At 46.2% G+C, this 71,909-nt stretch overlaps 1 protein-coding gene and 3 pseudogenes across 2 annotated transcripts; 2 read left to right on the plus strand and 2 right to left on the minus strand.

The window, feature by feature from the left end:
• Window positions 1-8,525: 8,525 nt before the first annotated feature.
• On the minus strand, window positions 8,526-43,465 carry MPP2 (MAGUK p55 scaffold protein 2). Of its 2 annotated transcripts, XM_066627960.1 has the most exons (12): window positions 43,384-43,465; window positions 34,100-34,218; window positions 29,850-30,002; window positions 27,182-27,331; window positions 24,945-25,172; window positions 16,198-16,329; window positions 15,107-15,212; window positions 13,302-13,370; window positions 11,802-11,963; window positions 10,843-11,045; window positions 9,956-10,084; window positions 8,526-8,702 (listed from the first exon to the last, which is right to left on the minus strand). In XM_066627960.1, exons 1-12 carry the CDS (start codon window positions 43,463-43,465, stop codon window positions 8,526-8,528), a joined length of 1,710 nt encoding a protein of 569 aa, XP_066484057.1. The 2 variants fall into 2 exon arrangements, with proteins under 2 accessions (XP_066484057.1, XP_066484058.1); XM_066627961.1 differs by lacking the exon at window positions 43,384-43,465 and having other exon boundaries at window positions 34,118-34,216.
• On the plus strand, window positions 16,836-16,962 carry LOC136654484 (5S ribosomal RNA; annotated as a pseudogene).
• On the plus strand, window positions 27,783-27,902 carry LOC136654454 (5S ribosomal RNA; annotated as a pseudogene).
• A 9,260-nt stretch (window positions 43,466-52,725) lies between the features above and the next one.
• Window positions 52,726-52,845, minus strand: LOC136655031 (5S ribosomal RNA; annotated as a pseudogene).
• Between the last annotated feature and the right edge of the window lie 19,064 nt (window positions 52,846-71,909).

A 71,909-nucleotide genomic window follows, 5' to 3' on the forward strand; every position in this document is an offset into this window, starting at 1 on the left:
GGTAGAGGGGATAGAAGCAGAAGGAAGTGTAATGGAGAGGTGGCTAGTGCAGCTAGGGCCAACCCTGGGTGATCATCAGGAATCCACAAAAGCACTGAAACTATGCAAGGGATAGCAGCTGTCAGTCACAGTGCCCTCTTGAGTTGGTCGTCCATAACTATAACAAGGAAAGTTAACTGCTCCTAGTTGGAACGTGCTGTTCTGAGTGTTTGTTATATATAAATAAATAGACTTATAATTTACAATACAGGTGGAGCCTATTTATTCGCGTTAGTTCCATTCCGTGACTCGGTGCAATTAACAAAAAACACATTGTGCTAAATTCCATAGAGTTACGCAAATACACTGCAGCCTGACACTTCCGGATGGAAGGAAACTAAGGCAGCTGTTATCAATCCCCTCCCCTCCCCACTCAGCCCTCCCTGTTGCCAGCTGTCCTGATGAGCTTTTAAGAGTCCAGCTGTATACATTTCTACTCAGAAGTAAGCCCCACTGTAGTCAATAGGGCTTACTCTCAGGGAAGTGTGGAGAGGATTGTAGGCTATATCTCATGCTTTGCTTTGTGGGAAGGCTTTGTGTGATATTCTGCACCATGGGGGGGGGGTTTGCTTGTATCTGTGATTGCCTGCACCATCTCAACTGGGGGGCGTAAATTTGGCAAACACTCCCTGGGTTTTTTAAAGCAATCCCCTCTATTGCTACCACACCTGCCCCTGTGTGAGTGAGTGAGAGAGAGAGAGAGCAAGAGAGCGAGCGCGCTCTACCATGCTGCACATTCTCTGGCTACAGATATTTTCGGGCCCCCCCTTCCCCTCTTCAGCCTCTTTGCTGGCTTAGGGACTCCAGGAGTGTTACTGTTCCTTTGCAAGGGGAACCTCTTCCAGGGCTATTTCCCTGCCTGGGTGAGGCAGAGCCTTTTTGCAGTGTTTTAAGCTGCCTGGAAACAGGCAGAGACACCAGCACAGGGCAAAGGAAGCAAAGGTGTGTGTGACTTTTGGTTCCCCCACCCCATTCTCGTTGAGACAAATCCACAGATAAAAAATTCATGAATAAACAGGCTGCACCTGTAATCATCAGTTCCAAAACAGGAAGGCTCAAACAAGAACACCCCCCTCAAAAAAAAAAAAAAAAAAAAAAAGCCCATTCAATTTGGGCAAACAACAAGAAAAGAGAACCTGCTTGACCCATTTTTGCCCAGCCCACAGGTGTACACATTTGATCCCTGTTGCATATATGCAACATTGGGCTAATCACGTTTAAAGGAACTATCGAAGTAAATCACAGCACATTCAAGAAATCTTACCCAGCACAAACAGAATAGACAGTTGACTCCTTCTCTCTTTGACAGAGGTACTGATAAAAAAAACATGGTTCAAAGGGGTGGGGGAGGACAATAGGATATCAGCAAAAAACAATACAAAGAGGTGAGGGGTACCAGTTCTAGCACAGGACTCAGTTGCACAATATGTACAGTTAAAAACATTATAAACAAAGAGTTTTCAAAAATGCAAATGGTATTCACTTGGGACCAAAAAAGGGGGACACATTCTAAAACTCATAAAAGAGAAAGAGACTAAAATATCGTCCACCGCATGCTCTCCAGGTTTGCAGGTTCTTGGGATTTCATCATGCAATTTCAAATGTGTCATTTTCTTTTATGCCTACAACTACAGAACTTGTTATTAAAAAAAGAAGAACCAATAACACTTTTAGCCCTTGTTATCGTTGTGTTGCCTGTGTAGCCCAAAGGGATTGAGAAATGAAAAATGAAAAACAGAAAACAAAACTTGTTGGGGAGATCAAAGCAGTGGGGATGCCTGGGGCACACCAAAATGTAAGTTGTGTTGCTGGATCAGAAGATTTTGCTGAGCTAGGAAAACCAGGGTAGGCTGGGAGGGGAAAAGACTGATGGGAGAGGGCGCAGCAAAGGGGCAAGGAAGGAAAGGCGGAAAGAGGAGACACAAAGGCTGGTGATTACATGTTTTCAAGTCAATGGATGCAAATGCAGAAATGCAATGGACATTGGTGAATGTATAAGATAGTCACATAGGACACAGTGTCTCAAGCACCTGCAATTTCACTTTGAGATAAGGAGATGCAGGCATAGGTACTGAATCCAGAGGAGCTTTCTCCAGAGATTGAAGGCTTTATCCATTGGTAGACGCTCTTTTGGATCCAACTTCCTGTGTTCATCATCATGTTTTTGGGCCATTTCTTTTTATACTGCTACATTTGAGTTGGATCCAAAGCTTCTCTACCTTGAAGGAGTAACTTTCAAATATAACTCACAGACAGGTAATCACAGCTGTCATATTTTTTCCAGTGGGCCAGCACGCGGGGAGTCTGCTATGGGGCTGAAGGCTGAACCCAATGGCATTCTGCACTCTTCTACATGGATCTATAATCAGTACCCACACAACCTTTCAACAAGTTCAAGCCCAAAAGCAGCTGTGTTGTGAGCTGTGTTGTGTCACCAAAAGGTGACATGAGATTTGACCCAGAGGAGAACAAATGGATAAATTAATACAAGTAAAAAGTATAGGAAGAGATGCAGAGGCTGAATGCGAAGAGGGAGAGAAGAGCAACAGAGAAATGATGGATAGTTTGATACGGGAAGATGCGATAACCTAGCAAAAGAATTGGGGTTAATACCCAACTACCCTCAGCAGACGTGTTGATTCTTCAGGAAGCAGGAAGACAAGCACAAAGTCATCACGATGGACCAAAAAAATAAACCATGGCGGTGATATAATGCTTAGTGCAACTGAGCCAAAAGATAAGAGGAAGGCAGGCGAACACAAGGCCACAAGGCCTATTAAGAACCAGTCATGTTTTCTGGGTTGAGGTCAATCAAAACTGACTTTTCCCAGTGGCTCTGTGTATGTTCAATTTGGCAGACTCAAGACATCATTTTTTTTTTTTCTTCTTCAAATAATCTGAATGTCACTGGAGGTCAATCTAATTGGGTCCCATGAACTCTTTAAAGAGTCTCCCAGGCCATGTGGCATACTCAACAGAACACAGAGCAGACCTATCCAGTACACATTCAAATTCACCCATTTCATCACCATGCATCCACCCAGAAGAAGCTAGCGAGGGAACTATCCCGCACATAGAAGGAGAAAGTACATATTGCAATGCAGAAGTACACACAAACCCAGGCAACAAAGCTTGCAATGAAAAGCATTCCCATGTTGCACAACCTAACCCGATTCACACAACCCATCACCGTCAGGATGGCTCTGCACAGAGCAGTCTGCATTGTACAGAGCTCGCTCTGCATAGCAAACTGCTCAGCTCGATTCATCTGCAGTGCAAATCTCATGCCATAGCAAGCCATCCTTTTTCACTAGCAGGGCCAGCACCAGGTTTGTGGAGCCCTCGGCAAACTGCCCCTCTATGAGCCCCCCAACCTGGGTACCCTTCCATGGTTCATGGTGATGAATAGGATGGGAGAAAGGAAGTGATGACAATGGGCTGGGTTGAACAATGCTTTCAACTCCAAGGCTACCATTCTATACACCTTTACCTGGTGTAAAGGTAAGCCCCATTGAACTCAATTGGACATACTTATGAGTAGACACCTAGGATTATGCTGCAAAGCAACCCCATGCTATAAAAGGACATATAGCATGTACACATCCTAACCCCTCTTCCTTGCATCCAGAGAAACTTGGGCAAAATTCATTAATGGTTGAGTTCATCAGTACCTGTAGAGGAGTTGTTTGGATAACACCTCTCCCCATTAATTTGGGAAGGGGGAAACTGACTTAAATTCCCCCAGATGCAAGGGGGAGGGGCAGGATGTGCAAGCACATATTTTTTAATCGCATGGGCTGATAGAAAGAATTGTCCAGAGTGGCCCAGAGCTATTCTCTTGGTTCAGAATGTTGCTCTTTTGTCATTTTCGTTAGATGCTCCCCATCAGTAAATAGAAGCCATTCTGCAGAAGCCCCTTCCACACTGGCCCTCACCAGCTGCCCATCAAAGTCAACGCCCTGAAGCCAGCCCTGTAAGTCAGGTGTCACTGCAGGGCCTGAAGAAATCTGCAAATCCACATGGTGCAGCTGATACCCTCAACCTAGCCTGGTTTTCAAGTGGCTGTCACATAGGCTGTCCTTGTATGTGTCAATCAGGTTTCAATGGTAAGCAGAGAATGTTCCAAAAGGACAGAGGCAGTTTTCCTTCTCGACTCAATCCACATAAACAACATTTCTAAAATACTTCTCTAAAAAAAAAAAAAAGAATTTGTTTTGATTTTCAACATCAGTTTGCTGCAACATCTGGCTATCCCCTTTTGGACATTTCTAGCTGGGGTGCTACAGTTAAATAATATTCTTCATGTATCACCTTTGTGCATCCAAAATGGATAACAATCTATATCACTTGCCCCCCCCCTTCAAAATGTACAGCATTTTTTTCTTTCATGTCTTTAAACACAGGTACACAAATTTCTCCTCCAGGTTTGCTATCTTCATCATGATAAAATTCTTGCACACACACATTTTCTGGAATATTAAAAAGAATGTGGGAAGGATTTGGAAGCCACTGATTGCAAGAGAATAAATGGATTGGAAGGAGAATAGAGGTAATTTCCAAAGCCAAGAAGCAATGAGTATTAGGGACTAGGATGAAGAGTACAGGAGAAGAGGGGCACAGCTCAAACTGTGTGTGTGTGTGTATGTGTGTGTGCGTGTGCGCACGCGTGCCACATGGACAAATTCAAATCGGAATTTTAGCTTGCCACAGTTGTTTCCACTCTATAGTGAAATGTCTATATAGCCCTCTATAGCCCAGTCTGCAACACTGTAAAGCAGCAACCACTGTGCCACGGCACATTGGTGTGCTACGAATGGTCCCCAATTTCAGGTGGGTCCCCATTCATTTCAATATTTTATTTTTAATATATTAGACTGGTATGTGACTGCATTTGTGGAAATGTTACAGATCTGTACTTTTAACAGGCTACTAAATATATGCTTTAAACAATAATAGTCACTCCTGGGTAAGTGTGGGTAGGATTCCAGCCTAGGATTGTTAAAAAATTTCTTAGTTGTGCTGGCTTGTGACTCCTCATGCTTGGATTGCAGTCATCCTTAAAGGACTCTCTGGCTTGGGGAAGACATTGCTATTCAACCTCCTCAACCCTTTCCCCTCATGGGTTGTCATAGAGCACTGGTTCCCAAACTTTAACTAGCAGTTCCCTTGACCTACTGAGCCATTGGCTACGGCTCCCACGGCTACAATCCTATACACATTTTATAGGGCGGCATGGTTTTTTAGAAAGGATTCCATGGCTCCCTGGCTAGTTTCCATGGCTCCCAAGGGAGAAATAACTCACAGTTTGGGAACTACTGTCATAATGTGAATTGGAGCAGCCAATCAATAGTCACTCCTGGGTAAGTGTGGGTAGGATTCTAGCCTAGGATTGTTAAAAATTTTCTTAGTTGATGTCACTTCCGGTCATGACATCACTTCCGGTGGGTCCTGACAGATTTGCATTCTAAAAAGTAGGTCCCAATACTAAACGCTTGAGAACCACTGTCTTAGAGTATGGTAGCCTAATTTGCAGCATGGAGGCACAGAGTGGAATACTTACTCCAGTTTATGAAACCTTCATGTGCCTTCCTTCAATTCTGCACTATACTTCCCAGTAAAGCAGCTTTTAAAGCACCTTTCCCCTGGCATCATCAACCATTCCCTACCAGAACCAGTCCAAGATTTTCCAGTGCCTGAGATGCCTGAGTTGAGAAGCTACATGCCTCCCCTCTACTTGGTGTCTACAGCTTCTCCTCCTCTGCTGACACTTGCTTGATTTGAAAAAGAAGAAGGGAAGAGGTAGAAGAGGAGACCTGAAGGAGAGGAGAGCAATGATGAGTGTCTCCTGGGAGACTCTCTGGTCCACCACTCTCCTCTCCTCCACTTCCTCTTCTACTCTATTCCCCTTTTCCTTTTCAAAATCAGCAAGTGTGGGAGGAGGCAAGGAAGCAATGGAAGAGGCAGAAAGTGGTATTCCTGTTCATCCACTATCTGAGGCAACTGCCTCAATCTGTGCCATGGACTGGCTGGCCCTGTTGTCACCTAATTAAGGGATCTCTCCCTGCAGTGTTGTACAAAGTGGATTTCTGAGTTACTTGAACAGTACTGAAGAGCACTGAAATGCACCACACACTTGTTTGCTCCATGAAACATCAGGTGGTGTTATTGCTATACAAATCTCTGCAGTAATGAGTGCTCTAGATTACATCAAAACAGGAAACTGGAGAAGAGACCATAAAACAATGGAAAAAAAACAGTGAGGGGAGCATACTCTGTTCTACTTGGTATAGGAAATATTCCCACTCTAAACTCCTCCCCCACTCAAAACCATAAAAGTTGTAGACGGGGTTCTTAACCTTTTAACAATTACGGACCTCCATTGGATTGTCCATTATATCCCCATTCTCCCTTCACCAGAGGAAATCATAATCGCCATCAGTCCAATTAGGTACTAGTATGACTTCAAAAGATGCCAATAGCTTGGTTGTATTTGACGTATCGATAGCTAGGAACAGAATGCCTCAATCTGTATTGATAATGGGGAAAGTTAATAATCTAACAACAATTTTTTTTTAATTGTTCAGAGGTCAAATTCCATACCCCCCATACCCCAGTTAAGAATCCCTGCTCCAGACTCAGCGTTCTTTTGGTGGTCATCTTTTTAAAAATCTGATTTGGCTTTGAAAAACAGAAGCACTCCATTATGAAACAGATCTCAGGGGGAATCAGTGCTGAGAAGCCTCCTTCCTTGATCTTCCTATGAAATCCCCAGGATTCTGCCCTCGCTCTGCAGTGGCTTTGGCCACCCTTAACAGCTGCCATAGTGTGTGAGGTAGTAATTGTTGGTCCTGGCAGAGAAAGGAGAATCCTGTAAGCATTGCAAGTGGACTTCTGGCAAACAACAGACTTTAAGGCCCAAATCCCAACCAACTTTCCAGCACTGGCATAGCAGTGCCAATGGGATGAGTGCTGCACCCTGCAGTTGGTGGCACTCACGGAGGCCTCCTCAAAGTAAGGGAATGCTTGTTCCCTTACCTGGAAGCTGCATTGCCCTTATGTCAGTGCTGGAAAGTGGGTTAGGATTGCGCCCTAAGGAACCAAAGGCCTGGGTTAGCAGCTCCCCTCACCCCATTTTATGAAAACTATTGAAGGGCGGTGTGGCCGTGTTGGGTGGGACTTGGGGTGGGATCACATGCTCACAACTTGCTTCCTGTGAGTGCTTCCTGCTTCCTGTTAGAATGTGCAGACCGCAAAGAGCCAGCGAGACATAGGAGACAGTGACAGGAGGGCTGCAATCATAGGCAGATATTGTGTGATGGGGGATTTCTGAACCGCTGATAATTGAAACAGCAGGTATAGGATCTGCAGATATGAGGGGACACCTGTCCTGACTCAAGGCCCTATCCCATCCAACTTTCCAGCACTGGTGCAGCTGCAATGAAGCCCCCAATGAAGCCCCCCTCTGGATGCAGTGCACACCCTATTGGCACAGCTGCACCGGCTTTGGAAAACTGGATAGGATTGGGCCTCAGGCCATTGGTCCATCTTGCCAAGCATGGCCTACTCTGACTAGCTGAAGATCACCAAGATCTCAGGCAGAGAGATAGGACCCTAGAGAGACCGAGGGAGATCTAGGCAGTGCCACCAGCACACTTAGAAAGCCCCAAACGTGCCTCAAAGCTACCTCTGCTGAAAAAAAATACCTCCGCTCTTTGCATCCACATGCAGCATCCAGGGGGTGTGAAAGAAGTTGGAAATTTAGCCACATTTTACTGACAGCAGAACTGAGGTTGACCTATTGTCACTCTGCATGTCACTGCTAGGAACTGAATCCAAGGCTTTTGGACTCAAGACCAAAGCTCCCACTACCAAACTATTCTGTCACATTTGGCACTCAGAAGTCTCTTATGGACATGTCCTCAAATCCCCTTTAATATCCCACATAATCTTGCCCCAGTGTTCTGAGTGGAACAGAAGCCCAGGCTGGCAGGCAATATCAAGATTTTGGCAATATCAAGATCTGGGTTCATCTACAAAGCAGAGTTTTTGGCAGTGAGTTAGCTGTGATAGGAGTCAGTCGCCAAGTCAGTCGACAAGTCAGTTGCCAAGACAATCAGGAGGAGCAGATGGAGCAAGGCGTTGTGGGAATTTAGTAGTCCTGCTCATTCTCTCCACCCTGCATTCACCACATTGAATTCTTCACTGGGTTTCCCATTAACTGCGAAGGGGGAATAGGGGACATCCACCCAACTGCAGCCGTACAAAAGAGTTTATATGGTAGAGATGTTCTGGAATGGAGTGAGGAAGTACTTTCTCTGAAAAATCTAATAAAGCCAACTGCATTCCGCCTGCCCTGCCCTCCTGGGGCTGGCCAGGTGGGCCTGATTGCTGAAAAGGGACAGACCGCAAGGAGGAGACTTCTGGGTTCCTTGGCCAAGTGGGGAGATGGAAACAGCCCCAAGACTGGGGGAAGAGGGCACTCTCCTCTAGTAAACCCAGCTGACGGGGACCCACTGTGATTCACTGTGCAGCTTCTCCAAGGCGTCCTGCAGCTGCTGGAATGTCCGTTCCATGTTGTCGTTGATGAGGCAGAGGTCAAAGTAGTGCCCATAGCCCCGCTGGATACGGCAGCTCTCATCAACCGTCCGTTTCAGGTCGGCATCCTGGGGCGCACATGAAAAAACGAAAGAGCAAGCTGTAAGTCGCTGAAGCCACCACAAGAGGGTGCAACACTAACAAAGAGCAGGTCATAAGCATCAGGGTGAGACAGGCTCCATTCACTTCCATGACTGAGGATGTTCTATGAAGTTTTTTAGCATAACTCCATCTGCTACTGGGAGTGATCTTTGGTTAGCCATCTTTGCCTTCATCTTTTCTTCCTCCCCAACTTGTCCCATCTTGTGGTGACTCTATAAAGCACCAAGCACACTGCCAGCGCTATACAACAGTAACAACAGACACCCAAGATGTTAAGCTGAAGGAGAGATCAACAATCAGATTACTAGTCTTACGGTTTGTTTCCCATGGCCAAAGTGAAGACTCCCTATTCTGACTTTACAGGAGGCTGGGAAGCAACCAGGAGTGAGGAATCGACTCCTCGTGGGTGGGTCACCAGGAAGTCCAGAGGAGACCTTTCAACCAAAATAATAAAATATGCTTCTGGGCATGCAAAGAGTGCTGTTCCCTCAACCCATTCAGCCTTCTTCTATCTGGCATTAAACTGATACGGCTTTGGAGAGTGATTGGCTTCCAGAAAGGTGGTCTGAACATAGCATCTCTCCTGTTTAGAGACCAGACACTGACCATCATTAAGGGTGCTGCTGCCCAAACCATTTCATGGCTTGAAATAGTGCATATGTACAGAAGAGGAAGTCCCAAGACCTGCCCACTATATTCCTTAGGCGTTTATTTATTCCCGAAACCAGTTCTGAGAATCTGAAAGTGAGAGCGGATTTTTTTTTTGCAGTCTATTTATAGCGTTGGAGAATTTTCTGGACAGCTTGATGCTGGCTGGCTTATGTCACAGTTTCACTCCTCTCCCTTCCCTTGTGTCACAGCTGATGCTGAACATCCATTTAAGCGCAGGTACAGTCAGCCCTTCCTCCTTATCTGCAGATTTGGCATCTGCTGATTTGACAACGCGGGTGCCAAGCTTGTGTTGGGAGGCCCTCAAGGACCTCCTGGACATGACTGGAAGCACCTTCTGGTCACATCCAGGAGATACTGTGTGACCCTTCCAAGGATTTTGTTATCTGTGGAAATCAGAATCTGTGGGGAGTTTTGGAATGGATACCCTGTGAACCCCTTTGGCCCACTGTAATAAATCACGAACAGCCAGGAATGGCCCATGGACCTAGCTAGGAGGGTCCTGGATGTATCTCCTTTTTTCCACTTGCGCAGAAAGTGGGGAACTCACCGTCAGCTGCTTGGTGGCCACACCATTCTCCAGCGCTGCTTTATTCATGGCTCTCAGCGTCTCAAAATCAGGGGCTTCAATGAACACCACGTAGGGGACGAACTCCGCCGTCCTCAGAACCTTGACAGCCTGTTCAATCATCCGAGATAGGGCGAGAGAAGAAAGAGAGACTTGCTGCCATCACTACTACCGTAACATCATATAGAATGCTAATGATGTGCTAGGTGCTGTTCAGAACATGGGTTACAACCACCATGGCACTTCACAATTGGTAGTATGTAACGGATTGGCCAAACTGTGGCTTGCAAGCCGCATGCAGCTCTTTGACATATAATGGATGCATGGCCGTGCCTCGGCTGGCCCCCAACATGTTGTGCCAGATGTACTGCAACGGATCCCAAAATTAATGTGAACAAGGAGACTGGTATTTGCTGTCCCATGGAGGGATCTAGTAGCCTTGCTCATTCTTAAGCACCAGCATGCAGGACACACAGAGATCAGGGCAAGCCATTTACAGCAGTAGTTTTCAACCTTTTTCAGCTCATGGCACACTGACAAGGGGGAACACAATCAGTTTTTTTTTGGAAATTAATGAGGCACACTAATGCTGCCGGGCAACTCACATTCCAATGGTCTGTCTGATAAACTACTCTCCCCCAAACTCCCACGGCAGACCAGTGGACCATGGTACACCAATGGACTACGGCACACTGCTTGAAAATTGCTCGGTCAGAGGCCTCTGAGTGATTGGTATGCGGCATACAAAGTCATACTGCTGGTGGTGATTTTAAAATGTTATCTGAACAAATTGTGCAATGGGGGATCTACCCTCCTAGGAAGCTCCATAAGCTTCCCTTCATCCCTAACCTTGGGAAATTAACACCCACCTGCGGGTTGACATCTAGAATGCACATTTTGCCTGCCTCCACGACTTCGTGGATAGAGTCAATCTTGGTCCCATAGAGATTCCCCTCGTACTCTCCGTGCTCCAGGTAGCGGCCTGCTTTGATGTCCACTTCCATCTCACTCCTAGTCACAAAGCAGTACACTTGTCCTGTCTTTTCGTGCTCCTTAGGCCTCCGAGAAGTATCTGTAACAAGAGGGATGAATGATAGAGGATCATCCTGAAACTAGAGCTGGTCTCTTTCTCCCTCTAGTGACTATAACAGGTAAAGACAGCTTTAGGGTTCTCCACTACCTTCTAATGGAGCAAAATCATTACTGGCTGTTTCAAAAGATCCCATTTGCACCACAAACTGCTTGCTCCCTGTACTAGCTGCAAGCTGCCCATACAAAAAGGGACAGCAGTGTGGCAGACAGTACCCACATTCTCTCCCCATTCTTAAGAGCATCAGTCAATGATGTGAAGCAAGAATATTTATTTATCATATTTTTATACTGCCCTTCCCACTGCTGCTTTCTCCCATAGCAACTGTTACCCTGCAGATGTCTGATCTTGGAAGCTAAGCAGGGTCAGGCCTGGTTAGTACTTGGATGGGAGACCGCTTGGGAATACCAGGTGCTGTAGGCTTATATCATAGTCTTTCGAGACTGAAGGTTGCCAACCATACTGCCCTTCCTCCAAAGAGCTCTTCTGTCCTCACAACAACAACCCTATGAGGTAGGCGAGGCTGAGAGAGAGAGTGACAGGCCCAAAGTCACCCAGGAATCTTCATAACTGAGTATGGATTTGAACCTGGATCTTCCAGGTCTAAGTTCAGCTCCCAAAACACTACACCATCTTGGTTAATAGGGAAATACAACACACAGGTAAGTTTTACTAAATATTACCGGAGGCAATGGCCAAACAAGATCATTGCCTCAGTCCAGCACTGCCAAAACTCACATGGGATGGTGGTTCCATATTGTGACTGGTCAGACATGATAAGCTTGTTCTTAAGACTGCGCCGGCCAACCCCCTGCGCACCAATGAGTACCAAGGTTTTCCTGCGGAATGGGGGCATCCGTGCCACTTCTTCATAGATTAACAATTCATGACGATCAAACTCTGCAGTGCAGGAGGGGAAAAAAATTACTATTAGTTGTAGAGCCAAAGAGTCATGTAAGTCTGAGGATGAAGCCACAGACAGATCATTAATAAAGGTGTCTGAAAATTGTGTTATTTATTTTACTCATAATAAAGCCAGTGGTGTTCAGTAAGACTTGGGCTGTAATCCTGTCTCACTCACTGGAAACAAACACCTCTCCTCATTAATTGCTGGCATCCAAACAGGAAATTTGCCTTGGTACTACATCCCCTGTCTCCAAAAGAGTCAAAGTAAAAGTCTGATAACATCAAAATGTGTTTTTTTTCCATATCAAAAAAGTTTTTTTTTTCCATATTTCCTTCATGAAGTCCAACTTTGAGAGCTGTTTCGTAAACCTACATCATTAGTCCAGCCACTGAATTATAGTGAAAATCATTAAGCATCAACTTCTATGCTTCACTTCCCCCTCCCATCCTGAAACCCTTACAGCCAAAAGTATTCATCACTGCAGATACTGACCACAAAATAACCAAAGTTGAATTTCTGCAAGCAATTGGGAGTTAAGGAGAACTGGCTTGGATTCCCCCACGCTCCTCCAAACATACACTAAAAATAAGTTTCAGCTTTAATGAGCGCTAAACATTGTTTTGCTGAAAGAGTCCCCATGGGTCTATGTTGATATATTTAACCATGTCCACCGAGAACTGATTTTTTAAAAAAATCACACAATGTTAGTCAACCATGACTAAATAGAAATTTGACCATTAGGGGGTGCAGTTCCCAGAAAGTTTCTACCACTGCCTGAAAGTATTTGACTCCTGAACTAATTTCAGTCACAGCCTATCAGATAGTCTTCAATTGGTTTATGTCGCTAAGCTTTCAGCCAGTGGGGATTATCAAAGTCAGTCCCAATTCCTCCTTCCTATGCTGCCAACCTCCTAACACTGCCCCAAAGCAAACATTGTTGTCCCTGGAATTTGCTATAGGATGAGAAACCAGGCTCCTCCCATGAATTCTGCTGTAGGCAGGGTTCCCCAGTTGCTCAAAGGGGGGGGGGGAGAGAGAGAGAGAGAGAGAGAGAGAGAGGAGGAGGAGGAGGAAGCAGAAGCAGGAGGAAGCAGAAGCAGAAGAAGATGATGATGAAGAAGAAAACTAGAACCCAACACTCAAACATGAAATCTGACATCTTCTGCAAGGCTTTCATCATCCAGAAATCCAGAGCAGCTAAGGGAACTGCAGTCACCTTGACTTGTGACCTGGGTTCTCACAGTACAGTAAAACTTTGCAGAGATCACAGAGCCTAATACCACAGGGGTCCTTAGATAGGGAAAACATGGAGAACTGCAGATAGTTCTTGCCTGCATTTTTTGTGGTCAGATACATCATCCTTTTCTTCTTCTTCCCACTGAGACTTCCACACAGGGCACCTGCCAGGAGGAGAAAGGAGACATGGAACCAAGTTGGGGAACTGTCCTAAAGAGAAAGCCATCCCATGTGTAGGGAACACCTGAAAGAGGGGGAGACTGGAAGGAAGAGATTGCAGGAGTCTGTAGGCCATCTGGTTGTAGACTTGCTGGATTTGATTATCATACTTTTCTGGAGTAAGATGGTTTCCTAAATAGGTATAAGTTGGTGTCATAGTCCAGGCAATGAGTCCATACTAGGGATCAGGCGACACTCTGCTTATGACCCTGAGGCCAGTGGTTCAAATCACACTCTCCCCTATGCAATCAAGCTGCTTTTTTTTTTTTTCCTCCCATAGAGGAAAGCAGGGATATATCCTTGCTTTGAGAATGAGCAGAACCCAAACCAAATGGGGGTTGCTTGGTTCAAGTTCCATTTGTTCCAAAATGAACAAATGAACTAGTTGGCAAAGCAGTGGATTTGAATGGGTGTCTGATTTCAAAACTTTAATTCATTTTCAGGGAGTTTGGGGCACCATCTTGAATATCTGTACTGCCCAGGGGACACTGATGCACATCCCCCTCCCCCCAGGACAGCATCTTTTTTTTTTTTTTTAACCCACCTTGTTCAAGGATAACCCTGCTTCCCAGGACAGTATCAGTACTCAAGATACTACCTGCCAGAAGGCAGTTGCAGCCTGAGTTTCTTTGCCGTCAACACAGGAGAAGGTAAAAACTTTAGATTTTTTTCCTCTTTGAAAAGCAAAACAAAAATGAACTTTTTTTTCTGAAAATGCAGAATGTATTTTGAATGCATTCTGAAATGGAGAGCCAAAAGAGCCTTGGAAATGAATGGAATTGTGACATTCTTAAAAATATACATGCACCTCCCCAGAGGACTGATCGAACAGCTATTAGCAAGATACCTAAATGAAACTTCCATATTCGAAAGTTACCATTTACAGATAGCATGGTTTACTGGTGGGATATTTTTAAGATCAAGCAATGCCTGTACACCTTAGGTGAATGTACAACTTTTCTGCTTTGCTCTGTCCCCTAAATCTGCCAGAAACTGCTTGCCTCAACCCCCAGACTGCACTGGCTCCACCTGCAGGACCCTCCAGTGTGCTCAGATATTGATACCTGCCAATGAGCTTGCCAGAGTCCTCCAGCTAACCACTGTTCGAAACCGAATTCTGAGACAGATGGAAATTTGGTCTGATCCAACAAGTCTCTGAGGCAGAGCGGGGGGAAAGGGAGACTAGATTCCCAGGCTGAGCAAATAGGAATGAGCCTTACCTGATCCAAGATGTGATGTATAAGGGCCCAATCCTATCCAATTTTCCAGGGCCAGTGAAGTGGTGCCAGTGGGGCGTAAGCTGCATCCTTTGGTGGGGAGGCAGTCACAGAGGACTCCTCAAGGTAAGAGAACATTTGTCCCCCTTACCTTAGGGCTGCACTGTGGTTGCACCAGTGCTGGAAAGTTGGATAGGATTGGGCCCTAAGAGTCCGAATGAACTAGAAGGCTGAAGTGAGAATGAACCAGCTCTAAAAAATCCTCTCAAATCCTCCTGCTTTTTGGGCCTTCCGTGCAGGCCGAATATCTGTTGCCTGTGCCTTTGGATCTGGAAGCCCTCATCCCTGGATGCCAGCAAGGTGGCTCTAGTTTCTTTAGCTGTCTGTTAAATGTTGTTGACCAGCTTTTGCTCCTGCTTCCAAGCTATTCCAATTCTGGCCTTTACAACGACAGAGCCTTTTACCTGACGACGGTGTGACTTCAAGGTCACGCTTCACAAATGCCTTGCGCTTCTCCTCCAGCAGCTGGCTTGGGATCAGTCCTGCACTGCCACCTTCCACATGGCAAGCCTGCAAGAATCAATGCCAGTGTGAACATGCCAGTGTGCCAGGGGGACCAAACACAATGGAGGACAATGCGTATATACCTTTAACCACTGTATAGAAGAGGGAATTTTGGCAGGTGCAGCTCAGCATGGAGGGATTTAAAAAGCTTCACCTGCCAAAATTCACTCTTCTATACAATGGTTAAAGGTGTAGGCATTCTGTCCTCCATTGTATCTGGTCACCCTGAGTGTGGACATCTGGGGTGGGCTACCATGGCATAGGGACAGATGTCCGTTGACATGAAGAGGGGGTTCCCTCCACATAAACACCCAATTTCCATTGTTAAAAATACAGTAGTCCTCCCATGTCTGCGGAGGGTTTGTTCCCACTGCTGCTACAGATACCCAAAACCATGGATAGCAGTGAACCCTTTACTTATCATGGTGCCACAAGGCATTCTGGAGCACAAGAAGCAGTTCACAAATTCTCCCCATCTCACCAATGACTTCTCTGTCTCTGTTAGCAGCTTTCCTGTCACTGTCTCCTGTGCCGTTCACTTCCTGCTAGCGTTGCACTGTTTGTAGCCCTCCAACCTGCTTCCTGTTAGCATTAGCTAAGAGGCACCCCAAGCCTGCCACTGACGCAACTTGCATCAGGTGGCCCTGTGGATGGGCTGGCAGTGACCCAAACCCAGAACTGTGGTTAGTTTTGACTATGCTTTGCTCAAACAAGCCAGCATCTGTAACTAGGGTTTGATTCCGACTTGCATTATCAAACTGTTATCATTGCCACTTTCACTGTTTCTTCTATATAACAGAGAATGGATTTCCCTGGTTAATAAAAATAGCTTAGGTTCCTTAGTTTTAACACTATGGCCCCCCTACTCGTGTGACTGATTCCCTGAGTGTGACCAGCCATCCCAAATTTCATTGAGGCTGAATTCCCAATGAAACCTGATTGTGACACTCCCTGAACCCTGAAGCGATGTCCACCAAGGCAAGGGCCTTACCTGCCACCAGTTGGGGTCATCCTGGTTGACAATCTGCAGAAGGTCTCCAGCGATAAACTTCAGCCCGGCTTCCTTGCATGGGATGAGGCTGTCAGTGACTGGGTCATAGTCAAAGTGAGCCTTCACAAACACCTGACAGAAAAGGATCGACAGGAGAAGATTTGGGAGCAGGCTGAGGAGAATCAAAAGGACCACACCAAGAGTTGTTGTGCTCACTAACCAGCCAAGATCAAAACCTGAGGGTCATGACAGACTGTGGCAAGGATACCACCAACCAAAAGGTTCACAATACATCGAAAAGGAAGATGGTTACAAAGATGTTGCCCGTTTCAAGACACATTTCTCAAAGTGTGATCCGCCAACTAGGGATGGCCCATGTGCCATCCGCTGCCAGTCTGCAGCACACCACCTGTGGCTTTGGGCTTCTCTGGTGAGTCAAGGGTGCCTGGAAAAATTGGAGCTGAGCCATCTCCCCAGGCTGCTGCGGGACTTGGATGTTGCCTCCCGAGGTTAGTGCGTAAAGTCTCACAAGAGGCTACAAGACCAAGAAGCATGAGACAAGGGAAAAGAAGAGGTAAGCAGGAGGTTTAAGAGCGGTAGAGGCCACGGAACTGTCAGATAAGGAGCAATTATATGAAGCATACATTAATGCCCGAGTTTTACCCTGCACATGCCCGATCTCATCTGATCTCGGAAGCTAAGCAGGGTCAGGCCTGGTTAGTACTTGGATGGGAGACCGCCTGGGAATACTGGCTGCTGTAGGCTTATACCATAGTCTTTCGAGACTGAAGGTTGCCAACCATAACCATTCATTTAATTCAAGGAAAGGGTATTGGTGAAAATGTTCTAATACACCAGAAACAAAACAGCCTCGCAAAAGAAACAAGTGTGGCTGTACCTCTGAGCCTTGCCAGTTAACACTGACCCCCTACTGATTAAACAATTAAAGCTTTATAGGTGACTAATGTACTGTTGAACCCAATAAAGCTTGCAGCCCTATTGAGAATGCCAATTTTAAAGCTTTCCCAATGGTCATGTGCAAACCGGTGGATTCAGGTATCATTTTGTTTTCTTTGCATTTCTTTTGATCAGAACTCATTCTGTGGAAGAACTCGGCTGTGGAACCCGGTTCCAATATTAGTGTTTATCTTGGGAATAGAGGGGAAAGATCTGAGAATGGACAGCGTGCCTTTGCCTCATTACTCACCAATACAGTCAACCTTCACATCTCTAGATTTGGAGGCCAGAACTTCCCAATTTGAAAATGAGGCTTCCTTAGAGTTGCCAACTGACCACCTTCTGCCCTGTTCCTATGCCAAGTAGCAATGTAAAAATGAGTCCGTGAGGTGCAGTGGTTTAAAAGCTGGATGCGGAACTGTGGAGACCTGGGTTTGAATCCCCACTGAGACCATATTGCTGACCAGATGACATTGGGCCAATCATTTCCTAACTTTCCTCACTGGTTGCTGTGAAGATATTGGGGGTGGAGGGGTGGGACTTTCTACCTATATGCCACCTTGAGCTCCTTGGAGCAAAGGTGCAATATCACAGGCCAACACACATTTTGCTTCCCTTAACGTTACACCAATTCCTGGGTATATTTAGGGTGATATAAAAATGGGGTGATTCCAAAAATGGCATCTGTTTTGCCCTATCACGTCTAGTTTCGGAGACACGGCATAGCCTCTTTAGTGAACAGTTCAAGAAGCTTCCTCATGAAGCAGCCTACACCATGGCTTCCTCATGAGGAAGCTGCTTGAACCATTCACTAACGAGGCTTTACTATATCCCCAAAACTAGACGTGATAGGGCAAAACGGATGCCATTTTTGGAATCGGCACCCCAAATTCATATCAAACCACCATAAAGTTTGGGAAAAACTTTTTCTGACCCTCAATTTTGTAGGCCTGTGTATTTTAGCAGAACAGAAAATCTGAAGAAATCAGTCATTTTTTGTGGCATGCAGATAAAATTCATCACCTGCCCACACCTGCCAATCAAGTTGCTGCTTACAAACACAGGAGCAGGAGAAGGTAAAAAACTTGGCCACCCTAAGCTGTCTAGCAGGATTGCTTTTTTTTTTTTTTTTTTAATTCACTCTGGACCAAAAACAGCAATTCAACAGTCAAGAGCAAACGCATGAAGCTCTGATACAAACGCATGGCTGGTACAATACCCACGTTGCCAATCATCTCATCCTCAAACAATGGACGCTGGCGGTGGAAGGCTGCAAGCGAACAGCACTTTTCCCCCTCCCTCTCTCATCATAGCTGACTTTTATTTGCATCCACAGGAGGGAAAAACTGCTGCCTGGGAAACGGATCACGTCTGTGGGTATCTGTCGAGACCGTTTAGCTCTCCCCTCTTTTCCCCTCCACACTCATCACGGCGCTCACAGAAACGAAACCCTGAAGAATGTTTACAAATGGAAGGAGTTTAAGGTCCAGGGCCTGGGGGAGGGAAGGAGAGGAGATTCCCTTTGAAGCCCCCAACCTGTAGCCAACATTTCGTTCTTACAACGAGAAATGCTTGCACATCACACCCTCCAATCTGAATGGTGGGGAATGTGATTCCTTTGGAAAAAGCAGTTTCTCCATGTTCTGGGGCTGGTGAGTGGCCTTCCAAAAAAATCAGATGTTTTCCAAGCCTGAACTGAACAGAGACCTACGAGTATAAGAAGAGCCCTGCTGGATCAGGCCAAAGATCCAGCTAGTCCAGCTTCCTGGTTTGCTCAGTGGCCCACCACAAATGCAGATACCTGCATCCTGTTGCCACTCCCTGGCACCTGGCATTCAGAGGTAGACTACTTCTAAAACCAGGAGGCTGCACATACCCATCATGGCTTGTAACCTGTGACGGACTTTTCTTCCAGTAATCTGTCCTATCTCCTTTTAAAGGCAACTAGGGCAGACACCATCACCACATCTTGTGGTGACAAGTTCCACAGATTAATGACACGCTGAGTAAAGAAATATTTTCTTTTGAACGTATTGAGCAGCGAGGGATAAGCAGAGGGGTAGCAGCTGGTGTTTGACACTTTCGCTGTCAGTTTCCTGACCTTAAATGGCCTCCCTTCAGCAGTTCCCCCAGCAGGGTTTTCAATGTGAATTTGTGATGGCGGGGGCGGAGGGGGGGGCTAGTAGCTCAGTGGCAAAGCACCTGCCCTGCACATCAAAGGCCCCAGGCTCAATCCCTGGCAGCATCTCCAGGTACGACTAGAGGGACAAGGGATGTAGAAGACGGCCTTATATTTGCAGGAGGCTGGTGAGGAGAAGGGAAGGGGTTAACTTGTCATCAGCCGGCCCTCATCACCTCCTCCCAACCCAGCCCAATGAACAAACAAACATGCACCACTGAACAACAGTTACACATGCTTGCAGATTATGTGTCACTTGAGCCGCTGGGGAAAGATGGCTTTCCAGCTTGGCCCCAATTTTCAGAGGTTGCAAAAGCTCCTCCCAAGTAGCTTTGCAGTAAAAACATTCTCCCCCCCCCCCTTCTCCCCTTCACCTTTTTTTTTCTGGCCTGCATTTAGCTCCCGTCCATTTTTTCTGCTTATTGGCGTGAAATAATCCTCTTTGCCTCCACAAAGAAGTAGGATTATATCCAAACGAAAACAAGCATCGCTCATCTCCATCACCCCGAGCGTCATCCCCCCTTTTCTCCCTCCCCTTTGGAAATCGGCACTGTGCTTTGTGGTGGGAAACTAGCGGTTGCCATCTCATTACACAGTTCTGTGCGCAGCTCTTGCTCTCTGGCTCACATATACACAGACACACAAATGCTTCTAGTGTTACCAGGTGCAACTCTGAATCCGTGTTTGTGTGCCATCACACCCACATACTGTGCCAATCACACATATGCCTCAACTCGTCTGCCAATGGTACCCCCCCCCCTCCATTGTCCCCTGCAGGTCAGGTAGAAGCTGAAAAATGGGGAATGGATCCCAAGGGGCATGAGCATTGAAAATGCATGAGATGAGATGAGTGTTTTTTGAACAAGCTGATCTGGGTTCCAAATCCCTATGCAGCCAGTGTGGTGGTACTGGTTAGAACAGGAGTGTCAAACATAAGGCCCGTGGGCCAATGTGGCCCCCAAAAGCAATTTATCCACTTCCCCTATAATTTGGGCTCGTTTTGTCTTCCGTCATTTGCAGTTCATGAGTTTCTACGTGAGAACAAAGTGCTTATTTCTGGCCATCATCTGCTTAACGATGTCACTTCCTGCTTAATAATATCACTTCCTGCTCTCAGCAGGTGCCATGAATGCTAACTTCGGTCCTCTGTAAGAAACAAGTTTGACATCCCTGCGTAAGAGTAACTAGCTTTGTAATGTCCACACTGGTCGGCATCTGCTCTCCAGGTTTTCAGAGAGGGTTCATTCCAGCCCAACCAAATCCCCTGCTAACTGGGCAAAGAGGCACCTTTAAAGTGGCGGGGTAATCCTGGGCTGCTCGGATTCGCGCTACCTCTTGAGGTGGTGCAGATGTGAGTAGCCCTATTGGAGCTGCTGCCGCTTGACCCCGGTGTAAGGGGAAGCGATTCCCCTTGCCCTGGGCTGACAGCCCAATCCTGAGCTGCACGGCATGCAGGGTTGAAGGGGCACCGAAAATGGCTGCCGCTGCATCCTGAACGCTACCCATGCAGCACCAGCAGCTCCGTGGAGGAAGGGGACTTTCATCCCCTTCCCCCGGGTAAGCCAAGTAACCCTGCAAAGGGACTACTTGATTCTACGGCGACCCAAGTGTCAGCATGGAATCAAGAGCCTCTGTGTCGGGCTGGCAGCTTGACACAGAGTCTCAGGATCTGGTGGAGGTCCCACCTCCCTCCCACACTGCTCCCCCCCGTACGCCTCCCCCCGCCCTCTCCTCACCCCCAGCCCCCATGCCTCCACCTGCCTCTCTGCCGCACTGAGGGCTGCAGATGTGCCTTATGACACGTTTGCAACAGTGTGCGCCAGTGGTAGGCCAGCGTGTACTCTTTAATATTGGGTCCTGAACTGCTTTCAGCCTTGAATACAGAGCCAGCCCACTGGCCTGTCTGCTCCAGGGCAGGTTAGGATTGGGCTGCACATCTTATTGGTCTTGCTCAATAATTATTAGTTAAAATAGATACATCAATTGTAAAAATAATACAGTAGCACACATAAATAAATACGTAAATTATAATTATATCCGGAGATGTCAGGTAATGAATTTGGGAGCTTCTGCATGAAAAATAGGTGCTCTTCCACAGAGCTACAACCCCTGCCTAGATGGTCTTCCTTGTTGTGGAGGCAGGAGTTGGTCAAATGCTAAGAGAAGATACTGAGAGGATAGACTGAGACGCAGTTCAGTTGATCTAGAAACAAAATTTGCCCTGCCGTGAGGATATAGCTTAACTGCAGGGCTTGTGATCTGCATGAAAATGCCCCAGGTTGAATCCCTGGCACCTTTAAGTAGGACTGGGAACAATCTCCCATTTAAAATCCAGGTGAGTCACTGTTAGTCAGAGCAGACAGTACGCAGGTAGATGAAGCAAGTGTTAGACTTGAGATAAAGCAGCTACCCATGGTTGGCACTGAGGTGGGCTGGCCAACCTTGGTGTGGCCTTAAGTGACACAAAACCTTTTCTGTGGACTGCGAGGTCAGGTTCCCTGGGCCAGAGAGTTTAGGCTGGCAGAGGGCAGGAAGACTTTGCTTGTAGACTTCAGGAGGATTTCTGGTAGTTTGGGGGTCACCCACCCAGACCCAGGTTCCCATAGCTATATAAAAGCGGTTGAAAAGCGGTATATAAATACTGTTATTATTATTATTATTATTAAAAGCAAGTAACGTTCATGCCTTTGCAAATTCTAGCAGGCTGGATGTAATTGAGTTGACACCTGCCTATGAAATTCTTACGCTACTTTGCCCAAAGCACCCAAGCAGTAACTCACTTTAGGAACTCAACACATGACTCAAGGAGAAGATATGTGTGAGTGAGTAGTGGCAGGATGGATGGAAAAGCAGCTTAGAAAAGGGGGGCAGGAAGAGGAAGGCTTTATTTTCTTGTTCTGCCCAGCAGAACCTCCCCCCATGGGGAGAGGGGGTAGAAAGTCATATACTTTTGCAGACTATTCCTCAATCCCTGCAGCTGAGTTTCACCTGCCATGGCTAATCACTTCTTCCTGATTCTACTTCTTGTTGTTGGCATCCTTCAGTCTCGGAAGACTATGGTATCGCGCTCTGAATGGTGGCTCTGGAACAGAGTGTCCTCTCCAGTGCGTGAAGCCTGGGTAAAGTAGATATGGAGGATAGACTGTTTCCCATGCAGCAAATCCCCCCTTTCCACATCGCTGAAATGGTCCAATGGAAAGGCAGAGGCCAATACGGTTGGTTCCAGCGGCGTCGCAGGAGTTGCCAGAACGTGACTGTGTTCAGCCATGAACTGCCTCAGGGACTCCGGCTCCGGATTTTGCCTCGAGGTTGACTCCTGAAGCCTTTCCCATAACTGGATGTAGCCACAAGGCAGTGGAGGTTTGGGATCAGAGTTTTCCTTCTCTCCGATGAGCTGCCTTCCCAGGCTGACGAGTCCCATCTAACCGGTGGCTGTTTAGTCGCCTCTTACGACAAGTACAACCAAACTGAGGGCCTATTCTTATTCCCAGCCCCCAGGGGAATTCTACTTTTACAGATCTTCTACTTCTACAGATCAGGAAATGGGCGTGCAGGAGCATTCCAATTTTTGACTTGAAAGGGAGAAAGTATTTGCAAGTGTGTCAATGCAGGTAGCACTCTAGACAGGCTTGGAAACTTTTCCACAAAAAGGGGTTGCTGCTGTTGCCACTACCTCTCTCCCTGCCTTTCTCCAAAGCCAAGTATTTACCTCTGAGGTTGGAAAAGGAGAAAGACAGCCTGGTAGTGACAGGGCAGGAGGCATCCATTTTCTGCCAGAGATTCTAGTTCAAGGCTGGTAGGCCCAGTCTCAACTGAAAAGGATTCTTTGCTGGAGCTCCAGCTTCTCATTTTGCTATTGAGGAAAGGGAAGAAGGAAGCAGCAACAGCCGCTCACAGGACCAAAGTGAGCACATGGCTGGGCACAGGTTCAAATTTCCACTCAGCCATGATGTTTCCTGAGTCAGTCACTATCTGTCAGCCTCACCTACCTCACAGGGTTGTTATCAGGACAAAAGGAGAGGAGGAACTATGTACACCACCTGGAGCTCCTTGGAGGAAGGTTGGTATAAAAATGTGGAAAATAAACAAATCTTAGGTAACCACAGGTTAATCAAGGTAATTAACTCCCCTTTGTGCATTTGCCCTGATCTTTCATTGAGCATACTGCATGCATCAACGGTGCTTGCCCACTTACCCAGCTAGGTGATGGGTCCAAGATCCTGAAGTAACATGAGCTCCTACTTAAAGGCAAAGCACCCAGCTAGTCCTCTTGGTGTTACTTCTGTTTTCAGCTGGGGTGGTGCTGAGTGCTGAGACCCCATGCCTCTATCTTCCACCACCTCCCCAGATCCTCCTCAGTTCTGGGGATTCCTACCATCTCTACTACTCCAGTTCCAGAGGCAGCAGAAGACAACACTAGCCATGCAACAGCACATATCTCAGGAACTCAGCACAGCCCTTCTAACTGGGAAGCATGCTCCTCCAAGAAGGTGGGGTCTAGGGCACACACACACTCTTGCATAAATACAGTTTCTTATTTTATTTACAGGTTTTCTCAAAAACAAGTCCCATTATGTTCAGTTGAATTTATTGCTAAGGAAGTGTGAATATGTTTGCAGCCCTAGTTTTGTTTCTGGCTCACACAGTGCTGCTGGCCAAGGTGCTGACTTTAGACTCTCAGTCCATTCTGCAGTCCATCCACAATTTAATCCTTGTGTCCTTCTAAGGAAGGCCTCTCGCTTGAGTCATAATATAAAGTACCTTCATTCTAAAGAGCATTCAGGGGCAACAAAGGCAGCATGCATCATGAAAACATCCAGCTGCCAGGCACTCCGGCGAGCTCCATCCCCCAAACGCCAAAATATACAAAACAGGTGGGGTGGTTTTCCCCAAGCCCCTCCTGGCCCTGTAAAGTCATGACAAACTTTCCAAAGCTCAGCTCAGAAATGTATGAGCGACAACCCCACCTTTTAACCACGGTTTTCAACTCTGAGACACTTGAAGATGTACGTGATTGCTTACAAAAAGACACCTCAATGTTAACAGAATAATAATACATGAATTTATGATAAGTCAGTTAAAAATTATTGGACCAGATTGATATTAATATGATAAAATTACTCATATTATAAAAGTATGCAACTGATCCTTTCTCAAAATGCAGCCACGAAGAAAGGAACATGAGGACATAAGACGAGCCCAACTGGATCAGGCCAAAGCCCCATCAGTTTCCTGTATCTCAGTGTGGCCCACCAGATCCCATAAGGAGCACATACGGCAACAAGATGCCTGTATGCTGTTGCTACTCCCTTGCATCTGGCATTCAGAGATAGCCTACCTCTAAAAACCAGGAGGCTGTGTATGGCTTATACCCTGTGATGGGCTTTTCCTTCATCAATCTGTCCAAACCCTTCTTAAAGGCATCTACACCAGGTGCCATCACCACATCTCCAAGGAAGGAGAGACGGATGAAATGCACTGAAATGAATCAGGAGAATAGAAAATGCCTCCATCTTAGATGAAGCACATGCTCCACTTCCTCCAACTGGGGCTTAGAGAAGATGTCAATTAGCAATATTAATTTTGCAGATTGGGGGGGGAGGTCTCCTACCTGGCGTGGTGGGTGTGGCTCTTGGTAACTGGGGAGGATCTTGAGTATGACGCTTCCACTGGCATTTTTCAGCACCTCCTGGAGTGCCCGTGGGTCACTGCCTACTTCTTGCCCATTCACTTCCTTGATGATGTCACCCACATGCAGTAGGCCCTGCTGATCAATCATGCCACCATGAAGGATGCGGGCAATCACCAGCTCACCTCGCTCTACCCGGAACGTTACGCCCTGGGGGCAAGAGGAACAAATGAAGCATAGGAGTTGGCACAGGACACCTGAGCGTGAAGGAAAATATATGCTATTTGGTTAGAAAGGTTTAGTTTTACCCAAAAGCATCCCTGGTGCAAGATTATATGAGATTTTAGAATCAGAGTTGTGGCCCTGAATTCTGCTTCCATCTAATTTTGGCAGGAGTTCTAATGCTGTGATGTCCATGTGTTACAGTCTCCAGCACTCCAACTAAATATGTCACTGAGGGCGCAATCCTAGAATTCATATGAACCGACGCAAGTCCCTTGAGCCAGCCTGGGAGTGTCGCAAAACACTTTTGCGCCACTCGTTGGGGAGATAGGCTGGTGCACAAACATGCACAGGCCTCCCCGCGCTGCCACAGACCCTGGGGAGAGGGTGAGTTGCATTGGCTAAGCTCGGCTGATGTAGGGGTTGGGAGGGGCATGGAGGCAGGAGGAGGCGTTCTGGGGCGGGGGGATGGCGGGCGGTGGGCATTCCCAGGGGTGGGCAAGAGGGGAGTTGGTGGCGGGGCCATGATCCGGCAGTTATATCGGAACTTGACTCCGTTCCCAGGCGGCCCAGGGCAGTCCCGGGTTGCTTGGATGTGCACCACCTTGTCAGGTGGCACAGATCTGAGTAGACCCATTGGGGCTGCTGCAGCATGACACATGGGAAGGGGAAAAGTTTCCCCTTGCCTCGGGCTGTGTTGCTTTAGGCCCCAAACTTGTGCTGGATGCAGTGCAGGCCCACTGGCCTGCTTCTAGCACAAATTAAGATTACACCCTGACTTTAATACTCTCAGGTTGAGAAATACGAATCTCACAGGCTCATAATACTCTCCTCAAATACAAGTACGACAACCCCCTCCAAATTCTTCTCTGGCTCAGTTTGGAATCCAAATCAGACAGAATTCCACTGTCTACCACTACTCTCACCTACCAACCAGGTCGTCCAGATCCCTTCCTCACCACCCCACTCTTACTTGGCTGCTTCTCTAAACAAATTTGGAATGGCTCAGAAATAAGGAGGGACATTTCCTAATTTGGGAAGGGAAAATATAGCAGGTTGATTTCTGACCCACTCTGATTCAAGGCAGGTGAGCTTGCCAGGGCCAGCCCATCCATGATGCAAATGATACAGCCTCATACAGCAGCGGGGAAGAAGCAGAATAAGGGTGCCCTTCATCCCGAATACACTGCTACCGCCCTCCAGCCTGCTGTAGATGGAGCCACACTGATCTGCCTCATGCCCTCACCTCACCCCTTCTGTGCATTGTCCCTTTAGGTTTAAAGGGCCACACAAGGAAGTGCGGAGTAGGGAAACAGATCACTGTTGCCCACGCCCAAAATCCCACATGGGCATAATGACATGTGTCACTCAGCTAACTCGTCGCACTTAAAAGGACCATGTGAGAAAGGAATGAGGTGGGGTTGTGACTTGGATCACTGCTGCTCACACTTTTTTCAGGCAGCAGTGATCTACTGCCCCCCTCCCCCCAAAAAAAACTAACAAAAAAGCAGCCACTTACGTTGTTCCTTCAAATGCAACAGGAAGTGAGACAAAATGCTGGGAATTCCCAGCATGACCCTCACTTACTGTTTCATAGAAAAGGATCTCATGGAAAAAAGCAAGGTGAGTTGCTGCTTTTATGTTTGTTGCTGAGTTGGGGAGTTGGCACTGTCATCTCTGGTGGCATCATGCAGCAGGTCTGGCTGGACCACCAATGAAGCTTGCCCTTCACTAAATTCCAGCTAGAGACCAACAAATGTTCAAACTGATGTCAAAGATCCTCAGTCCTCACCCCAAACATAATGTAGCCCAAGTGCATGTAACTAACCTTACTTATATTCTTCTCCTGGTACCTTTATCTCTCTCTCCCTTCTGCTGTCTCCCCACACTGGGAAATGTTTAGATTGTAAACATTCCTTAAGGCAAAGACCTTTCTTTTATGAGCAGTGTCCTTAAAACAGAGTCAAGCCTACCACAACCAGGGACAGTTCACTCACCAGGTGCTCCCCAGCAGTCTTACGAATCCCCACCATGCGCACCGCATCAGGAGGTACCGGTTGGTTGTTGAACATGGGGTCCAGGACCGGACTGGGTGGTGGAGTCTCGTAGCTCTTGGAGGCCACAGAATCATGAGTTTCCAAGAGGGACTGAGAAGTGATGCAGCAGGAAGAAGAGGGTGAATGGAGGAAGGTGAGATGATGAAGCAGAAAAAGAGACATTGGTCAGCTGACACCAAAGATCAATAAAACAGCAGGCATAAGTCTCTCCTAGGTGCAGCAAAACCTATCCAAATTGAGTCCCCTGGAATCTCACTTGATCTCCATTAGCAATTTCCCCCTCGCCCCATTCATGTTCAAAATAATGTATCCCAGTTAGCTCAATAGAAGGCCCTTCTTCTCCGATTCTACACACTAGATTCCAAATAAATTTCTAAAAAGATCCACTCAATGTGGCTAAGACCGCTGTGACACCTTAAGTCCCCTGGGTCTGTCATGAAATGGAGCCGTACAAGATCAATCCCAGAAAGCGGTGCACATAATACTGCATGGGACATACCAGAATCTATTTATTCCACTTTTTAAAAAAGAACCTAACCCTTCCTGTAGCCACTGTTACCCTGCACATGTCCGATCTTGTCTGATCTCGGAAGCTAAGCAGGGTCAGGCCTTTTTAGTACTTGGATGGGAGACCGCCTGAGAATACTGGGTGCTGTAGGCTTATACCATAGTCTTCCGAGACTGAAGGTTGCCAACCAACCCTTCCTACAAAGAGCCTAAGGTAATGCACATGGTTCTGTCCACCCCTGATCATCACAACAACCCTGTGAGGTAGGTTATACCAAGAGATAGTGTCCGACTGAAAATCACCCAATGAGCTTTAAGGTTGAATGGGGATTTGAATCCAGGTCTCCCTGGTCTAAGACCAACATACTTAACTATAAAACTTATGCATCTGTCTTCTAGACAGATCCCTGGTATATACTGGATCCTAGCCTAGCACATTGGGTCAATTCTGTAGCAGAAGCCAGTGCAGCCAAAGTAGATCTCCTCTCCAGTGATTTCCTAGTTACGTGTAATATAGATGAGATTCTGTCCAGCAAGTTCACACACACACCCCACATTGCCAAATAATCATCACATATAGTGAGTGTTGAATGATTGGGGGGGTCGGGGGTCATAGCCACACATCAAAATCATTCCAAAGGTCTTTCAATTTTGCTTCTGAAATGTGATAAGGTTTATAAAACAACCCTAAAGTTATAAGACAAGGGATTTAGAAATAAACCTGTGGGGCATTATCATCAGGCTCCTTAAAGTTCCCAGAACGGCCTGATACACTCTGATCATATTCTGCCCAATTCCCTCCATTCTCAAGGGCAAAAAGTTAATGTTCTTCTCCGTAGCAAGTTTTGCTGATGGACAGATTTTGCTGGACTTACAGCCAGATGTACAGCTACCCCAGTACTAAAATTCCTGGTTGCATGTCGGTTTAAGAAACTTTTCTTTGCCATTTGCCCCTCTTTACCCCTCTTGGTTCCTATGCTGCTCTTTGAGCATGCCCAGTTCAAACATTCAAAGCAACACAGGAATTATTTCTCAATCCTTCAACCCTAAATCCAACAGCATCTATAACAGGGAAACAAACCAAATCAGAAGACTGTACATTCAATTAAAAACTTGGTAATTTATTTTAAAAGTTACTTCTTTTGGAACATTTTTATCCCACTTTTCCCCTTTTAAAGGCCCAAGGCAGTCAAAATTCCAACCCGCCTGACCTTCCCCTCTCCCCCTCCCCCCCAAAATTCATTTCAGTTCAGACACACATGTCCTCACCACGGGCTTTTTGCATCCCCCAGATCGCTGGGCAACAGGGCAAAGCAAGGTAATTAAAGCACATCCATATCAAACCGACTACAAAGCAAATATCTGGTCAATTGATATTTTCTAAAGCAGATGATATCAAGACCAAGAACTAGAGAACCATGGCAAAGTATGCTGCTTGCAGGAAATTGCTAGACAGACTAAACAACAGCAGCATGACTGATAGCCCACCCCAATTCAAATCCTTAGGGTGAGCTATACATACACGTGCCCATTACATCTATGGTCTAAATGCAAATTATGCCAGCCTCTTTGCTAAAGCTAAGTGGGTCTGTAGGAGCCACCAAGGATCCCCTCCCAAGTAAACTGGCTTGACTTCCATCATGGAAGAGAAGGGGGATAAAAATATATGAGATAATAAGCAAATGGCATTAGCCGGATGTCTCAAGTCACTCTATAAGACTTGCTGTTGTTTCCTATGCTGAACAGGGCAAATCCCACCATTACTGCAGGAGTTTGAACACAACCCTTCTGGCTGGTATAAAGTAGTCAAATCATGGCTGTTCCCCCAACACCACTACCAGGAAGTATCTTTGGTGTTCAATCTAGTGCCACCCACACACCTCAAACCTGTTTGCATTGGACTCCCACTAACAACACCTGTGAAACCTGAACCCATATGAATCACTTTTCTTGACACACGCACACCTGAAATGTGGCCCAGACTTCCCACTCAACATGGCATAACCCACCCTCACACACCCCCCCCTGCAAAATCTGGAAGTGTCTCCTTTCCTCTTTGCCCTCAGCCCCCAGCCCACTCTCAAGGGAGCCCTTCTCCTACCTGGAAGTGAGGCTCTTGAAGGATGCGAGCCAATTCAGCAGCTGTGCTGTCTTGCTGAGCAATGCAAGTGATGTCTTTGAGGATCTCCTGGACCAGCTCCAAGTTGTTGTCCCTCACGGCTTCCAGCTTTGTCTCTTCCAGCCGCTCATGAGCCTGCGGGAGTGAAGGAGGGAGGATTAGAGGTCCACATAAACAAACAACTCCCCTCCCACTCAACCCTTTGTCCCTCCAACACTGGCTCACGGTAGTTAGGAGGGGTGCTGGAGGCCTTCAGATAAGGAAGGGACCTGAGATGCCTCCATGGATTCCCTAAGAATGATGTGCTCCAAGCTTTAAAAAGAAAAAAAAAAAAAACCCAAGTGTGTGTGTGTGTGTGTGTGTGTGTGTGAGGCTTACAGACATTTCTAAAATAAGACAGCATCACCCAGTGCGTGCCTGCCAGGCTAGGAGAGATTCATCAGTTCTTTTTGCAGCCAAAAGAAAAAGAAAAAAGATAGGGTGTGTTGAAAATAGCATAAAGGATGAGAACTATTACATCCACAACCCACTTGCTCAGAGATGCCTGGCAAACAGCATTCTTGAACAGATCACAGCCTCCCCTGACCGTCTAAGGAGCAAAAGCCAGACGTCATAAATATCTCTGCTGCAAGAGGAATGAATGAGCTGCTCTGGATGAGCCCCAAGGAGGGCTGCCCAAAGGGAAGCAGACACAAAAGAGGCTAAAAATAAGAGACTCTCAAGCAGAGGCTTAGCATTACCCGCTAAATTCTGTAAGGGGGGGGGGAATGCTTGGTTTGAGTCAGATCTCAGTTCAGGGATCTGTTTTCATTACCAGGTCCAGCACTGAAAGATGTCAAAAGTAGAATTTGCATGGGTAGCCACAGCCAAGGAAGGGCAGTGTCTGAGACCTCTGAGTGCTATTTTACAGGAACACACAAGAACAGAGATGATATCTACCTCTTGAATGGTTGGGTCCCTTCATCTAGAAAACATGGGCTGGGATATGAAGCAGATCCAGTTAGACCATTGGTCTATCTAGTCCAGGACTGTCTCCTTTGCCTGATAAAATGAGCTCTTAATATCTAAAAGGAAGACAGCTGGAGCTCAAGACTGCCAGGAAGTCACGCCTCTGACCCAGATGCCATCCTCTTGATTCCCGACATTTACAGGGTAAATAGCTGTTACTTATTCTGGCACAGAGCTGAACACACACACTTGCATACAATTCCCAAAAATTCCCTGCAAAATCCTACTTAGCAAATTCTGATTGCCAGGATTTAAATATTTCCTTGCTGCATTTCTATCCTGCCCTTCATCCAAAAAGCTCAGATGGGCACACATAGTTCTCTCTCACATGTGACCTTTGTAACAAGCCCCAAGATGTACAATCTGATAACACACTTCCCTGGGAGCAAGAGAAGTTAATGGGGCCTGCTTCTGAGTAGACATGCCTAGAATTGTGCCACTAGACAGAGTGTGCACGACTGGTTCCAAATCACCCAGTGGCCAAGTGAGGATTTGAACCCAGGTCTTGCAGGTCATAGTTTGATACTCTAACTACTAGACCACACTGCCTTTCCCAAGTAGCTGAATGCTCACGACTATCCGACAGCTGCATTTGACACCCAATAATGTATGATTGCCTTGTCCAATGTGTCAGTAGATCTATGCCTGTATTTGCTAGTTGACATGTTGGCTAACGTGCATGACAAAACAGTCTGGACAGGCAATACGCACATTGTTTTGAAAACTTCCTACCGTTACACATTAACTTGGCCAACATGGAACCCACTTTGCATTAAATATTATTCTGGGGCATGTTCTAAGACACATTCAGGTCATCATTGGACTTCTCCAACATACACTGAGAATTCAGAGTAGAAAACACCCAATATTCCTTGTAATTAGTAGTGATAGATGATCATTCTTGGAAATTTGGTCTCCATCATTAATCACTAATTAATTAAAGAAGCCCAACAAGTTTCCACAGAATCCTGAGTTCTCCAGTTGGCTATTCATACACTGATGGTTTGCACATTCATAAAAATATTGTGTATTATTTTTTATCCTACACCCCCCTCCATTTCCTTAAGCCATTTCTGCCCAATGTTGCATATACGCAACAGGGACTAAATGCGTACACCTGTGGGCTGGGCAGAAATAGGTTAATCTTTTTCTGGATTTGTAGTTTTCATTGTCATTATTATTTTTATTACTCATCAGTAAAGGGGAGAAGGGGAAAGACAACATTTGACAGCAATTGATGGTTGGCAGGCAACCATCAATATCTAATATGTGATAAGAGTTTAGGAGTGGATATCTATGGTATTTATTTTTTATTCACACCGTATGCTATAGAGAGCATACAATACACATTAATACTTCCCCATTTTAGACAGTTGGGCATCTTTTGAAATTTCACATTTGAAGCCCACCAAAATGAAAGCTATCGAGAGAGATCAATAAGTCTAAAGCATTCAAATCAAAGTGAAGTTTTCCATTCAGGTTGTGTATGCGCAACCTCCTGATTTTAGAAATGGGCTATGTCAGAAGGCCAGATGCAAGGGAGGGCACCAGGATGAGGTCTCTTGTTATCTGGTGTGCTCCCTGGGGCATTTGGTGGGCCGCTGTGAGATACAGGAAGCTGGAATAGATGGGCCTATGGCCTGATCCAGTGGGGCTGTTCTTACGTTCTTATGTTCTTATTCAAAATGTCAAATACCAAGGTTGACTTTTGCATTAAAAATGATAGATCTGAAATATCTGCACATTGGACATCTTCTGGAGCAAAAGAAAGGCACTCTGCACATGCTTAGATGCAATTTGCATGTCCCTGGGGTGTGTTCTAAGATGAAAAAATAAATGCCAGAACTATGTCTTCCTGAACTCTGGCTGAAGTTGAGCAATTTCCTAGAAGCTGGCATACACCTGAAGTGGACACATATTGATGTTCATGAGGCTGGCAAACGCCAGCCAAAGATATGCCAGCAACTAAGGCGGTACACCAAAAGCAGTCCTCCTCCACTGATGGCGTGCCAGCTACCTCTGCCTCTTGTCCTCCCACTCTTGCCTGGATATGAAAAGAGAGCAGGAGAAAAGAGTGCTGGATAGAATCTCAGAGACACCCTCGTCCACCAGTTTACTGTCCTCCACACTTACTCTATGTTCCCTTTCTCTTTTCAAATCCAGGGAGCTGAAGGAGGACAACTAGTGGAGACAGGTGTGTGGAAGGAGGCAATGCTGCCCATCTGCCACCTGAAGCAAATGCCTCAGTAGGCCTCACTGATGGCCAACCCTGAGGTTGGTAAAAGACCATCAAAGGAAATACAAGTATTGTGCTTTTGTAGAGTAGCCAGGCCATGGAGAGACTCTGGCTGCAATCCTAACCACACTTTCCTGAGAGTAAGCCCCACTGAACAAAATAGGACTTATTTCTAAGTAGACCTGGTTAGGATTGTGCCCTTTCTCTCTCTAAAAAAAAAGAGGTTTGCTGGGAAGGCTCAGATCTGCCTGGATATTGTAGTTATGGAGAGATGAGAACAATTGCATCATAGGCATAGGGTGAGAATCAACACAGGAATGAAGATTTTAGGAGGAAAATTAGGAGGCTTCTTTAACTATACCAACACTTCACTAATGGAGCCAGCTGGCAGGAGAGACTGTAAAAATCTCCAACGTTGAAGGTCTTCCAAGATCTGTCAGGTGCTCCTTAAGCAAAGACCATCCCCTCTGGGACATGATCTTGGACTGGATAACCAATTAGAACCCTTACAACTATTTGGCTCTAAGTACACGACACATGCCTGGAAGCGATCTCTTTTTTTTAATCAGTGCTTCACATATTCCAGACTGGAACCTGGCATGGAGAACAGATATGGCATCTCAGCTATGGTAAGCTTCACTTTGCTCAAACAGAGTCCTGGAAGACGTGGCCAAAACTGCTCATCAGCACCAACACATTGGACCATTTCAGTTCGAGAGACTGGAAAAGTGTGCATGTAGGTAGATACTTTGCTTGTGCATGCACAAACTGGTAGAGAGGACAAATATACAGTAGAACAACTCCTTCTAAGTGAAGGCCAAAGAGTGAAAGGAAGCACAGAGTATGTTGTTAACTATTAGCTATTTGGCAAATGCATTAGGGGACGAAATTAAGGAGGAGGAAGGGATGCAGCAGGAATGGGTGGAGCTGAAGATGCAGGTTCTGTTCGGCTACTGTCCGCTTACTCCACTACCCCATTTAACTGTACCTTAGCCAATGATCTTACTATTGGACTCTCCATGAGGCCACGGAGAAAGATGAGGTCCAGATCTCCTGCTCCCATGGAGTTGGGGAGATCACTGAGGTTGTCCAGGACCTGTTGCATGGCTGTGTAGAGAAAGAAGGACAATGCTGTTATTCTAAGTTTTTTAATTGGAAAAATATGAACACACACCCCTATCTATCCAATACAGCAGTGCTTCCCAACCTTCAGTGTCCTGTGATGCCCCCATGTGTTGCAAGTACAACGCACAGCTCCCAGAAGTGACTGGCAATGACATCATTGCCAGTTAGTTTCTAGTTCGTAGACAGTGAGAGACACTACAAATGGAAGTAAGAGGCTCAGAGCAGGAAAGCAGGCAGAAGTTCAGCCCATGCTGTTTGTAGTGTCCCATTTGGTCTCACAGCCGGCCAATTGGCGGCCCGCAACGCCCCAGGGAGTGCCTTGTGACACCCCAGGGTGTTGCAACACGCAGTTTGGGAACCTCTACAATACAGGAAAAGGGAAAAAAAACACATATTAAAAAGCTATAGTGTAAAAGGATCAGACAGACAGATATCGTTAAAGGGGTTAAGTGGGGTACAGGAGAAAGGGAATAGGGAAATGCAACAGCAGAGGAATCCAGGGAACATGCAGCCACAGCTCAGAGACTGAATAAATATTGCCATGTAGACATGAAGATGTCAGAGGTGTCCTGTTGATGACAGGCAATTTGCTCCCCCCCCCCCCCAGCACAAAGAACCAACAGACTGGTTATTTGGGGTTCCAATGAAGTAAGAAACATGGGAGTTCCAATATAGCAAAATGTGCCTTTTGGCCACCAAAACAACATTGTGATATGTATCAAAAGATCAAAGTTGTAAAAGTCGGGTTCCTGATTCCTAAAAGGTCAACACTGATGGCCAAATGACCTGTTATTTTAAGCACAGTCATTGACCCTTTGTTATTTTGTTATTTTTCTAAATAGCAGCCACCAGGGGGACAAGGTACAGACATTGTACAGACGAGAAGCATAGTTGGAAGAAGAAGAGATTTTACCCTTTGCCCTGCTGGATTCTTCCTCCATGACTGCTATTTGCTCTGGGGGAAAAGTTGCCATTGGTGCTAAGATCTATGCAATTTCTTAGAACCCTTCACTTGTGGAAAACCGCAAGAATCGAACCAACTGCAACATTGCTTAATGCTCGCCATGTAAATACATTTGGAGAGCCTGTTACATGCAACACACGGCATTACATTAATCAACATGTTACATTAATCACATCCAAAGAAGACAAACTCTGAGGCTAGGTCTACACATGGAGCAGAATGAGCTGGGAATGACGTTGTCTTGAGCAGGGTAGGATGGACTGTGCAAGGGCCGATTGCATTTTTTAATGCTCCCCATATTAAAAAAAAAAAAATCACTCACACACTTGCAAACTCCCAGGTAGGTAGACAAACTCTGGTAGAAACTAGACAAACTAGGTAGAAACAAGCAGAACAAGGAGTTGCCTGTGCGAGATTCTATCTTCTGATGTTCTTACCATTTATATAGCACTTTTCAAGTGTGCAAAGGGTTTCACATGCATTACCTGGATGTGCTTGTGAACCAGACAAGACAGGTGAGAATCTTGCAACTCCAAGAGAGAGGCAGAAAATGCAGGAAGGGAAAACAGGCAAACTCACAAGGAAGCAGGAGCTGCAGGCTGCCTTGTTCTCCCACCTCCCAATACATAGGGACAATTAGCTGTCAAAGGAGAGATAAGAGCAGCAGAGATAAACAGCTGAATTCTCTGCAATTTTCTGTGTCATGCCTGTGGCCAAGGTCTCAAACATTCCTCCCAGAATTACCAACTCTAGCATCCTCGGAAGACTCCCTGCCTGTTTCATTGACTCACTGACAGAGAGCAAAATCTTTGTTCTGCGTTAATGACGCTGACCGCTAAGAATGAGCCACAGATGTCTGGGCCTCACTGTCACAGCCAACTGGGGCACACAGACGTTGCTTGTTTGTGTTCCTAAGTGCACACGTGGACCAAGCACAATGCCCATAATCTGGTTCTGCCTCACCCCTTGCAATGCGGGATCTGGAAAAGGGGAGATGTCAATCTGAGTTGGTTATGCAAAAGACTGGTTAGATTGCAAGGCTCTCATCAATTCAGCTGGTAAATGGATCCACCACAGCTTTTAAGATGAATTTAAACATTCCCCCATTTAACTGGTGGGTCTGAAATTGAAGGATCCCTACCCCCCACTGAACACTCTATGGAAACATGCCAGCTCCTTCTCCCCTCTGCTCAAGGTTACTGGGGAGGGGGGCTTAAAGATACATTTTCCTCCCTTCATTTCTAAGTGGCAAGTTTTGGAAATGCTTGCCATTATAATTTCTCCCCGTTTTCTGGACTTATTACCTGGTCTTTGTTTCCAAAGTGGAACCCATGTATCAGTAATCCTCCATGGCGCTCTCTCTCTCTCTCTCTCTCTCTCTCTCTCTCTCTCTCTCTCTCTGTGGGGGGGGGGCTTTCTGCCATTTCACTCAACTTTCAGTTCCTTCAATTCATGTATATTTTTTTGCCTGCATGCCCCCCACTAAGGCATGAGGCAAGCATTGGATTAAAACTGGGCACATTTATTGATATCAATGCCAATCAACAGGCTATGTATACTGTATGTATACCCATGTATACCCTGCAGCAAGTTCTATCTCTGGTCACTCCTCTCCCCCCACCTTTTGTGTAGTCACATACCCTAGGAGGTCAGAATGCAACTGTCTATTCCCTGTTTGATCATCCCACCCTGACTCAAAGCTGTTGATTGGCTGCTCCAATTCACATTATGACAGTGGTTCCCAAACTGTGAGTTATTTCTCCCTTGGGAGCCATGGAAACTAGCCAGGGAGCCATGGAATCCTTTCTTTAAAAAAACCATGCCGCCCTATAAAATGTGTATAGGATTGTAGCTGCGGGAGCCGTAGCCAATGGCTCAGTAGGTCAAGGGAACTGCTAGTTAAAGTTTGGGAACCAGTGCTCTATGACAACCCATGAGGGGAAAGGGTTGAGGAGGTTGAATAGCAATGTCTTCCCCAAGCCAGAGAGTCCTTTAAGGATGACTGCAATCCAAGCATGAGGAGTCACAAGCCAGCACAACCTCTTGAGATTTGTTCTGTTTACTCCAAGGACACTTGCTTACCTCAGGATGCATATCAAATCCCTATTCCGATTACTTGTCCCACACGACACCTGGCAGATGTGACCAACCTGGCTAACAGCACCACATCCTTAGAATGGTCCAAGGTAGGTGAAATACTTACCCATCCCTGTTGGTGCGGAGGCTGAATGGGGCCTCTGCGGGCTGGCACACGTCCCTGTGCAGGCCCAGCCGACTCCGACAGAGGTGCAAACATGCTTTACGGCCCGTTTGTGAACCTCCCAGGCCGGCTCAAGGAACTTATACAACTGTGGGCGCTATCCAAACTGTACCCAGAGCCAGCTCAAGTACAGAATCCTACAAGAAAGCAGTCTTGGCATGACTGTCTACACCAGGAGTGTCAAACTTGTTTCATACAGAGGGCCGAATAGCATACATGATGCCTGCTGAGGGCCGGAAGTAATGTCATTAGGCAGGAAGTGATGTCATTAAATAGGTCATAACAAAAAATAAGCACTTAGGAACTCAACTGCAAATGACAGAAGAGAAACTACTCAAATCTTGATCATATTTCAAGATATGGGAGAGCCCAATTTTCATGTGGTCTGCCCTTGCAGCAATAACTCCTTAGCACTGCTCAGCAGATGAGAGCCCGAGGGCCAGATAAAAAGCTTCAGCAGGCAAGATCCGGCCCCCGGGCCTTATGTTTGACACCCCTGGTCTACACTGTCATATCAAAGTTTATTATATGCCATATTATATCAATCGGTGGAACACTACACAAAAAGACTCAAGACAGAGAAGATTCAATGAAACACTGCACAAAAAGACTCAAGGCACTGAGAAGATTCTTGAGAAGATTCAAATAAGCTTAAGAAATGGAACACTGGCATATGGTAAATGGCATATCCCCCAATTCCATAATAAATTTCATAATTTCATTTTACAACACCAGTCCTGCCTTTCCAGTCAACTGTGGCATAAGGTGGCTTGCAAGAATTGAAATCAACATGTTGTTATTGGCAACCTTCAGTCTCGAAAGACTATGGTATCGCGCTCTGAAAGGTGGTTCTGGAACAGCATCTAGTGTGGCTGAAAAGGCTGATTCGGGAGTGACAGTCCCTTCCACACCAGGAGCAAGTGCAGTCTGTCCCTGGTCTGTCTCCCTGGCTATGGGCCTTCCTTCTTTGCCTCCTTGACTCAGTCTGTTGGTCAAGTGTCTCTTCAAACTGGGAAAGGCCATGCTGCACAGCCTGCCTCCAAGCGGGCCGCTCAGAGGCCAGGGTTTCCCACCTGTTGAGGTCCACTCCTAAGGCCTTCAGATCCCTCTTGCAGATCAACAAATCTTGAAATCAACAAATGCTGAAAATACTCCTAGTCAAACTGGAATTCAGAAGGAATGGGGTGTAGAACAGAACTTTTCCAAAGAACAAGGAACAAAATGGAAGAAATAGACTGCACGCATTTCAGGGTGCACTGGTGTAGCATTAAAGCCATGCACCTACAGGTAATCAATTACAAAGAGCACTCTTTTTTGATCAGTAGAGAGCCTCTGAGAGAAACAAAGCAACACTGAGATAAAACAGAAGAGATCATAGTACAGTATATATGCTTCAGAGGCTTGAGAACTGCATGATTTAAGAAGCATTTAAATTCTGAAGTTTATCCTATGTGGCTCTTACATTTTGCAAGTTTGGCCACCCCTGGCATATCTCAAAAATCACATCTGAGCTTGCTTGACAGATGACGCAGATTTTGGTCTTTCACAGGCTGGACCTCTGCAAAGGTTAGCATTTTGCTAGATGCAGGATGTTCCGAAGCGAATCAGAATAGAAACTTTTAAATCCCTCCCCCTACCTGCAAGGTTTCCCTTCGTGGGAGAGGACAAATCATAGACACTAAAAGCCATCACTTTTACTGTCTACCCTACCCCCCATAAAGAGTTTAAAGGTACAGAATAGAAACATCCAAACAAATGCTAATTATCCATTTTTATTTTTTTTTGAAAGAAGTTTTGAGCAACCAGCCTCTGCTCTGGGGCAAAGTTGTGGGAGCAAAGAAATCAGGTAGGTTCCAGGTGGTAGCAAGATAACATCTTGTGTTTTCTAACCTCAAGGCTAAACTGCATTTTACAAAGAGCACATTCCTGGCCATTGCATCCTAATGCAGTGTTTTTCAACCTTGGGGTCAGGACTACAATGGGATTGCAAAGCCACAGTTGTGGGGTCCTGGCAACTTACAAGAACGAAACAGGTTGAAGACCACTGAACACCAGGTAAGGGGGAGGCATCTGGTGCAGCCCTTAAGGTACCAGGAGATGGTGTCCATTCCTGCTCAGGTTCTTAGCAGTTGTGCTAAATGAGCTTTCACTAGTGCCAGGCTTCAGGGTAACTTCTGCTCTCTCTAAGAATATTTGCCTACAGTAAACAGTGCTGAGACAGCATAACACAGGTGGAGAGTCGGCAGCGTTGAGGGCAGGGAGTGGGCAGACAGGGTCCCGAGAAGGGGTTGACAGTGGGCCCCCAGCTTCATACTTTCTTTACTTATTGGGGTTGTGGCATGAAAAAGGTTGAAGACCACTGTCCTAGTGTGTTCCTCAGTGGCGATCATGGGCAGACTGATCCACTTTGGGATGGCGACAGAGGAGAGGGGATTTAACACTTTTCTTTACCATGACCCCAGTCTATTTGTCCTGGGAAAGAAGCTGCTTTTGACACCCACTAATGAAAGCAGTTCAGTATAGGGCAGGGGTGCCCAAACCCCGGCCCTGGGGCCACTTGTGGCCCTCGAGGCCTCTCAATGCGGCCCTCAGGGAGCCCCCAGTCTCCAATGAGCCTCTGGCCCTCCAGAGATTTGTTGGAGCCCGCACTGGCCCGAAGCAACTGCTCTCAGCATGAGGGCGACTGTTTGACCACTCGCGTGAGCTGTGGGATGAGGGCTCCCTTCACTGCTTGTTGTTTCACATCTGTGACACAGTAGCAGCAGCAAAGGAAAGGCCAGCCTTGCTTTGTGCAAGGCCTTTTATAGGCCTTGAGCTATTGTAAGACCTTCATTCATTCATATAAGTTCATTTTTAATATATTCATTTATGTAAACGTATGTAAATTTATTCAAATTTTAAATGTAAATTAATTCTTTTTTTCCCTTGGTCCCTGACACAGTGTCAGAGAGACGATGTGGCCCTCCTGCCAAAAACTTTGGACACCCCTGGTATAGGGGACCAGAGGTACAAAGTCTCATTTCATTGTAGTCAAACAAGCATGCTACATTATTGTAATGCAAAATACACTAAAGGACCAATCCTATACAACTTTCCAGTACTGATGTAACCACAACACAGCCCTGAAGTAAGGGGACAAATGTTCCTTTACTTGAAAGAGGCTTCTGTGATCGTCCCCTCACTGTACAGTGCAACAGCACATGGCTTAGTGACATGACTGCATAAACGCTGGAAAACTGGATGGGATTGGGCCCTAAGTTAGAAACTGAAAGGAACAAGTTAGAAAAGTCTATGCATGGAGTTAGAACGCCAGACCAACATGAAAGTCTCCAATATTTAAGCCCTTCATGGTCATGTCAGTACATTGGCAATTTCCCCTTCCTTCTCCTGCCCCTGCCCCCAAAAATCTGTTCCAGATGGTTGGGGACCTTTCTGGAGCAGACTTTTGGAGATGCAGGGGTGGGGGCTGGAGAGGGGAAGAGGAATGGCCAAAAACCACACCCTCCCCCTCTTGATTGAGCAGGAGAGTGTGCTCACACAAGGGGCTTGGATGCAACCCATTACAACAAAGGGAACAGTGGACGGAATGCTCAAAACTTTTTCAATTGACGTCCGGCCCGTTCATGAGGCCAACTGAAGTGGTGACCCGAGGCAGCGAATTGGGCAGGGGGTGCCAACCTTTGTCCACCTATTTGCTTCCACAGCTCCTTTTTCTACTCCCTGAATTGGGAAAAAGAGGAGAACAAAGAGGAAAAGGAAGTGTAGAGGGGTGGAGAGCGCTGAGTTACAACATCAGGGAATGGGAGGAGCAGAGGACGGCACATCATCAGGAGGGTAGCATCTGGCATGCTACCTCAGCCATCAGGTATACCTGCGTACAATTACTATTTGTGAGGTTTCTTGGGAGTGAGATGGGGGCCATCCATCTGTAATCCATGTAAGCCTTCCAAGATCTGACAAAGGGAAATGGGAACACTTACTTGCGCATTAAGCCAGGAAAGAATTCACTGCACTGTCCCAGCAAGCCAAAAATCCCCACTGAGATGTCAGGGGGCACATTTTGAAAGATCAGCCTCAAAATTACAGATTTCCCCAAAGCCCAGAATGTACATTTTCCCCCCTACCGAGAGGCCATAAATGACCACATCGTTATTCTCCCTTTCCTTCCCAAGAAGGAAGTCATGCTGTCAGAACTGGTTTTTCATGAAACTAGGTTGAGGAGGTTTCAAATCTGCAGTGGGGACACACCCTAAACAAGAGGCTGCATCCCCATCTTCCATTTTGGCTAAAAGATTTAAAGACACCAGCAGTACAATTGTATTCATGCATACAGAGAATTGCCACTATGGACATGCAGAGGGTTGTAGCCTAAAAAACTGCTGTCCAAAGAGACAGAACAGGAAGATGCATAGCTGCAAAACAGCAGGCGATAAACTTGTGATCTTCCATTTTAGTTGGGATAAGTCACCAAAAGAGGCATGATTATCGCTTTCGTCATAGCAATGCCTGCTGAGGTCTATGCACAGAAGCTTTTGGCATATACAGAACTCTTCCTCTGGTAGACCTCTGATGAAGAATCCTATGAAAGGCATCAGCCTACATACCTCTATATGTCAACAGAAAGTAACAAGTGCAGTACAGGGTTGTTGTGTGGCAAGACTCTGATCAAACTTGCCACTAGGATGCTACCAAAAATGGCATCCCCGTGATCAAGTTCATAGCCCTCTCCCCCTCCTGCAATATATAGGGCAGTTTACTGTGTGGGTGAAGGCGTCTGCCTGGCATGTTTCTTTCTATAGTTCCATCACTACACATTGCATTAAATATCTTATTAAGAGTTGTGCTTAAGGAAGGAAACTTCTTTCATGAACAAGAAGCAGACACAGGGATGCCAGACTAGAGTTACAAAACACGGAGAAGATTTTTTTAAGTCTTCGCCCCTGCACCATTTTCTTGTTGGAAATCCACCTTCCCCAAAAGCTGCTATTAGAAAACAGCAGCTTTGGGTGCAAAATAGAACCTTAAAGCAAGGGGATTTAGGGCAGCAAAACAGTGCAGGGGGAACAGGTTAATTTGCCCCTCCTTGTGTTCCCAATCTGGTCTGGCATCCCTCTGCGCACTTTTTTTTTTTTTTTAAAGAAGCCAGCAGTTTTAAGCACATCCCATAATAACACATTTCATGCAACATGTCATTTTGGGCCCAGAAACACGCAACATACGAGCAGCCGGTTGAACAATGCATTATTCAATACATTACAGTGGGGTCTGGAGAAAGAGGAGATGAAAAAATGAATGGGCACTGTGAATGATTTGTAGACGTTCGAACTTCGTACAGAAATGTCATGAAACTATGTTCATTGCAGCAAATGCTTATGCAGGCTCACAATTCAATCCTGTGCATGTTGACTTGGAAGCAAGTCCCACTGAGTTCAGGGGGGTTTACTACCAAGTCAGTGTGCACAGAACTAGAGCCAAAACCTCTCTTAGATGCATGAAGTGTGTCTTCAGTTGCTAGGTGGGGCTGTAGTCCACAAAAGCCAACCCATGCAAATCTATCAGTCTCCAAGATGTCACAAAACTCCTTTTTGCTTTGTTGTAACAGGACAAGCCCATACATGTCTACTCAGAAGTAACTTTCACCAAGTTCCTTGGGACTTACTCCAAGGTACTGTGTATTGGATTACAGCCTAACATGGCTACCCTTCTGTGTAAGTAAAACAGAGCACGCTTTGGAGCTCTCTCTGTGGCTCTAATTTCTTTTGCCACAGGCCCCATGCTAGCAGGATCCTTCTGCTTCCATACTATTAATGCTGCCACCTATACATTACACATCTCTAGAACAGAGCAATAAATCAGGGACACCAAAGCAGTAAAAGAAAGCATCTTCCCTACAGCCCCCTGTCTCAGGGTGGTTATTTCCTACCTTCTCTATGAAGCCCCGATTGCTGGGCAGAAACTAGAAACATCTCTTCCAAGAAGAGGGTGTTCACTGAGCTGCCATTCATGGCTGTGTCTTCCAAAAAGAAGCTGAGGGAACTGCTTCCTACTGCCGTGACAACCGTCTCTGGGTACCACAGCCCTACCAGGTGACCGTCAGCTCCGTTTTGCAATGGAAGAACCCAGGGTGAGGAGAGGCAGAGATCAGTCCACCTTCTTCCCCCACCTCTCTCTAACCATCTCAAAGAAGACGAAGAAACTCCCCAAAATCCCAGCCAATCAGAAGCAGATATATTTTTAAAAAGTGTGCATACAGGCAAGCGAGAGACAGGAAGACAGAAAGTGAGAAGGAAGAATTGAATCTTGTTAAGGAGGGTTGTGTTTTCACATTTTGCTCTCTGTCATGATGCCTGGCAGATGTGGACTGAATACTGACAAGTGAAATGGGCAGATTCATTCATCTAAACTGGCTACCACCACTCTGTGCATGATATAAACATGTTTTGCAGGCATGAACACCACCCCCTTCATTCATTTATTAAAACCAGGCTCTAATCACTTCTAACACATGGACAAAAAGGTGGGAGACTAGGACTGGGAAAACTGTCTAGGCCCTTATAGTCTAGCTACCTAGAAATGCAATTCTAGTACCTGTCTCCTCAAATTCTCCTCAGATTCTAGTACCTGTCTCCAGTTCAGCCTGCCAATCCAAACTGGATGCTGTCTCCTGAAAAGACTACTGCTGGTTTTGAAGAATTTAACATTTTAGTACAGCCTGACCAGCATCCACTGGGGTTCAATTCCCAGAACCACTACAGATGCTGAAACCCACTGATAAGCAAAACAGTGGTAAGTGATAAGTGAATCAGTGGATTGGGACTTACCTGACTGGCAAGCACCTCCTGGTAGCATCTGGAGGCCTCCTGAGGCCCGGAGTGGCCAGAAGTACCTCGGAGTGGCCGTAGCAGCCTCATGCAGGCCTCAGAAAGCCTCCCGGATGCGACCATCTCAGCATGAGGAAGACCAGCTTGGCTCCAGTCATTGACCAGAGCAGGACCAACTGCAAGGAGCTTGCTTCTCCCTCTCTGGCAGGGGAGGACACTGCTCTAATTGCCAGCTGCACTCTCCAGATTAAAGGCTGCTGAATTCTGTGTGTGCAAATTAATATTGTATTATTGCAATTTGCCTCAAGCCACTTTGATGATAATTTGATTGAGAGTAGAAGTCTTCTATAAATAAATAGATAGTGACAGTCACTGTGCATGGAAGGGTTTTGCAAGAAATCCTTGGCGCTTTAAATCCTCACCTGTTCATTCGATGAGGACATGGGAAGACCTCACTGTATCTCCCCCCCACCTCTTTCCTTATCCACCCCCCCCCCAGTTCCCAATGTAGGATTTTTGCACACAAAAAGCACCAGTGCTTTAATCTCTTTAAGATGCTCACTGATTTTTTTCCCCTCAGCCCTCCCCTTCTCTAGGCTTGCTCTACTACATCCTCGTTTCTATGGCAACAGAAAGAGATTTGCATCCAAGGTTACACTAAACCAGGATGGATGAAACACAGATTTAAAGACATAGCAACACAGCTCCGAGCCTGTCCAAAATGCAAGCTGTCAGAACTGACAGAAAGGCACTGTAGAGGTGCCAATTTTAGATTTTAAGTAACAGGAAGAACGTCAGGGTAGGAGAAGCCAGTAAACAGTTTGGCAGGTTGGGGCAAAGCTGGATGCCATGAATAGTCTGGAAGAATCCATGGCTGAGGCTAAGCAAGAATGATGGGCTTGATCAGTAGCCTGGATGGAAAAATCACAAGGAACCCCATGCAAGAGAAAGATAAACATATAATAAAATCAACTGTTTTTAAAAGATTTGGGTGGAGCCAGAAAGAAGAAAGTGGGTTAGGGTGGAGACAGATTGGTGTCCAATGCGGGGAAGAGCTGCAGCTCAGTGGTAGCTGGTTAGTCCCAGCTTCAGTCCCAGGCATCTCCAGGTAGGGCTTGGTCTGAGACCCTGGAGAGCCATTACCAGTCAGTGTTGACAAGAATGACCTGGATTTGCATTTCTCAGAGTTTGTCCTCCACTGTACAACTTTGCGTGGTCCACCTATTGGAGGTACTACTGGAAGAAACTGACAATGATGTCATCACCAGTTATTTCTGGATGGGGAGGTAGACACGAAGCAGCAAACACTGATAAGGGCCTAAGGATGGATGGAGGGCTTTTTCAAGCATGAGAAAAGTGCATGCTGGAGCTCTGCCTGCGGAGCAGAGCCTCCTACCACTGCTTGTCACATTGCATTGCTTGTATTGCTGCCAGGCGGAGGCGGGGGGGGGAGGTTCGGGGCTCCCACACATACTGCCAACCACCTCAAGTACTACTGGTGGTAACACTGGCTGAGAAAAGCTGACCTAGAAAGACCAAGGATCTGACTGAGTAAAAGCCAGAAGGCAACTTCCTGCATGTTATGGGCGGAACCGACCAGAAACTAGAATTGTACCTGCTCCCACAGTTTAAGTGACGAGGCAAAATATAATCTTTGTAGTTAGGCCAGTAAAATGCCAGTTTGGTTGGAACTCTTTCTTACAATGTCTTACACTCTAAGTAGGGCATGGCCCACTAGGCCGGATTTCAGTTCCGGAGAGGGGAAGGGCAAGAGTGAGCAGAGACCTGCAGGCTTGCTCTAGGATAGGTTTACACTGCTGAAAAAGCACAGCAAGAGCTTTTGTTGTCATCTTTTACAGGCCCCATAAAAAGTTACAGCAGTGCTATCAACACAGGACAACAAGCCCTTTGTTTGCAAGCAAAAGAGATTTGCATACCTAGCACACATACCAACTTAACCCTTTGTGTAACATTAGCTACTCTGGCTGGATAAGAAGCCAACTGGATATAAACATCGACATGAACCATTTCCCTCTCCCCAAACTGCACCCTTGCCAGAGGCCTAGGGCTGGGTTTGCATGCTACTGAAACTTCAATCACATGTCCCTCTTGATGGGGTGCTTGGTTGGTGAGAATGATGTCAAGACTGAGGAGGAAGCTGCAGAGGGTGACACAATGCTCAGTGCAATCCATGGCCTACCAGCTGACCATCGGTTTACCAGCTGAACTTGAAGCACAGGTGGGGCCTCTATATCCATGGATTTTGCATGCACCGATCTGGCTCAACAAAGATCACCCGGACCCACACGTAGCCAGACTTGGCCCCAGCTGGCCCCTCCAGAGGTGACCGGAGATGTGCTCTGGTTGCCTCCAGAGGGCTTTCTGAAGGCCACAGAGGCTGTGTGTGTCCACCTGCTGCTTCTGTGAGCTTCAGAATGACCAAAAAGGCTGAAAAGACTCAACTTCCAGTTTCCCTCAGGAAAAGGCCTTTTCGGCGGGCAGACACACACTGCCTCTGCAGACTTCAGAAAGCACTCCAGAGGGGACTGGAGTGCAGCTGTTGTCCCCTTCAGAGGACTTAAGGGATCGGATCGCAGATTTAATTATCCGCGAATTTCAGCATCCTATTTTTTTAAGTACTAAGGGATGTTTGATAACAAACACCCATCAGTAGCAGTCTCAACACACAAGACACAGAACCCTCTGTGTTCTTTTAGGTACCAAGTGAAAACATTTATTTGCCCATATTTATTTTTTATGCTGGAAACTTCACCTGCCGTTCTCCTTTATTGTCAACAAATTTTTTGTTATATTTCAGCATATTTTATCTGCCATTTTGAGAGCTTTGGCTGAAGAACCGTTTAAAAAAACAAGAATGAAATAAAGTTGCACCTCAGTATCCCAGGCTCCCCATAGACACTGAAATCCACTGATAAGCGAAACTGTGGGGTCGGTCCATAGGACCTCCAGATGTGACCAGAGATTTTCTCTGGTCATGTCCAGACGTGTTCTGAGCCTCAAGGAGGCCACACAATGCCTCTGTAGGCCTCAGACAGCTTCCCGGACACAACTGGAGAACACCTCCAGTCGCGGGTGGATTGGATTGGGTCCTCAACCGTGGGTTCAGAACCCACAGTGACCTAAATCCATGGGTACTGAATCTGCAGATACAGAGGATGGACCTGTATACCTACCCACCCATGACACTCATACACTGAACTATCCACACTCATACACTGGGAATAAGGAATCTGTCACCCAGACTTCCTCCACCCTCTTTGTAACTCCTATCTCAGAAGCAAGAATACGGCACTTTCTCCCTTAGTGTGCAGTTAACTGGCTTAAACCATGCCACTAGGATTACAGGCTGTGCTTTCTATGTAATCGCTAAGATTCAAAGAGCAGATTTAATTGGACAGGCTGTGAGGGCCTTAGGGCCAAGGCTGAGGGCAAGTGTAGAGACTTCCAGTCACACAGCTAGCAGAGAGTATGAAGTGTAGAGGTCCAGAGCAAGCCACAGTTCTGTACTCTGGAGGAAGTAAGGACAAGTTGCGTATGGACAAGCAATCGAGTCCAGAGACTTTTGTTTCTGAGCTAACATGTGCATCCTTTAACAGGGCATTGTTCTGCATTGCTTAACAGGGCATTGACAGCAACTGTTACCCTGCACATGCCTGATCTTGTCTGATCTTCAGGCAAGATCTTGTTTGATCTTGCCTGAAGCTAAGCAGGGTCAGGCCTGGTTAGTACTTGGATGGGAGACTGCCTGGGAATACCGGGTGCTGTAGGCTTATACCATAGTCTTTCGAGACTGAAGGTTGCCAACCACCAACAGGGCACTGCTCCAGGGCTACTATCCCTCTTCACCCCAGCATGCTGTCTTTTTCAGTAGCTGTTGCATTTAGACTGTGAGACCTTTGGGGATAGGGAATTATTTACTGAATTATTTTATTATGTAATTCGCTTTGTGAAGAAAGTATATAAATTATTAATTTTTATATCTTATCTCACTCAAATATTATTATTATTAGTATTATTGATGATGATGATGATGATGATGATGATGATGATGATGATGCATTATCCAAAGGTTCAGAAAACAGTCACCACCACCAGGAGGCTGCTTGACTTAACAGCCCACAAGAACAGAGAGGTGTTTTATGGAATACAGTTTTTGAAGGTTGGTTTTGTCCAGCTTGGGAGATGCAAATGTAAAACAATAAAAAGCTGAGTTTTTAAAAATATATCACTTCTGGTATTCCAGGCAAGGGTGCATCAGTGTTTCTTTTGGTGGTTATGCATCAAATGTAACAAGTTAGCCACTCTTTTTCATCCCAAAATAGGACAGGGATGTTGAGACGGGAATGAGGTCTTACCTGTCTCGGAGTTGGTGGAAGCGACTGGCATCTCAGCGGTAAAGAAGGGTGTGCAGGGCTGGAATTAACAGGTGGCCAATTCTTCTTCTGTCGAACGTGCTGGAGATACTGCAGAAAGAAAAGGAATTGAACAGTATACACTGGGAAAATGTTTCCTCTGTGTTGGGCAGGGTTCACCCCAGTCTCAGAGCTATACATGTCCTCTCCCTTGCAAACCCTTGTGATGGCTTTGGACTCTTGTTTCTTATTCTGAGCTTAGAAGCACATTAAACTTTGTTGCTTTTTCATTAAAAAAATGACTGGGGCATGTGCTTTCACTGACCACACTTGACTTCATTGGGTGCTGAAATTAACCGAATGGGCCTGAATGCAGTTTGCTGCATTTTTAAAAGGGGGCGGGGAGGTCTTGATGAAAGGGATGCTGATTTCTCTGATTTCTTTCCCACTTTTAGGGACTTGCTGAGGACAGAGATTCCAGGTTAGGATCTTCTAAGGTTACTTCGAAGATCAGGAAAGTGACACTTAAAAAGAGGGTGTTTAATCTGTTCTGCCCTTCACCTGATCTAACACTACAGACGTCAGCAGAGCCCCTTGGCACTACACAACTAAGACATGGCAACAGGCAGAATTCTCAGGCAAACAGCTAAATTCCTGAGACCGTATTGGGATCCATTGTTGTTGGCATCCTTCAGTCTCGGAAGACTATGGTGTCACGCTCTGAATGGTGGTTCTGGAACAGAGTGTCCTCTCCAGTGCGCGAAGCCTGGGTAAAGTAGGTATGGAGGATAGGCTGTTACCCATGTAGCAAATCCCCCCTCTCCACATCGCTGAAATGGTCCAATGGAAAGGCAGAAGCCAATACGGTTGGTTCCAGCGGCGTCACAGGAGTTGCCAGAACGTGACTGTGTTCAGCCATGAACTGCCTCAGGGACTCTGGCTCCGGATTTTGCCTCGAGGTTGACTCCTGAAGCCTTTTCCATAACTGGATGTAGCCACAAGGCAGTGGAGGTTTGGGATCTGTGTTTTCCTTCTCTCAGATGAGCTGCCTTCCCAGGCTGATGAGTCCCATCTACCCAGTGGCTGTTTAGTACAGCCAAACTGAGGGCCTATTCTTATCCCCAGCCCCCAGGGCTACCCCCAGGGCTACCACTAGAATGTAAAGACTCCAGAAACACCTATATCTTTAATCAACAATACAGTATGTTGTATGTTCCCATTTTACAGCTTAAAACATATGAGCAATTGGAGGACACACTCCCACTAAAATTGTTTATGAAACAATTGAACCTTGAATTAACCGCCTCCTGCAACTGCTGGGTTCCTGTTTGCTGTTTAGCTTCACAACATTGGTCTTTGATGCTTTCCACCCACAAGATCAAGCCCATTGCTTTTCAACAAGGTAAAGCCACTTGCTAGGATGTAAGAACCAGACTCCAAGGCTCCCTTTCTGACAGTTTGCCTGTGCCAGGCTCTCTTGCTCCCTTTCTTATCATTTAGGGCTGACCTCTTTTGTCGCTCTCTTTCAGTGCTGGAACTGCTATGCCTACTTTCACTGTACAGGATAAGATTTTTGTTGCATGGCTTTTTTTCACATTTGGAACCAGAGCTGCATAGATGCTTTCAATCAAGTTTAAAATTAGCTTTGGGGCAGGGGGCTGCAGGAGACAAAGAAGGGCTGGCTTTCAAGTGCCACCAGCCACAGTGACTAGCAAACAGGAAGCCAGGCTGTTGTAATGGGCACAGCCCCACTGCTGGACCTGAAACAAAGACAGCCAGGATCAGATCCTTCCGATTCACAGCTATGGGGTAATGCTGGTCCCTTTGTTGCAGCTGTGGCCCAAAACACCCTTTAACAGCTTTGACTGATATGCTAGCTAAACCCATGAACTAAATGCAAGAGACCCGGCCACATTCATATCATTATCATTCATACTTTGGCAACTTCTAGATTAGACTGTGATCATGTGCTCCACCTGAGACTGCATTTGAAGATTATTAGTGCAGAATGGCTAGTGCAGAATGGAGCCGCTCACCTCAACATGTCTGTAGACAGACATTCTCATATATCGCCTATATGTTGAAACCACTGCAATAGCTGATAATTCATTTCCAGGTCCAGTTCAAGGCGCTGCAACTGTTACCCTGCACAAGCCCGATCTCATCTGATCTCAGAAGCTAAGCAGGGTCAGACCTGGTTAGTACTTGGATGGGAGACCGCTTGGCAATACCTAGGTGCTGTAGGCTTATACCATAGTCTTTTGAGACTGAAGGTTGCCAACCAACCAATGGTGGTGGTTAATCTTTAAAGCCTTCAGTGGCTTGGATCCCAATTATCTCAGGCAGGGGGGCCTTGGCAAACAGAGGTCCTGAATGACATTCTGTGTGATGTTGACGCTACGGATAGCCCAAGAGCACCTGGCACCTGAGGTGACAAGCTAAATGCTGACCCCCACCTGTGATGTGCCAACCTCAACTTCTTCCCATTCCTTGGACTGGAAAAGGAAGAGGGAGACACAGCAGAAGAGGAGCAGTAGGGGCAAACGGGTGGGACAGAGAAGGGTGCCCCCACTGATCTGGTACCTGAAGCGAATGGCTCACTCAGCCTAATGGAGGAAGCTCAACAAACCTCCACAAAAAGTACAGCAGACCTGGAACAGTCTTCCCACAAGGGGTTTCATTGCCTTCTCCCTGCTGTCTTTTCAGAGAGGAGGGAATCCTGTTGCAGAAGACTTCCGATGATGGCTGGCCTACATACCGTCTGCTCTTTTTCCAAGTTTCTTTCAGCTTATTGCCAATCGTTATATTAGCTCTCCGCATTCTTGTTTACTGTGGATAATAAACGTAAGCTGACGTAATTGGTCTGGCTGGTCACCCCTCATGAGCTTCATTATAAATCCAGCTCTCACCGACAGCTCGAGAGAGAGAAATCTCAACCAGCCGTGATGACAGCAAAGGGGGGGGCAGGGAGTCATAAATCAGAGAACCACAACATGCCCACAAGCAACAGCCCCATCAATAAATGAGGAATCAATAGTACACTGGGAAGGGAGGAAGTCCCTTGTAGGATAGCAGACATGTCGTTTTTACTAATGAAATCATAGGCTGGTGGGGCCTGAAGGGGAAGGTAAAAGCCTGGTTGTTGAAGGAAGAGGACATCAGAAGGCCTAAATTCCCCCCCCCATATGATTCTATACAATGATTCTATTGTATGATTCTATATCATTTTTTTCCTATATGATCCCAGAACATATGCTCTCCGGACCCAGCAATGGGCTCAAAGAGGATGGGACATGGAACTGGTATGATGGCTGCTGGGAGGTGGCACAGTCGGCCATGGAATGAAAAAAAGAATCTCCTTGGTTGGCAACCTTCAGTCTCGAAAGACTATGATATAAGCCTGCAGCACCCGGTATTCCTAGGTGGTCTCCCATCCAAGTACTAACCAGGCCTGACCCTGCTTAGCTTCCAAGATCAGACAAGATCAGGCATGTGCAGAGTAACAGTTGCTGCTAAGGAATCTCCTAAGAATCTCCTAAGGAAAGATTAAGAGAGAGAGCACAACAAAATGTTGAAGAGCCAGAGTTTCATAGAGTCTAAAGGCAGGGCCACTGAGGAAGGGGTCAGCGGATACATTGTGCTTGGGCCTGGGGTCAAAAAAGAGACCCAAGTGTCAAAGGAGAAGAGCTGGAGATTTCCTGGGATCTCAGCTGTCCTCATGGAGAGTGAAACATGAAGGCCGGACTGATTGGGAAGCCAGGTCTACCGGGTGGGGTATACCTGAGCTCTGCACAGGGAAGCCTGGTAGACCTGGGCTCTGAAGACCTTTCCATCTGTTGCCACTCTCCCTACCCTGTTTTGTTTCTCCCCACTCTTGTTTCGTGCATCCCCGTCACTGCACTCCTCCTCCCTGTTTCGCCTCTTCCTTCCCTCTTTGGGAAGGGACCCAAAAGAAACTTTGTATCCCCTGATAAAATTCCTCTCAGAGGCCCTGCCTAAAGGAGAAGAGAAACTGCGCACTGTCTCTCTGCAAATGGTTGGCAACCTTCAGTCTCGAAAGACTATGGTTTAAGCCTACAGCACCCGGTATTCCCAGGCAGTCTCCCATCCAAGTACTAACCAGGCCTGACCCTGCTTAGCTTCTGAGATCAGACGAGATCAGGCATGTGCAGGGTAACAGTTGCTGCATGCTCTGCAAATGGAAATGCAGGAATATCAAGCAGGCAGGCTAGCGAAAGAGCATTTAGGCAGAAGCAATGCACATAGAAAAGTGGGGACCCAAGAAAATTGTCCGCGACGTCACAAAGCTGAAAAAAGGAGTCTGCACTGTTTTCTCCCCTCCCTCTCTTACCATGACTGGCCCGCACCAAGGCAGAATGTTGTCAACCACTTTTTGACACCAGTCTGTGCCAGCCACATGGCTAACACAAGGAGCTCATGCAATTTGCAAATGGACAGAACAGCTTGTTAGGAAAGATTCACTAGACCAGCTGTTTGGGTTGCAGGCATCTGGGCAGAGCAAGGCTATTAACTGTGTTTAGGGGACAGTAGGACTGCAAAGAGATCCAGAGCATGCACGCATGTGCACATGTTCGGTCCATCAAGGCAGCCACCCATCCCAAGTGTGCATGCACATCCTTTCCACTCACCCAATAATCTCCTCCACTTTTTATTCAGCAATTGAAAGAGATTCGACACCGCCCGACACATCCATTCAAAATTACTGTCAACAGCGTCACAGTGCCTTCTGCATGATATAGGCATGTGTGCACGTGACAAGCCAAGCCCAGTTGTGGAAGGGAGGGGGGAAGAGAGAGAGAGAGAGAGAGAGGGCTGCTAAGCCACTCTGCGCTGCCAGCCCAAGAACCGATCACCACATTTCTCATTATGTAATACACTCCTTGAGTCAGGCAGCTCAAAGCACAAGCATTCGTGGCTCCCCAGCGCACAGAAAAACACACAGATGCCCTTCATTTGCGGCAATTCTGATTTATAACAGCAGCTTATCAGACAGAGCCATTTTGGGGGCAACATACAGCACAGGTGGAAATGACATTTCATACGATCGCAGACATTCAGCCACATTTGGATTTTGACATCTGGAACATCATTAACCTTCTTGTCTGGAGGAATTTTAAGGAGAACACTTGCCAAATCCACTATGGTTATATGCCTGGTTTTCCCCTCCTAAAACTCACACAAATACAACCACAGCCAGCGCTAGGAATCTCAAATGGGGCGGGGAAGAATGAAATGGCAATATAACATTTGAACTTGCAAGAAGATTCCCAAGTTAGGAGGACGTGATTTCTATTTCACCATCGTTGGGAAAACCAACAAACACAGCCAGCCATTTTGCACACCACAGATATGAAATGTAGAGCAATACACATTAAGTGTGATTAATAAACCAGAATTGCATAAGAGGCACTAAGATTTAGGGCCCCCCCCCCCCGACACCAAGGCTGCAACCCTATAAACACCTTCACACACTGAACACAATGGGACTTTGAGCAAAATCCTATGCATGTCTACTCAGAAGAAAGATTTTAGTCAATGGGGCTTACTCCCAGGTAGGTGTGGATAGGATTGCAGTCCTACTTCTGAGAAGTCATGCGGAGGATTGGACTGCAAGTGTACCTATCTCCTACATCTTTTATTTTTAAATCTTTGATTTTTAAGCTCAGGATTGTGGGAAAGGCTATGCTGCGTGTTCTGAGTAGCCAGGAGTAGTTGGGTAGGTGATAACTGTGTTTTCTTTGTTGTGATGGAGAGTCACTCTGCACATGCTCAAAGCCACTGTATTACAGGCTGAGCACTGGCACTGAAATCAGTTTCTACAGCTAAACCCTAATTCACATTAAAACAAACAAGGCACAGCAACTTGCCATTGATCCTAAAATAAACAGAAACATAACAAAGCTCTTTAACAAGAAGGCATTATTGATTTTTTTTTCAAACCGCTATCTGTTGGGCTTGAGCATATCCAGAAAGAGCAGGTGCCTTTTTAAGAGGGCAGTATCACTGGCCAATTTTGAATTGTACAGATGTCCAAGTGTGTCCTCCAAAGAGAAAAATTATGAAGGCTTCCTGCGCCCTTCCCAAACAGGTTGATAACAGATTTGTGTCACTTAAATCAGGAAGTGCAGATGGCCAAATATAGAGCGGTTACATGGGCGATTTTCAACCTTTTTCATCTCACAGCACTCTGACATGGCACTAAAACTGTCAAGGCACACCATCAGTTTTTTTTTTTAAATAATTGACAAGGCACACTGCACTGCCGGTGGGGGGGGGGCTCACATCCCCCAATGACCCTACTAATCATGACTCTTCCCCAAACTCCAAAGGCACACCTGTGGGCCATTCGCTGCACACCAGTGTGCTGTGGCGCATTGGTTGAAAATCCCTGGGTTACATTGTGGAACACGACAGAAGGCGACTGGACTTTGAGGAAAAGATCATCGGTTTTATTCCATGAGATGATAGGGAAGGGTAGTTTGGAAGGGTAGTTTAAAGTAAGAGGCATCCATTGGAATACACAGAAATTCTACAGCACAAATACGCCCTACTTTTCTCAAGCATGAGTGCATTTGAGCTGTAGGATCTTCATAATTTCTGTGTACTCCAATGGATGCTGTGTACTTCAGAATTTCAAGTGCCTTTTTCCAAAATGAGCGGGGAGATGGGAAATCAAACACACACAGGAGCTGGGGGAAAGGGAGCAAGAAATCTTTCATCATCCTCAGCGTTGCCCATGGTGTCCTCCTTTTTAATACACGGAAAGAGTAGGGGGAAAGAGAGATTGCTTTGGGGAAAGGAATAACCCAGTAACAGCAGTGGCAACGTATTAGTAGAGCACTAGTAAATGCAGAAGATGGACAATGAAGAGAAAAAGCACACCTAGCCAAGGGATTGTTTAAAAAGGAAGAAGTTAATGAACTACAACTGATCCACCCGGAGTAGTGATTAAATTGGAGGTGGGGCGAGGTACTGGGGGGGGGGTGGGGTGGAATCTACTCTTTGCCCTAAATCAAGGGAGGAAGTCCTTTTAAGACCAGAGATCCAGTTTCAGCATCGAAAGAGGGAAAGACACCGCGCGATCCCATGCGTGGCTACTCAGAAGTAAGTCCCATTTGGTGCAACGGGGCTTACTCCCGGGAAAAAGATCGTGCGTAAGATTGACCACAGGCACGATACTGACCACAAAGGGTTTGCAGCATGGTGGTCAGTGTGGTGACAGTGACAAGCCAATGGGAACTCGTACGTCCCTTTTGCAAAATGGGGAGTGGGGTGGGGGGCGTGAGAAGGCTGCAGGCTTTGCACACGCGAGTAGGGATGGAGTAGGGAGGCGAAGGGGGCAGGCAGCAGTCACTCACCTGCTTCGATGCAGCAGCAGCGCCAGGGAAAGCAGAGCCTCGTAGGGCTTAAGCGGGAGGAGATCCTGACCTCCGAAGCCCCCTCCGAGCTTCGCGGGGTAGGCTTGGCTCCGCACTGGCTCCTGACCGCTTCTCGCATCGGCCTCTAGAGGGCCTTAAAGGGGCAACGCTTGGGAAAGTGGATGCGCTGGGTCCCACCAGTGCCAGCGATTAGTCCAGTGTTTCTCAACCAGAGCACCACCGGTGGCCCTTGAGATGGGGTCCAATGGTCCTCGTGGAGCCCCCAGACCCCCTCCACCTGGCAGCGAGGGTAGCAATGTGACAAGCAGCACTGGGAGGCTTGGCACGGCAGGCACAGGGTCAGCGTGCAATTTTGGCGCACTTGAAAAAGCCCTTCCATCCACCGTGCGCCTCTTACTGGCGTTTGCAGTGTTGCGTTGGGCCTCCCACTCCCAAAGTAACTGGGGGTGACATTGTTGCCCATTGTTACCTCGGGTGGTCCTTTCCAGTAGGTGAACCACGCAAAGCAGCACGGCGGGCGACGAACGGTTGAGAAACGCCAGCAGCATAGCTAATGATCTTGGAGCCTGGTGCCCAGTTCAAGATGATGCCCCAGAAGTGATGTCATAACCGGCCTTTTAAAAAAGTGAAAATGGGGGGAAATCTGCCTCCTCTGCCCAGCAGCTCACTGCCCACTTGTTCTGCGCCTTCCCCTAGGCCCTCCCATATTAACACCTTATTGGTTCCCTGCTGTATCTTAACACCTAATTGCCTCTCAGAACAATCTGTCTCATTAGCCAGTTTTGAGTTTAAAAAATTCAGTTTTTGTTACATAATACAGTTGTGTTTTTATTTTCTGGTTATTTGCTCATGACTTTTGATACAATGCAGATATGTTGATGCAGTTTATTTTGTTGCATTCTGCTTTAAATTCCACATCAAATTGGGTATAACATGATGGTATTATTTGAAAATACCAAGATTGTCACAATTTTGGCCACCATTGTCAAGCTCAGAATGTTGTCCCCCCAAAGCTTGTTGCCAGGTGCATTTGCTACCTTCTGCACTCCCTTAGCTATGCCACTGAGATACACTGCCCTAATCTCCATGCTTCTCTGGCTTGTGCAGGAAGCTTTCAGTATCAAGTGACCGGACAGACTCCAGTCAGGTCTAACGGTCAGGTCTAACAAGGCTGTAATGTGAAGACAGCCTTCCTACATGTGAACAGCTGCCAATCAGTAACATGTACCTTTTCCTTATGGGAATATACACCCACCCAGCCTGCCCTTCACACATTTGGGATGATGGGAGAGGATCTAGGTTCCAGGTAGGTGTGCCACCTACATATGCCTCTCAAAGCTTCTATGCTTATTAATATGGCAGGTTATCTGGCAGAAATTCAACAGGTGACATTTCTCTCTTTCTGCCTCTCTAGACTGGGACAAACTTCATCTCTTGAATTTCTGCCCACCATCATAGGAATAAGAAGAGCCCCGCTGGATCAACCAAAAGGCCCATCTTGTCCAGCTTCCTGTATCTCTCAGTGGCCCACCAGATGCCACAGGGTGCACACAAGACAACAAAATACCAACATCCTGGCGCCCTCCCTTGCATCTGGCATTCTGAGGTAGCCTACTTCTAAAAGCAGGAAGTTGCACGTACCCATCATGGCTTGTAACCTGTGATGGACAGAAATCTGTCCAGTCCCTTTTTAAAGGGATTTAGGCCAGATACCATCACCATATCCTGTGGCAAGGGGTTTCATAGACTAATTACACACTGCATAAGGAGATACTTTATTTTGTCTGTTCTAACTCTTCTGATACTCGGTTTTAGTGAATGTGTGAAAGGGAGAAGAACATCCCCTGCATAATTTTGTATGTTTTGATCATATCCCTCCTCAGTTGCCTTTTTCTAGACTAAAGAGCCCCAAATGCTGTAGCCTTTCCTCATAAGGGTGGTGCCTCAGCCCAGTAATCATTTTGGATGCTCTCTTCTGCACCTTTTCTAGTTCCATTATATCCTTTTTTAGATCCAGCTGCTAACTCAACTGATCAGAAAGGTGACAGCTCTACTCCCAGTATGCTGTCTACTCAGAAGTAAGTTCTATTGTATTGGATGGAACTTACTGCCAGGAAAATATGCAATGAATTGCAGTCACTATACAGGTTTTTGGTTTTTTTCCAGTTGACAGTTGTCTGTGCAGCTCACTCCCTTATGGGCCTACTCAGAAATCAGATCCATTGTGTTCAGTGGGATTAACACCCCCATAAGTGTGCTTAGGAATTCAGCTCTAGGCAAGGGCTTACCTGCAAGTAAACATACATGGGATCAGCCTGCCACTTGGGCTGCAACTGTTAATAAAAAAATTCAGATTAATTCATTAAAGTCATTTTTTTTAACCAGCGAAAAATGTATTCCTAATTAATGGGATTGCTCTTTTAAGAAGAGTTAATTTATTTTTAATATAGGTATTAATAAAAAATACAACTTTCAGACACCATTTTAATAAAAGAGATATCCCCTCTCCATTTCATGAAATAGGGCAACACCGCTTAAAATGATGTCTCTTGCAGACACCTAAACAAGTGAAGGGATATGTAAATTGGTTTGTGGAGTTCTGCTTAATGGGGGGGGGGGGGGTTGGAGACTGTAGGATGTCCATGGAAGTGATGGTGGAGAAAGTGCAGTTGAGGGGATTTTGAGAGAGGATTCAGAGGTCTAAGAGGGTTTTGAACCATATTGGAGCTCGTACAATCACCTAAAGGGCATTACAGACTGTAATTTCATCTCTTAAGCCCCTGGAAGGATCAGCTCTATGGAAGAAGTTTCTAACTACCCTGGGCATTCAGCAAGCACAAGGAACTCTACATTTTGATATAGTCATCCTCTGAGGAACATGTTTATTGGTTTAAAGCCTTTGTGCCCCTTTGTCCCCTGACAAGGCTCTTACAGGGTCTTGCATAAAATGAAACAACACTGAAATCATTGCAACAGAAAAAGAGGGCATGTGGGCAACTGTTACATCTTCCTTAAGGGGGAATGGCACATTTTCGGTTCACTTGGTGGGTTACAATCCACCACTTTGGGAACCACCATCCTAGAGCATTTCTCAGCAGGTGCCTTTTGAGCCTTCGCTTGAAGATGTCCAGTGAGGGAGGATCCACCAGGTCCGTTGCCAATCTGTTCCACTGCCAGACCTCCCTGACTGTCAAGAATTTCTTCCTGGTGCCTAGCCGGAATGTCGTCTCCTGCAGTTTGTACACACTGGATCTAGTTCTACTCTCAGAGGTAGGTGAGAACAAATTTGTTCCTTCTTCTATATGACAGCCCTTCAGGTATTAATGATCACCTCTGTTGGGTGACAACATTAGCTGCTCCTCTTTGGCCTTTTCAGCAATTCCTTTTTCTTCACAGATGAAACAAGAGAAAGAAGGCAAAGAAACATGCACAGCCCTCCACAAACACAGGAATGTGTTTGTGGATTGGTTTTTTTTAAAAGAAAATTATACCTTGTGTTTTCTCCCACTAAGAGTGCAATCCTAACCCCTTATGTCAATGCTTTCCAGCACTGGCCAATGGGACATGTGCTGCATCCTGCAGTTGGGTGTCACTCACAGAGGCCTCCTCAAAGTAAGGGAATGTTTGTTCCCTTCCCTCACAGCTGCATTGCCCTTATGCAAAATAACAGCAGAAGTGTGTGTGTGTGTGTGTGTGTGTGTGTGTGTAACCATTGGCTGATCATGGCTTAGATTTAAAGTCTACATGGATGATGTCACTTCTGGCCATGACATCACTTCCAGTTTAACGACCATGGTGACCAGACATGGTCATTTTTCCAGGACACATCTTTTTTTAGCCTCTTGTCCTGGAAAAGAACTTTAATGTCCTTCTTTTCCCTGTAAGTGGGACGCAGTGCAGAGCTTTCTTGTCATCAATAAATTATATGTAATAAATTATAAGTAATATAGTTTCAGATTTAAGCCATTTCTGCCTAATGTTGCATATACGCAACAGGGACCAAATGCGTACACCGGTGAGCCAGGCAGCAAAGGGTTAATAACAAGTAATATAGTGTATAAATTAACCACATGAAATCAATATACAAGTGTTTTAGCTCTTATTTTGTCATGTCCTACATTTTTCTTGGATGTCCTGCATTTTGGGTTGCCTTGACCTCTTTTGCGGTTAGGACTTCTGGTCGCCCTGGAAGAGGGACAGTTACTCTCCCCTTTATAAGTTGAGCTCCAATTGAAAAAAAATGCCTCTTTGTCCAGTTAGGTTGTCATTATAGTGCTTTAAGATAAAACGTCATTGTTTTTATGCATCTTCTGCCCATTGTAAGCTCCCACCAATGTCATTTGTATGATGGAAAAGCATGAGGGAAAGGGGTAAAATAAGTCGGAAGCTTGCAATAGGCAGGCTTCCCATTGCAAATGCAGAACATACACATGTACAGTTAGAAACATATAGGTTCTGTTCAAACCTATGGAGGAACTCATAGATGTCAGGAGCAGAGGAAACAGGTCATTCACATTTCCAGTCCCATCCTCCAGTGCATTCATTGGATCATTGAAAAGGTTTATGTGTGACCCTCTGCAGTCACTGCTGAGATGTGCTCTGTTTTTGCTATTAGCCACTAGGTTTGAAATGCAGTCAATCCCCATTCATCACATACTCCGTTCCAGCGGATTTGCTTATCCTCGGGGAACAAGAGGACAATTACTTCATGCCTTTTGCAGTCTGCTCTCGGCTATCCGTGGCATTCTAAAGCTATCCGTGGCCATTTTGAAGCCATCCGCTGCTTGCAGATTAGCTACTCCACCTCCCCCTAATCTGCTGATCCCATGGGATCAATGACTCCATATCGCTGATTTGGTATCCAGTGGGTTTTCCAAGAATCTAACCCCAGCAGATAACAAGATTTGATTAGCTTTTTTCTTGGAAGTCTGCACTGATCTATGGTTATGTGACATGTAGCATTGTCAGAGACACTCCTGTGCCAAATTAGTCTTTCGAAGAGCACAGTCAGGCCAGATGCTGTACGTCAGTATGACAGCCTTTGATTGCTTATGTGAACAGTGACTGTGTTTCCTATCAGCCACCAAGCAAGCCATATATATATTCCCCTTGCACTGGTCTGCCATATTTCTGTTTTCCCAGCATTACGTTGTGTGATAATATTGGACACATCTTCAGTCATTTTTGTCTGTTAATTTCTTTTGTTTTCAATATAATGACACAGCAGACAAAAATCTGCTGTGGGAAAAGAATGATGCACAAGCATGCCTTATGGCCTTGACCTCCAGGCATTGATTGGGCTCTTCTACATAAGCATCTTCCCTATACAGAAGGTATAAAGGTTTCATACTGATGAGGTAACCAATGCATGGAGGTTAAGGATAGTGGGAGGGGGGCAGTGATTGCAATCTAGTTCTGCCCACTCAATGCACCCATTATTCCCAGTTTAGTCATCCACCTGAGGCTACTATTCACCTGAGGCTACTATCTCTAGAACTAAGAAACTCCCTTCTACAATATTCTCACCATTGCCTCTTTGTGCTTAACTTAAGGAAGTCAGTCAGTGGCACTGAGGGTAACATCACAGAGCTTGGCAAGCGGGAAGTCTGGTAGTGATGTGATGATGTCATCACATCACTGTCAGAGGAAGGAAAAGTATTCCCTGCCGAGAGGGAGGGTGTGTTCAGTTGCCAGGTTTTTGCTGCCGAGAGGAGGGTATTTGTTGAGCTCCGCTAGCTCCCTTGCCACATCTGAGGCTTGCACAGTCAGGGCGGCAGTGACACTGTCACCAGTTAGCGCCTTTTATTGTTGTTACCCAAGGTGGACCGCACCCCCTCCATCATCCTGTTCCTATGCCACTGAAGCAGACAAAAATATGATGGCATGAAACAAGCACCCTGTCCCAGCATCCTGTGCCAGAGGGGCGGGATATATTGCACTCCTACTAGCTCTGGATGTGGAGTAGTACTTTAAGAAAAAAATAATCAGGGGATTGCACTCCTCTTGAAAACATGGATAGGATTAAGAGCTTCACAGTGACACCTCTTTTCTGCTTTCCTTATACTCTAAGGTCCCTATTGCCCTGACCCAAATTTACAAAATACTGTAATTTTAAGAAGAAAATTGATTAAAAGCTAAAGTGACCTATTGTAATAGGCTTCTAGAAAGGAGCAGTATTGTAGGCTGGGAGGGAGAGCCTGCAGAGGAGAATCAATTGGTGTTGGAAGGCGGTTACGTAGTACAGGTCCAAACTTGTTATACACTGATTTTTATACACTGATTTGACTCAATACGAGTGACCACTGCAAATGAGAAGGAATGTGCTGATCCCCGGAGAAGGGGAAAATGCACCCCTTTAAAATGCTTTTCTTACTGTTGTAGAGATTTTTATCTCAACATGATGAGAAGGGCACTTAAAAGAAAGCAGTCCTTTATAATAGTTAGAGAGAGGGCAGCCAGCTGACCATCCATCAATCATTCTCTCTCCAAGCAACCCCCCCTTGCCCCTGAACACATGAAAGAAAGATAATCTTTTCTAAGCACCTGGAGAGAGACTGATTGTTGGATTGTCATCTTAATGACTCTATCTTAACATCCCAAAAGTCAGCAAGGCTGTTTAAAATCACCTGAGCAAAGGACTTTGTTTTTAAATGATTTGCTGTAGTGCAATTTTTGCCATCCAGGTGAGTTCTGGGAACAGAACCCACACGAATAATGAGACACAACCTGTATTGAGAAAAAAAATTCAACATCATCATCATCATCCATACGCCTGCATCCCCATGATTTTGGGCCATGGGCTGTGAATACAACTGTTTTCAAGATTATGCACTCAAACTATATGTCAGTTGCAGGCTGGGATCATTTCAACAGTGGATCTACTTGTGAGTAATTCTGTCAGTCTGCCACCTGGGGCTTCTGGGCTCTGGAAATGATGGAATTATTATGTGGGTGTGGCTGAGGTGCTACTAGTCATAAAGTTGGAGGCCCTGTATGTTTGATGCTACTGTTCTGTCTTGGCTCCTGCCTGCTCAATAACTTCTGTTTCTTCACCGTGTTTCTTTTTTTTTGGGGGGTGGGGGGGTATTTTAAAGGTGCAATAGTATTTCAGAGTAAGGAATGAAAGACAACACATTAATTCAACTTGATTCTTCTATCATCTGATCTTTCCATAATTATCTGAGGAGAGAGAGGAGTCTGCAGATGTGGTTACGGTTCTTTGACCAATATGGCTTCATCAAGACATCGATGGAAAAGGAAAATCAGAGAGAGAGAGAGAGAGAGAGAGAGAGAGAGAGAGAGAGAGAGAGAGAAGCATCACAGAGAGATCAGCTTACGCTTGGGTTTATGGAACAGTAGTTTGCCTTTTCTGGTCTCAACCACCAAGCCCTGAAAAAGCAGCAAAAATGATAGATTCATTAGATACTCCTGTCAAAGGACCACAGGACCACCTACCCACCAGCTTCCCATTGCTCAATCTTTCAAAGGGACTACAATGCTTGGATACACTCAAGTTTAGGCAACACAGTGACAACAGCAACATGTGATCTGTTTACTGATCTGTCTTTTTCTGTGTTGTAATTGAATCTCAACCATGGGGTGGGGTCTTTTCTCACACTACTAGTTAAGCTTATTTAACGGGAGATGCCCAGGACTGATCCTGAAGCTTGATCCATGAAAAGCACTTGTTCTGCCACTGAACTAGTACTCTAACCAACCAATGACTTTCAAAGATGCACAGCCCAATTCTAACCAACTTTCCAGCACCAATGCAACCACAATGTAAGGGGATGAACATTCCCTTACCTTGAGGAGGCATCTGTGACTGCCCCCTTCACTGCGGTGTGCACCCTGTTGTCACAGCTGCATATGTCCTGGAAAGTTGTTAGATCTGGGCTAATTGGAATGGCCCAGTAAGCAAGCCAGGTCTTGTGATCGAAGGCAGAGGGCACCCATGGGTCAGATCTAGCGCCCATTATGATCCTTCCCCCAGGTGAACAGAGCTTACTGCTCTGCCAAGGAGCTGCATATCTAGATGCAACTGCCCAGCGTGGTATTTGGGGGAGATCAGGATGAAAGATATGTGACTCCCCAGTGGAATGGTAAGCTCTGTTCATACTGAAGGGATTTTTGGTACACAATGGTCTCCAATTTGGAGACTGCTGATCTCAGGGAAGGCACATATCTGGGTTAATTTGATCTGGGGCAAAAATTCCTCATCACTGACTGAACATTTGCCAAGAGGTCGGTGCTCTAAGCATGTGCAGAGTGCCTTCTAGATCAAGGCACATAAGCTTGAGTCCCAAGACCTGTCAATTCAGAAATAAAGCACAGTATGAAAGCCCACCTATCCTGTGGATACAGGAGGGAAAGGATAACAAAAAATAGTCACAATCCAGACCACACAGCCCTCAATTCTATACATACGTCTTGTCCCAAGCCCTTTAAGAAAGATGGAAATAAGCCTTTCATATCAGGCTTAGATTATTCTGTGCCACCATAGCATCTCCATCCCTCTGACTGCCTGTCTTCCACCTCTTTCTTATTCAAGTGATTGTCAATTAGCTCCACCTACTGGGCATCTTTGGGAAGCAGAGCAGAGCAAATTTTCTATCCAGGTCTCTATTCTCTGTCCATGTCTTGCAAACATTCCAATGGATGATTCTCCTAGTTGGATTCTTTCCTAAAGTCCTAGGCATGGATTGTGTTTTTTTGAGGATTTTTTTTAAGAGGAAAGAAACATGGCCTGAAATACTTGAATGTGACAAGTGAATCATTGCCTTAAAATGCAAGCCTCTCTCTCTCTCTCTCATTTAAATTTCAATATCAAGCTCTTTGGGGCTCCAACAATTCCACTTTTGAATTTTTTCTGTTTATGTGTTACGTTTCTATCCCACCCTTCCTCGAGGAGCTCAGTGCAACATTCTTGGCTCTCCCTCCTCATTATCCTCCCAACAACAGCCCTATGAGGTAGGCTAGGCTGAAAGCTAGTAACTGACCCAAAGTCACCCTGTAGGCATTAGGGTTGAATAGGGATGTGAAGCAGAGTCTCCTTGCTCTTTGTTCAACCACTACACCAATATTGCTGTGGTTAACTTCTCTTTTCTAGCTTTTCACAGATGAATGAGGTGCCTTCTTCCGTGTAAGACCCCTGTCCTTCCAAAGCAGTATGAGCTGGTCAATGGATCATAACAATTCTTGCAGAACTTAATTCCACTTTTGGACTTGCCGTACCATCTCAGGGACTCCAGCTGCCCATTTGTTTTTCACATTTTTTATACTGCCCTTCCTCCAAGGAGCTCAGGATGGTGTACATAGTTCCTTCCATCTCTTTGTCCTCACAACACCCCTGTGAGGTAGGTGAGACTGAGAGATAGTGACTGGCCCAAGTTCATCCAGGAAGCTTCATGGCTGTGCAGGGATTTGAACCTGGACCTTCCAGGTCTAAGGCCAACTCCTGAACCACCACAACATCCTGGCTCTCATCACCATCCTGACATTCTCAAATGCCTGACTTTGGGGTCTCTCTTGTTTTACAAATTAAATGCTGGACCCACCTCTGGTTTTCCCCAGGGCAAGAAGCACCATCTTTAACCCTAGAATATAACTTGCCTGTCGGTAAACAGTGACTCAGGGCAAGTGTAAGGATGTCCTCAGACTCCAGCAAAATTATCTTCCACACTCCTGGGATAGAGAGAAAGGAAAACATGTAGACAGTCAGTTGTCACTCAGCATGTTGCATTCACAGAACTGAGGACATTTTGTCCACACGAAATAGACCTTTAAATTTCTCAGGCATACCCAGCACTTATGCCAGCAAAGGCACCTGAACCTCCCCGTCCCCGTGATCAGTTTCTAAGGAGAGATGCCTGTATTCAAACTTTTGAAACCTTACTGTTTTGAGATGGATAACCGGCCCGTTCATAAACATAAAGAACTGTGTGCATTGGATCAGGACCATTCTGGTGTCATTGGATTCCTCTCAGCCTGCCCTTTCCGACGGACTAAGGCAAGTTCGCTTACTCATGGTTAAACGTGTGATATGACTCGGTTCCACTTTCTATAGGGTTCCATGCAACTTTTGATGGAATGGAGATATTTCCCTCCGGTGTTTCTGCTTCTGCTGTAACTTCTACATCCAAAGGTTTATGACATGATGGTATTCTTCCTAATCACCAAGATTTTAGCATGTCACCCCCCCAGTGCAGCCTGCACCCCCTAGCGACGCCACTGCTTCACAGGTCCAGAATGGCCCTGAATGTTTAGGTTGTATCTCGGTTTTGCTGGATGCTGGCTGCAGACGGAGAAGTTACATCTCCAGCATTTAAACTGATGTTCATGTGCTGTTAAATACCAACAAGAAAGGACCTTCAGATGATTCCCTTCTACATTAACACAGCTGGAATTTGTGGAGCTGAGCCTTTTTTATCAACTGAATTCAGTAATCCTCATGCCTCATATCTCTTCTCGTCTCTTCTTTCCTGTGTCCTTTCGAGACATCGGATGACAGCATTTTAAAACTCAAATTCATTTCAGCTCTGCAGATGTCCTTATGTCTATAGATGCCGGCAGTAGGGGGGAGAAGGAACAGATAATGTACCTGTGACTAACTTTCCTTTGCGAGGTGCACAGCAGGCAGATGGTAGCATCTGGACCAGGGTGCGTTACTGAAAGGTCAAATCAGTACAGGACAACGCCTCTTACCTCTTCTTGCCTTCCAATCCACTGACAAACACTTCAAGGTCTTCGATATATTTCTGCATTTCCTCCGGTGAAGCATCATCGCCAGGATATGGGGGTGGCTGAGCACTCCCAAGGTGGCCAAGGAACAAAGCCACACAGCAGGTGAGAGCAAAGACAGCAGTCCAGCCTCCTCCTCCTCCTCGAGTGATCATCCTTTGCAGGGCAAACAACAGTAAACAGGAAAGCGCATGAGCTATGGAAGAGGGTACAAAGGACATTGCTTGGAGTTGAGCATCTCATTTTTGCATTGAAAACTAAGCCCTCTGGGAAGAATGTATAGGGGAAACCAGGATTTGCTTTCCAGGTTTCTCTTTTTCTTCAACCTTTTTGGTGCCTCAATCAAATCAATCAAAGAGACTGAGGACCCACTGCTGGTCTGCCTCCTCCTGAGACCCGATCTGCCCACCCCTGCCCCTCTCGCCATCTGCCCCGTTTCCCCCACCCAGTGGCATCAGTAGGGTTGGTGTCACCCAGTACAGTAATTGATGTCACTCTCATGAACCTGCAACTAGAGAAGGAGAAATATCAAATCTCTGTTTTCCTGAAGCCAGAGCAACAGCATCACTGCTGCTCCCATTGGGTTAGTGTTGTTTCAAGATGGAATGGAATTGGGATACTTGAGTATGTGGGAAGACAGGAAGGGGCAGCAGCTTTTAAAGTCAGACTGACTGGGAAAATAAATGTAGTGATATCTTTTCTTTTGAAAGAAAGAAAGAAAGAAAGAAAGAAAGAAAGAAAGAAAGAAAGAAAGAAAGAAAGAAAGAAAGAAAGAAAGAAAGAAAGAAACCAGGCATAATTCCTTCTGTTAAATGCAAGCTCTGATTTTTTTTTAACAAATGCAACTGCCCATGAGTTTCTGATGCCAAATGGTTTCACATTAGCTGCCACAACAAAGGCTGCAGTCATAGGCACTGTATTCTCTGAGTCTCAGTGTACCCCAGCTGTAAAATGGGATCTTGTGTTTCAGTGTGCAGAGACATCTTGGCCTTGAAAATTACAAGTATCAAATTACAAGTATCCCATGGGATCAGCAAGTTAGGTGGAGGGGAGTAATTATACCAATGGACCAATTATACTATTTCAGTGGTTCTCAAACTCACAGGGAATTTCAGACTGCAAGTAAGTCTTGGCGAGGGTAGGGGAAGGCAGCAATGCGATCCACAGGATTGCGACGCTGCCGGGTTTGCAGGGGTTTTTTTTTAAACATGCCCCTGTCTGCAGTGACTCACCAGTTTAAGAACCACTGTACTATTTTTTCTAGCTGAAGAAACATATGCCTTTCTTTTTTAATGAGTTACCAGTTACAATACCATCATGGCCTCAACCCTCATTCATATCAATGAACTTCATTACCAAAGTGGGAGTCACAGTCCTCTTATGAGAATGCCCATCATTACACCTGATGCATAGAGAAAGCTCCCCGCGGTCACATCTAAAATCTCATTGGATGTGGTTCTAATTAGGCATGTGCTCTGCTTCTGTTTCCCAATTCAGCTGTTGCTCAATAATAAGTTAATTATTAGAGAACATGTGATGGAAATGTTATGCTCAAGGCGAGAACGGAACTACTGAAGACACCACAAGCATCAGTGAAGACTCCCCCAGGGTGTCCCTGGCTTGCTTGCTAGATTTCTGGATGGCTCAACAGCTACACTGAATATGGATTCTTTGTGAAATAGTGCAATCAACTGGCTGTGTATTCATTCCTCTGGTCAATTGCCTCTCTCCTTCACCATCACAACCCTTCCCCAGGATCACCCCTCAAATCCAAGGTCACCCAAGACCATTTTCCCAAAGGCATAGCAGTCACCTATGTAGAATTTCCTACTTCAGTAAGCCAGTAAGACTCAGGGGAAATCACTGCAGTGTCTGCAATGGTGATGGAATCTCTACCAATCCCAGGAAAGATGCACCTCACCAGGGCTGGAGTCTACCTAGGAAACTGCCCAGGGTTCCTTCCTCCAGGCTCATATTTACCTTATGTCCAAATCTGCAGCGTCAAAACGTGTATCTGTTGGTCCGGACAGGTTGCTCTATGTTCTGTGACTCTGGACATATTAGAAGATCCTTATATCACTTGCTTCCTCCTCCCACTCATACAGCTTCCAGTATCTCCACCACCCTCAGCGATCGCAATCTTTCCTTATGATTCCTTCGCCGATGACCTCAATGACGGAGCTTCAAAATGGACTTTTCTATTAATTTGGTGTTGCAGTCTTACAATGGGGCTGTATGAAGTTCAGATTTTCTCTTGGTGGGCAAAGGAGCATCTGATTACAGATATATTTTCTAACAGTTCTCATAAAACAGTAAACGATTACTGTTAAATTTAAGGGAAATACTTACATTCTTGGAAATCATGGGAAAAAACAGTGGGGAAAGGAATGAAGGAAGAGGGGAAGAGAGAGAAAAACCTACGGCAGTGTTTCTGAACTAGTGGTACAGGTACCACCAGTGGTACTTGAACTGGTGTCTGGTGGTACTCACAGAACCCCTGGACACCTGCTGCACAGCAGCAAGACCAGGAACATGACACAACAAACAGTGGTAGGAGGCTCCAAAGCATGCTTTTCCTGATTTGAAAAGGTGTTCCTGTCCACTCTGAGTCTCTTACTGGTGTTTGTCACTTCGCCTCTGGCCTCCCAATCCAGAAGTAGCTGGCAATGAAGTCATCGCTAGTTTCTTCTGGCCATACTTTGAATAGGTGGACCATGTGAAGTGGTTCAGTGGAGGACAAACGTTGAGAACCACTGGCCTAGAGCGATTGTTCTTCACAGAATAATTGAGTCAAAAGAGCTCTGAACCATCTAGTCCAGGGGTGTCAGAGACGTTTCATACAGTGGGCTAAATAGCAATCATGGCTCCTGCTGAGGGCCAAAAGTGTCATCATGAAGCAGGAGGTGATGTCAATAAGCAAACGGTGACCAGAATTGGCACTGCTGAAAGGGCAGCCCACATAATGATCCGGCTCTCCCACCACCTCAGCAGTTGCTCTCTCTCACCCCTCTTGGTCTGCCCCTTACCCCATAGCATTCCTTGCCCTATGAGGCCTCCTTCCATCTCAGAGCCTTGGCAGAAGCCGCTCTGCTGAAAGGGTGGCTCTGTGAGAGCCCCATTATAACACAGGTCAGATAAAGGGCTTCCAGGGGCCATTTTCTGGCCTGTGGGCCTTATGCTTGAAACCCCTGGTCTAGTTCAATCCTCTGGAACATGGCCAGGATATCATCCATTCTGCAGCCCTCACTGTATTATTATTTATTATTATTATTTTATTAATTTATTCCCCGCCTTTTTGTCCAAAAAAAGGTTTACCGGTTATAAGTCTTTGCTCAATTGGCATAGAGCATGATGCCAGGGGCTGCTTCTGATGGTGGGAGAGATCATTGCATCTCATTGGGCAGCTACTGCCCGCCTTAAGCTGGGCAGTCCCCAGCCAGTAAGTTCTTGCCTCGCCACGGTCCGTTAACCTCATGGGGTGCGTGGGGTTTAGGGTGAAAACCGACAAGCGGATCGACAACTCTGCATCATGCAATAGAAAACAGAAAACTCCTGCCCTAAAGCTGGGCACCTGGAACGTTAGGACAATGACACCTGGCTTCTCTGATGACCTGCAAGAAATAGACGATGCACATAAAACAGCTGTCATCGACATGGAGCTGAGCAGACTGCAGATGGACATCGTCGCCCTTCAAGAGACTAGGCTGCCAGATTCCGGATCTGTCAAGGAGAGAAATTTCTCATTTTTCTGGCAGGGAAAACCACCAAACGAAACCAGGGAATGTGGCGTTGGCTTTGCGGTCAGAAATACCCTGCTGAAATCCATCATCCCACCTACTGTGGGAAGTGAAAGAATTTTGTCCCTGCAGCTCCAGTCATCAGCAGGACCTGTCACTCTCATCAGTGCTTATGCACCGACTCTGTTGTCCCCAGCAGAAGCCAAAGACAAATTCTATGATGACCTGGCCACCACTATCAAGAAGATCCCTGTAAAAGAGCCATTGTTCATCCTCGGCGATTTCAATGCTAGAGTTGGTGCTGATAACAGTTCATGGCCCACTTGCTTAGGTCAGTTCGGCAATGGGAGGATGAACGAAAATGGCCAACACCTGCTAGAGTTTTGCTGTCATCACGGTCTCTGTGTCAGCAACACGTTCTTCAACACAAAGCCCCAACATAGAGTCTCTTGGAGACACCCAAGCTCAAAGCACTGGCACCAGCTTGACCTGATCCTCACCAGACGCTCCAGCCTTCCCAGCATCAAGATCACACGGTTATCAGGGTGCTGCCTGTGACACTGACCACTCCCTGGTTTGCAGCAGAGTGAAACTGCAAAAAAAGTGACTGTACCACACGAAAAAGGAAGGAAGACCTCGCATTGATACCAGCAAGACCCGGGATCAGAGAAAAGTGGAGGAATTTGCACGAGCGCTTGAGGAATCTCTTCCAGGCCCGGCCGACGCAAATGCATCCAACAGATGGGAACATTTCAAGAATACCGTTTACAACACCGCCTTGTCCATAGACTGGTTTGAAGCCTACTCTGAGGAGTTGACACCAGTCATTGAGGAAAAGAGGAAAGCTCAAGCAGCATACAAGGCCTGTCCCAGTGAGCGCAACCTGCAGGTCCTCCAAGTTGCTCGCAGCAAAGTCCAACAGACTGCCAGGAGATGTGCTAACGACTACTGGCTCCAGCTCTGTTCCGAGATACAGATAGCAGCTGACACGGGCAACATCAAGGGGACGTATGATGGTATCAAGCAGGGCCTAGGTCCAACACAGAAGACAATTGCCCCTCTGAAGTCTGCCGCAGGCGAGGTCATTCAGGATTGGGCGCAGCAGATGGAACGCTGGGTGCAGCACTACTCTGAGCTATATTCCAGAGAAAATGTAGTCACCGAAGAAGCACTGAACAACATCGAGTGCCTGCCTGTGCTGGAGGAGCTTGACAGTGAACCAACCCTAGAAGAACTTCACGTGGCCCTGGACTCCCTTGCCTTTGGCAAGGCACCTGGAAAAGACAGCATCCCTGCTGAAGTCCTAAAGTGCTGCAAAGAGATCATCGTCACTGAGCTGCATAAAATCCTCTGTCTTTGCTGGAGAGAAGGTGGAGTA

This window comes from Tiliqua scincoides, chromosome 5 (assembly GCF_035046505.1).
Source record: "Tiliqua scincoides isolate rTilSci1 chromosome 5, rTilSci1.hap2, whole genome shotgun sequence".
NCBI lineage: Eukaryota > Metazoa > Chordata > Lepidosauria > Squamata > Scincidae > Tiliqua > Tiliqua scincoides.

What these genes read in the sequence shown, in the direction of transcription:
- MPP2 (XM_066627960.1), bottom strand. Translation starts at nt 43,465, where the DNA reads ATGAATGGCAGCTCAGTGAACACCCTCTTCTTGGAAGAGATGTTTCTA. An exon ending in TCTGACCACAAAAAATGCAG is followed by an intron (nt 11,964 to 13,301) that starts GCAAGAACTATC and finishes CCTGCACTGCAG; the next exon opens with AGTTTGATCGTCATGAATTG. An exon ending in TGGCCACCAAGCAGCTGACG is followed by an intron (nt 8,703 to 9,955) that starts GTGAGTTCCCCA and finishes TGTGCGCCCCAG; the next exon opens with GATGCCGACCTGAAACGGAC.